The sequence below is a fragment of the Passer domesticus genome, chromosome 5 (genome assembly GCF_036417665.1).
Source record: "Passer domesticus isolate bPasDom1 chromosome 5, bPasDom1.hap1, whole genome shotgun sequence".
Taxonomy (NCBI): Eukaryota; Metazoa; Chordata; class Aves; order Passeriformes; family Passeridae; genus Passer; species Passer domesticus.
The window spans coordinates 18,034,534-18,106,622 of NC_087478.1; the positions used below are offsets into that span (position 1 = coordinate 18,034,534).

General features: G+C 36.4%; 1 long non-coding RNA gene across 1 annotated transcript; it reads right to left on the reverse strand.

Moving 5' to 3' along the window:
- Positions 1 to 3,919: 3,919 nt before the first annotated feature.
- On the reverse strand, positions 3,920 to 56,481 carry LOC135301764 (uncharacterized). Its single transcript, XR_010363505.1, has 2 exons — positions 56,179 to 56,481; positions 3,920 to 4,046 (listed from the first exon to the last, which is right to left on the reverse strand). It is a non-coding gene; the product is annotated as an uncharacterized LOC135301764 (long non-coding RNA).
- Between the last annotated feature and the right edge of the window lie 15,608 nt (positions 56,482 to 72,089).

The window sequence follows — 72,089 nt, forward strand, 5'->3', positions numbered from 1 at the left end:
TTCAACTTGCAGACCAAACATAAGAAAAAAGTTTTAAGAAATCCCCCATATGAGAGTCTTATTTTCTGGCAACTTTTATGGATTTCAGAAATATTGATTAATCTAAGACAGTCAATATGGGGTTTCCTTTTCATCTTTTAAAATATGTCTACTTTGACAATTGAAAACAATTAACAGTTTTCTTATTATTTTCTTAATTTTTAGTTTGTTATATTTTATATTTTTCACAGTTATTAATGCCATTGAATTAAAAAAAATCCTAGGCTGAGTTGACTCTTTTCAATACAGATTCTTTACAAAACATACAGTAACATTGCAGTACTTGAGCCTGAGGCTTATACGTAACTCAGTTTGGGTGCATTATGCCAAAAGAAGAAATTGTTAAGGATAAGAGATGCAATTTGCAAATTGCTTCTACATGGGCCAAAGTAGGAAAAAAGAAAAAACACACAGGAAGGAGAGTATGAAGAAAGTGTATGAATGGAATGAGCTGGAAATCATGAGCTAAAGAGAGTCAAGAGGGAAAAAAGAAAAGAATACCTTAGTGAAAAAGCTAGGCTGAACTTGAAAGGTGAGTTGGAGGAATCAAGTTACTAGTCTTCCTCTTTCCATAATGTGGCAGGATGAAAAAAAAGCAACAAAACCAACTCAAACCTCAGAAAGTGGAAGTACTTTAAACAGCTCTCTTAGACCAGATAAAGGTAGTTGATGACGAAGAAAGAAGTAGTAGCTTTGCTGGCTTTATTAAAATATATGTTCACATTGAGCAGTGACTGGTTGCAGTAAGTGTACAATTTCCAAGTTAAGAAATTTGGTGTCACCAGCAGCTTTGAGAGCAACAAGTTGCAGCTGGTTTATTTGATAATATTTTAAAAGGGTACTCTTTCTGTCATACTACTCGTGTTATGTAAGTTATTCCAAGCACAAGCAAATTGTCTTTAACGGCAAGGGGCAGGTGTCTAAAATCTACACACAAATCAATGTCACAGCAAAAAGAAAAGAGATTCCAATAATTGCCCATAAAGCAACATAGAATTGTGGGAGATTTAGACCCTGTTCAACGAGATAATTCCACACAAACATGTGGGCTTTATATACTCACAAATTGTCCAAAGAAACATGTCACTGAATTAGGGACTTAACAATTGGTCTTGAGTGTTGAAACAGCCCCAGTTTTTTTTCCAACCACAAGTGTACTTAAAGGCCTGGGAAAAAACATCCAAAAAACCTTCCATATCCACTTTTGGCTTTATCACTAAATAATCACAACAATTTCTTTTCCCATTTTATGCCTTGTACAGTGAATCAACAGGATTTGTGGATGAGAGGAGGGCTGTTCTTTAGAAGGACTTTTCATGCTGTCTCCCACAATATTCTTTATCCTGGTTGGGGTGTTACCATTGGGATAGGTGAAAAAAAAATCTGTTGGATAATAGGATCAAAAAGATGTTAATGGATCATTTAATCCAGTTGGAGATTAGTTTAAACCAGCTGGAATACTCCAAGAATTCTATCTGTTTAACACACTTACCCATGACCTGGAAGAGACACTGGTATGCACTCTTGCAAGTTTGCAGATAAAGAAAACATGGTAGGAGCAGTTAATATGCTCAAGGACAGGATTGTCATCCAGATAGACCTGGACCTGATGGAGAAATGTGCCAAGAGGCACCTTATGAAATACAGAAAAGCCAAAGAAAATCTCTGCAAATGGAGGAAAGTGTCTTGTAACGATACGAGGTGGAGATCAACCTGCTGGGAAAAAGCTCTGCCAAAAAGAACCTGGGGGCCTAGTGGACAATGAGATGAGCCAGCAGTGCCCTGGCAGCAAAAATGGCCAACAGCCTTCTGGGCTGCATTAGCAGAAAAAGAGCCAGCATACTGAGGAAAGGGATTATTCTCCTCTCCTCAGCACTCCTTAGACTACAGCTAAAGCACTGTCCTCGGTTTTGGTTCCCCCAGCCTACAACAAACATTGATAAACTTGAAGTTCAGTGCAGAGCCACTGTGGTGACTGGAGTACACACCTTGTAAGGAGACATTGAGGGGAAAAAGGCTGGTCCAGCCTGAAGCAGAGATGGCCTCAGGCAGGAAAAGCAGCTGCCCCCTTGCATCTGGAAAGGGACACCAAGGCCGAGTCAAGCTCTTCACAAACATGTATTGTAGGAGAATGAGAAGGAAAGCAAGTAAGCAAAGTAAGGGAGTCAAATATGTAACAGTCGTTTAGGAAGACATAATGGAGAAGAGACTGTTAGTTATTGTATATCACCTAAGAACACAGCTTTAATATTATCAGCATCACATATATATCAATACGATGCAAATACAGTCAATCAGGAGCTGAGTCACATGCTGCAACTATACAGGTGGCTGATGACCTTATAGTTTTTTTTTTTATGATTGGAGTCATCTGTTTGTCTTTCAGAGCAATCTGTTTAAAGCGCCAGCAAGAATATTGCTCATTATCACACAATAAATTGGTTCAGTGGGTAACAAACAAAGAGCAGTGAGAGAGATATTTAATGGAGTAGAAGGAAGGAGATTGATAATGGGAGGAGAAATATTCATTCCCAGCACCTAAGTGGATAGTTAATAATCCTTTCTCAGCAGCATTTTATATTGTCATACCAAAACTATACAAATGAGATATGCCGAGTGCAACTCCTTGCTAAAATATTGCCCATTTTTAAATTTTTGTTTGCTTTTGTAGCATGCATACAGTTAGGAAGCATGCAGATGCATTATTAATTATTTCTGATAAAACAGAAGTGCTCAACTTTACCATATATTTTCCAAATACCTGACATGGCAGATTCCCAGAAGCCAAGAACTTAAAATGGACAAAAGAGATTATCTAGGGAAATAGGATGGAAGATAGTCACTGATGGATCAGATGGAAAGGCAGGCAGGCATCCTGTGTTTCAATTATTTCTTCTATTTCTTCAGTTTGTTTTGTGAATCTAAATTGGCTCAATTTTAAAAGCAAAAATAATAAAACAATTTCCTTTTCCTAATGAGTTCCCAACAAATTTGTATTCTAAAACTCCAAACAAACAAAAAACCACAAAGCACAGCTTCCTAGTTCCAAGATTTTTTCATATTTTTTTTTGTTGTTTTATTTGGCTTCTTATAGAGTATGTTCTTCTATTTTATGTATAACTTTCTACCAAGAGGATATGCGCAGTATAGGTTTCTGAATTTCTAGAGATTAAATAAGCTTAAAGAAAGGAGAGAAAATACGATTTTTCATGCTAGGTTTTGATAAAAGGTTAAGATTGTTACCAGGGGATGTAGTATAACCAGATACCCATAAATGTTTTCTGTAGCACATTGAAAGCTGCAATACACTTCATATAATTAGTGAGATCCATTGTTATGCTGAAAATGTTCTGAAACCAAAACAAACCTGGCCAGAAAGTTACCAGCCAAGAGACCACAAAAGCTGACTTGGAACAAGAGCTGCTTTACTTGCAAATGATGCCAAGAGACAAAACTGAGGTATTCTCAGTTGAGGCTTTAACAGCTAGAAGAAAATATAAAGTAGGGATCAACTGTTCATGGAAGATACTACAAAGTTCCTACTGGATGGAAGAAATTAATTTTGCATAGCAGAGGTGGAACATGGTAGTCTGTATTGAGTAAGACCAGAGAGTAGGGAGGAAAGCAGAAACAACCTTGTGGTCCTGGCCAAAGCACACTCTTAAAAGGCACTAGGGGCCTGTGAAAGAATCAGGTTCCAGGCTACTTCACAACGTATCTTAGTCTGGTAAAATCTCACATAGCACTAGTTTTGCCCATTTGTATTAAGTACATGTTGAGGTAATTTAATTCATCCTTTGACTGAGAAAATAGCATGTTTTTATATTTGTGTTTTGAAGCATCAGTTTAACCTAGTCAGTTATTTATTCACTGGGCTTGCCTTATTTAACAACCAGCTGGCGAACAGACTGAGAACCTGGGTTGTGGCACGTTTCACCAATGAGCAGCAGTTTTCTCAACCAGTCAGCCTCACCTCTGTGCTTGATAAGTTCATGAAGTAGAATTTCCTGGAAAATGCATCAAAATATATGGAGGACAGTGAGCTGAACACCTGGTATCATCACTTGTTTGACTTAGCAGTCTTTTATGGTGAAGCAACTACATCAGTGGACAAGGGAAGATTTGTGGATGCCATCTATCAAAACTTCTTTAAGGCCTTTTATGCAACCCTCCCCAACATTCTTACCTCTAAATTGCAAAACTATGAGTTTTCCACTGGGTGGAATTGTTAGATGGGTTAGGAATTGGCTGGATGGCGCATCCACAGAGTTGGAGTCAATGGCTCAGATTCGAGTGGAACCCAATATTGGGTGGTGTCCCTCAAGGTTTCATAGTATTGGTTCAAGTGGGACCAATACTAATTAATGTCTTCATCATAGACATAGTAGGGTCCATTCTATGACTAAGAGCAGTATTATCTGCATAGAAAGTAAAAAGCCATAGCGTGATTTTGTAGGTCTTCTTGAGCCTTGGGAGTTCAGAGATTTGACCAGTGGGAACAGTAACCACCTGGGTATGCAGCTGGTCCTCAGAAAGGGTGGTGAGCTGGCCTTGGCTTGTCCAGCTGTTCCTTCACAGGCAAGGCCAGTAACTGCCCATCAGTCTCCCATGCCAGCACAGCACCAAAACTAAATGTGCCAATCTATGAGAATGTTGCTCCTAGGGACAATCACAGGCTCACAGGATCACGAGGTTGGAAGAGACCCTCAAGATATTCGAGTCCAACCCGTGCCCTAACACCTCAACTAAACCATGACACTGAGTGCCACATTCAGTCTTTTTTTAAACACATCCAGGGATAGTGACTCCACCACCTCCCTGGGCAGACTACTTTATCTTTCAAAGTGTGATATTTAGTTGGCTGAAATAGATTCTCCCATCCAGAATGCTTCCCTGAAGTAATTTAGCAAAAGATAATTTATGAAAAACGAATTTTCGTTACATTAGTTCTATGTTAATCTTCTTTAAATGAAACAGTAAAAATAGATATTGGGAATTTTAAAAAGAAAAGGAAGATAGTAATAGGCAATATCATCCCCAGAACATATGTTTAAAGATTGCCTGAAACCAAGAAATTGTTTCCAGATTTGCTACTTGGTTAGAAAATAGACATTAATTTTCAAATGTGATGTAAGATCATGTAGTATAGTTAAGCAAATTAACAGACCTCTGCTATATTCTAAGCATTGGGGAAATTATTTTTTGTTGTTGTTTGTTTGATTGCTTCTGTTTTTCTTTTTCTTTGGTTTAAATTCAAATCCATCTTCCAACTAGAACATATCTTTGCTAGTCAGTTCTTCCTGACTCAATTGTCCTAAAAATTCCTGAGAAGGTCTTTTTTGCTTTGGCAATGACTTGTGCTGATTCACCTCAGCAAAGACAGCCTGGCAGGACTGGTAGAAGGATCTGGAAATTACTTGGCAGCTTAAGATCCTCTCTAAGTCACACTCGGCTATCAATTGTATGTCTGACTGGTGATACAGGTCTAGACAAGGTTCTATTATGTGCTGACATTCCAAATCTGAGGTCTCTGCTCCTTACACTGAATGTATTATTGCTTATTGCTCAATAAGACCAGTCTAAAACTGATTCTTAAACAAACCTCTGTGTTTATGCCATGAAATCTTGCTTTAGGACTCTGAGAATTACTATATAATATAAAATACACCCTCACAATATTATTTGTATTTTTATAAAGTGAGACAGATTAATCATTGCTTTTAAAACTGTGGATCATGGTACCGAATTTTAAGACAACCTCAGCATGCCATACTGAAAGTGTTGAATTTGTGTTCACTGTGAGAGGAATGAGCTGAATCTCTCCTGCTTGGGAGAAAGTATTTTTGGGAAAGTTGGATATAATATCCTTTATGTGACATATTGCAAGCAAATAAATCTGGGCTAACTTCCTGATGATCCTAATATCATTGATGTTCTACCTGAAATCTAGACTATACATGACCAACATATCTGTGTTGCAGTAGTGGCCAGAAAAATCTCTGACTTTTTTGAAAGTTTCTGCAGGCCCTGAACTATCTTCATCTCTTACAGCATAGTCCAAGACATTACAGCATCTGGTTTTATATTACAGTGGAATTTCAGGATAGGTTAACATCCTAACCCAAAGCACAGCGACCTTTGATTCTTTTCCATTTCAGTACAAAGTAAACTAACTTAAATTATTAACATCACACCTGTTGGAAGTTGCCAAATTTCTTTTCCGTCTCACAGTCATATGACATACACCTCAGAGGCTGATTTGCATCTTCACAGGAGTCCATATTAGAGGGACAATTAGTTTAAAATTTCTATTTAAAATTCATTTTGTTTGATTTCAAACAGTTTAGCTAAAAGTTAGACCAATGTAATTTTGTGGTTTTCTGACTTTACATATTACATTTCTATTAATAACATGTATGTAATTTGATTTGTACTTGGTCAAAAGTGCTTAACAGATATCTCTTTGTCTACATAGCCTTTGAAAACATGAAGTTAATCAAAACTGAAAACATCTTCTGTCCACATAATTCTCCCTTTCAAGGCTTTTAAACAATCAAGTTACTACTGTATTCTAACAAGACCAGTTAATTTTTCAAATAGGTATGTGAAGATTTAAATGTTTTTCAGACTTAAGCAAGGCTGATGTTGTGTTTTAAATATGTATCTCTTCTAGCTTAAGGAAACCTATACACTGAATTCACAATGGTGGCATAAAGGTGTAAAAACAAACAACATTAAAACCTCCTAGAATTTCCCAAAGAAATAATGAATACCCTTCATATGGCTTTTTTTTCACACTTGAGCCGAGAAGCCTGAAATAACTGTAAGAAAATGAAATTAATTTTTCACAATGAAAAGTGGGGAGGAGTTTATTCATCGTAATTTTAAATGCAACAAATGTTTGTCTAAACAAAGAAATGTATCAACACTCATCATGCTGACTTGAGGTAACAAAGGGTTTTATGACATCTTATTTATCCATTTTTCCAGTGACTCTCCAGTCCTTTTGTTTATTATCTGTCAAGCTCTGCTTTTGATGGGGTTTGGAGACCTTAAAATGTACTAGAATAATTTCTGCACAAAGTAAAATATTCTGGCAAAGGCATTTGGTAGGCAAGTTCTGGTAGGCTGCAGCTTAGGTAGTGAAACAAATGTCTGTAAATTCATATCCATGATGCAAAAGCATTTGAAAAAAAAAAAAAAAAGAGTTTTACAGGGCTGGATATTTCTGCTGAAAGCTGCAAAAAAAAAGAAAAATGAGGACACTTTATAAACATCTGCAAATTACCTTTATCCAGCTACAAAATGCCCCAGAGCAGAGATTCTACCTGAAGAACACAAACACATGCACCTCACTTTAGCGTTTCTTCATGCTATGTTTATTTGTGTCATATGCAGTGGTTTGCTCACATGGAAGCATCTTGCATTAAACACAAGTCGCTGAAGAACTGAGTGTAAGGTTTTGGGAAAAGGTACATTTAAGGTGGCAGGAAAATGGAGCAGACAGCCTTAATTATGAAGTCTAGAGCAGCTGGGCTGTGACGTCTTGTTTCTGGGAAGAAATCATAAACGGACAACCCGGGGCCAGGAAATTTATTGGACGGGCACAGACCAGGGAGGGAGGGATGGCTCAGAGTACCTGGCTCAGCAGACTTGGAAGCAGCACAGCAATCTAGTGGATGGTGTGCAGAGGGAGTGTAAACGGGCTCACAAAGCTTCTCTTTCATTTTCCTTCTGGATTGGCCAAGTTTTATCCCTAGCTCTATGTTACCAAAAAAAGATTGCCCTAGTTATTCATCATTAAAACTCAGCTGAGTATTGGTTAGATGACTTTGGAAGCTTCAGAGCTCATTATTTCTGAATACTTGGTGGCCTTTCAACATTAATACATTTCATGTTATTAAGAAAAAGAAAAGCTAAATTAGGCTTTTGAGAAAGCATATAAGTCCTTAATATTTCTATGAACATAATGCAATGCAATTTTTTTCTGGTATTTCACATGTGGCACTGAGCAATAAAGAATAAATTTATTTTAGCAACCAGAATTATGCCCTTCCCTCATCTTCACATTCTGACTCATTAAAAAAAAAAGAAAAATTATTCTAATTTAGTGTTAAAAATTTTTCAGATTGATACAGTAGGCAAATATTTTATTTTTTGGCTGGATACTTAACAATATATAAAATACTTATTAATTATACATATTAAAAGACGTGTAATATATAATGGATTAATATAAATGTAATATGTTCAAAATAGAAACTTGAAAATTAGCAAAAGGCAAGTAATTTTCAGTCACAGTAAGATGAATATTCATGATAAGATGATAAGATCCATTCATAATAAGATTGAAAAATATTAATCTTAAATACCATGGTGCACAAGTTGATTCATTTTGTGGTTTTTAATGCTCTGCTCACTGATATTAGAGTGTTATTCTGCCACTTCACTGGAGTTAGTGTTTTGTCAATGTTCCTGTGTAGAACTACCTTTTCATTGTTTTTAGCTCTGACATAAAAATTTGCTATAGGATGAAAATTGGTATCCTAGGTCTGTTTACAATAGGAACAAGTATATTTTCAATACATTTCATTTAAGTGTTATATTTTGAAGATATAGAAAAGATATAACAAGATGTGTTTGTGGCTCAAAATTTTTACTTCATCAGAAACAAAAAAGTTTTTTTTTTAAGAAAAAGATTTCTTAACATAAAAAAATTTATTTCCCCTATAATCCTAAGAGTTGCTACTAATAGTTTACTTGTTTTTTAAAAGCTCTCCAAAATATTTAATTTTAATAGTTTTGGCTTTTAAATAATACTCTTTTTCACACAAATATCTTCCTGCTTGCCTGCTTCCCAAAGTGCAAGCATTAAGAACCACAAGCTCTACAGTGTTAGCAGACAAAGCACACGATGGAAGAATATTTCTTTTCTCTAGTTTTGTTTCATTTTGTGCTTTCCAGTCTGTGAAATAGTTCCATTGAAAACAGCCCAAAGTCTTTCTCAATTGCTATTTCCTGACTGGTACTCCCTCTTCATCATCTTTGCTTGTTCACAAACAATAAAAAAAAAGAAACTATAAACAAAGAACACTGCCTTCTTGGTGTGAAGCACTGAACAAACATTCATAATTTATGCTTTGCTTTGCCAGCAGTCACAGAAGAATCAGAATCTCTTGCATTGCTATAGCTAGAAGAGCACAAAGTTCAGTTTTAAACTGGACATTAAACTGGACATCATGCCAGTGACTTTATAATGAGGACACATTGTCATCCTCCCAGTGTGTCAATAGCTTTCTGCTGTTATATTTCTGTAAATATATTGTTAAACTGGGGAACTGAGGTAACAAATAGATTTAATTTTTTTTTTGTGCTAAATCTCCATCATTCTAAGGGACATTTGACCACAGGATATTTATTTTAGATAGTGAGGTCAGAGTCACAAGCTGGTTCATGCAATATGGACATATACACACCTACTCCAGTGAAAGAATGATCATTGTCTCTAGAAAAAAAATATTTTTAGGTGTCAATTATATTTTTGCTGTTCAATCAACACAATTTTACTCTTTACTGCAGGCTATGCAAGCATGTTCTTAATAGTCTTTTATCCAGACACTGATTTTGTCTTTCCTCTATTTCATGACAGTACTGTAAGCTCCAACTTCAAGATTGTCACAAGACATAAATTACTGGTGGGAAACAGAATTTGTACCATTAAAGCTCTTAAGTACTTTGAAAAGGAGTTCCTCCATCCCAGGCTTATTGAACTGTTTCTTTGACAGCGTGGCTGTTAGCAGCTGGTGTGGATTACTGCTGGCAAGGCCAGAGTCAGGCACGCCTGCCTGCCTGGGGTACCCACACGTGGCAGAAGAGAAACAGCTGCAGGCACATCTGCAGGTCAGCAGAGAGGAGCAATGGTCCATCCAGAGGGAGGCAGGAGGCTGGAGAGGTCTGGAGCTGTCATGAGTGATTCATTCATGGAGCCTGAAGCTTTTAGCTTTGTTCCTGCCATATGAGCAAGCCAAATGCACTCATGAGAACAGTAGCATCTAGACCTTGGTTTGGAAACCTGTAAGCACCACTAATATTTTTTGTGTGGGCCTTTTGAAGCTATTGTTTTAGCAGGCCTGTTACTCTGATGAAGAAATCTACTGAAGTTGCAATAATTTTGATTTTTATTGATTCATCCAGTACATTTATGGATTTTTCTTCTAGTCCTGCTTTCTTAAATTGACTCTATAATAGGATTTAGTTCAAAAAATCATTCAGCTATCACAAATTGTTTGCTTTCACTCACTTAAAAATGCTATAGTGACTTTTTTTTTCCACAGAAAGATAGTTATATACTGAAGGCACAAGAAGCTCTCACGTGGTACATCATGGTTGTGCCAGCAAAATGGGTTATTCTGTCTCTTCACTCTGAGGTTGAGCTAGGTCTCTGACACCAGTTCTCACCTTTAAATTTGATTTTGCTTTTTTTTTTCAAGCCTTAAGTTTAGGCTGTGTACAAAATTGACTGGTTTTAATTAAAAAAACCCTCATCATTATTGAATAATGGCAGTCCTGAACAAAAATCGGAATTATAAATTTTATTGAATTGGTGGGTTACTGAGATTTTAAATACAATGAAGCTTTGCATTTCAAGCATGTTTTTATTTTTTAAACTCATATCCCTATATCTCTGACCAATACATATTTACTCAAACCAAGAATATGCCACAAATATTCCTTATATAGTCCTCCTTCTAATAAAATCTTATTATATTTCACAAAGTTGTCAGGCATTCATATTACAGCTAATGTTGTTGCTTCTATACAAAGTTACAGCTGTACATCATAAAAATTTCCTTCCTCTAGATCATTAGTTCTCCTCTATTACAAATGCTAATTATCTGAAATATAACAAAAAAGATAAATTCTCCAGTCTTTCAATCTCCATTTTTTTCTTGGAATAATATTCAGTTTGTTTTCTAATTCACAACAATTAGGTAAAATCATACCCTCCTCATTCAGGGCGAAATAATTGCAACATCAAGGTTTTAACAACCAATTTAGAACATATTAAAATTAATATGGTGTAACTCACTTTGATGAGTAACCACTGCAATGCAATATCTAATGAACCAGGATGTCAATGCAGACTTGAAATTTGAATAGTTGTTTTTACTTGCCTCTACCAAAAAGGAAAATAATGACATTTCTAAAGCAAATATTCTTTGAGTAGCATCACTGAAAACTCAGTAATGTGTAACTGAAGAAATTGTTGTATTAAAATGCATATGTAGTTAGAAAGAAAACCTTTCAATTTAGGAAAAAAACATTAATGCCAACATTTTTATGGTGAATTACGTTGATGTTTTGCAATTACTTCAAATCTGTAATACACTGAAAAAAATCTTGTCAAATTTACAGAGAAACTTGCTCTTCTTTCTTTCTTTGTGTTTGTGTATCTGCAGAACTTTAAGATATAGTAGGAATGGGAACTAACCAGCTTCTTTAAATGCAATTCTACCATGCTTCATCTTCCCTTACCTACAAATTCTGAAGATTCGGCTAAAATGCTGACAGAATATCTGTGGGTTTTTTTCCACCGCATGGATGTCACCAGCACAGGAGAATCTGAAAGTAACATCTGGATCCATCTTGCTAGTTAATGGATTTTTTCCTTGAGGAATAATCTGAGCATGATAGAAGAGCAAAGGTTCGCTCTATCCTGCAGAATGTCCATTATCAGGGAACTAGCATTAGGGGAGAAAAGTAATTGGCAAACAAAGCACATTCAATATGGGATTTATTCAGAATGCAGATCTCACCTGCTATTTCAGTGTTGCTGTTTGAGGTAAATAGCATAGCATTTGTAAATGCTGAATCTTCTCACATTTGATGTATGGTATAAACCAAGATTTTGGTAATACTGCATTCTTTCATTTTGAGTCTACTATGTTTAACAAGGTTTTCTAATGAGACAACAATTCCCAGAATGTCTGTCACTGGGGCTTCAGTGCAACACATCTGCCCTCATACATTATGCAAACCTCAGTAGAAGATTTGCCTATGGTTTTGATAGGCAAAATTTAAGAAAAGGAAAATAACAAAACCAAACTTATCATTTTTTTAAACTGTTTTAGAAGTGGGCTATATTTTAAATTGTAAGTTGTTCCATAATGTATGTCGGAGCCTTGTAGAAGGTCTTTCATTTATCCATCTTTTTGTTCTAAATCCAAGTATGTGTACGAACTGTCTCCTGGACACAGGTTTCTGTTTGCCACAGTAGAGAACTAAATGGCAGTAGAGGTTGGCTTACATGCTTAGATGATCATTTCCAGACTGATGATTTTGCATGTGAGTGACATCAACAAGGGATCTCTTTTGCAATTAAATGTGCACACTATTTTAGGGTTTGATATTGTTCAGTTTGCTAATCAGCCATTTGTCTTTGAAATTCCTTCTTTCTCAGTTTTAGAGCTGTGCTATGTTTTGCAAGAGTAAGGAGACATTCATAATTACTTGAACTGTTCTTCATTTTCCTCTCAGTATATTAGAGACTGGAAAACAGGTTTCTAGTGTATGCGCTCCATCCCTTGGCAGAGGTTCTGTGCCTGAGCACCATTAGTGTCACAGAGATCTATTTGATTCCCCACAAAAGAACTATACAGGTCTTAGAATTCTTGGGATTTGAGTAATGATGCATGGCAATCTAAAGCCAAGCTTTTAATTTAGGAGTATTTCCTCTTTGGTTGCTTTATTTCATGTTGGTTATTCTAATGACTGCTTAGAACCCCAATTCTAAAGATTGTGGTAAATTCAAATGAAAATGTCCATAATACTTTGGCTCAGCATGTAACTATTTAATATAAAAGTTTCTAAGTCATATTGTTTTTAGAAAACAGAAAAGTCTTTCTTTAAATATTCTATTCATTTGTTGAAAAATTGTACAGATAATCTCCCCAAAAATTAAATAAATAACAACACTCTTACTGCTGTATTCTGCAACACCATTAAAATAAAACCAAATATCTTTCAAAGCATCTGGTAAACATAATTTTGTGTTTTCAATATATATTTTTTGTAGAAGAATTCCAAAGAAATGTGAGGCTTCAAAAGGCTCTCTGGTCTCAAATAATGCTACTGGAAACAATTTTCCATCCATTACAAATAACAGGCAGTAAAAATCCACAAACAATGAACTCTTTAAATTTAAAATAACATATTATTTTAAAAAAGATTTTGCTTCTTCAGGTTGCAAAGGGAAAACTCTTTAAGGTTTTTACTAAACTCTGAGTACATAAAAAAGCCTAAAAAGTAGCAATAATCAAAACCAAAGACACAAGATAAAAATGACATATTAATTTTAGGTCTACACCTAATTTATGGGTCTTCATGAAATCAAATCAGACACCCCTACAATGAAACATAACATGAGGAATGATCACGAAGGTTTTCAGCCTATTTCTTTTATCTCTGTAACTTCCCTGAAAGTTAAGAATCAAACTATCTAGAGCACAGGGGCAAGGTATTTCCAAATAGCACAGCAAATGTGTTTGTAAATAGTGTAGTGTCACTTTTTTGCTTTGGATTTTTTTTTACAATTTCTAAGTCTTCACCACTTCTCATTTTGCTATGGCAAATGTAGGACAGATCCTTCTTTCCCCACCTTTTACACATTTAAGGTGACATTTTACACAAAAGAGGAAACTTTAATATAATAGATATCTGTACCTAGTTCCTAGAGGATCATAAAATGTTTCATACTTGAAATTTAACACCAGTAAAAATGTTTCATAATATCTGAAATACATCTGTGAAAAAAATATTTAATTAAATTTGGTATTTACTGACCTTTTGACAGAGAAAACCATCACTAGATATTAACAACAGGAATCATACGGGGTTGCAGAGCTCTGAGCAATTGTCTTATCTTGTCTCAGTCCTCATTGAATTAATGAACTTACCTGTGTTGTGACCACCACAGCTCAAAAGTAGGAAGAGAAACCCTTTGTGCTTCAGAGCAAACTGAATGTGATGGTTCAAGGTAAAGTAAAATTCACAAAGTACCAAGGACTCTTGTGCTTTATGTGTAAAATCTACCAGTTTTACACCATATATACTTTGTGTATGCTGATTCTACATGTCTCCTCAAAGATAAACTGCTGAGTAGGAATGATCATCTAACAAATCAAAATGTCAGCCAAATCTAAAAAATATTTTTTAAAATTCTTTTTTATGGCGTTATTTCACTGTGTTATGAAAAGAATATTGCACATTCTGTTAAAACACCCCAAAACAAAACAACACAAAAGCTTTCTGCCACAAGAAAAATAGTGTTTTCCAAATAACTCTAGAGGTTTATGTTGCTAATTCTTATGGGTTTGAAATAATCTGACCTATGAATTCAAGCTTTTGCACTAATCTAACAATAAAGGAAAAGTCATATGTTTATGATTTTGTAATGCACACTGTGCTCCAATGCTGCCTTTATATTTTATGTGGATGCTCTGCAAATCCATCAGTCCCTCCAGAGCTGTAGTCTGGCACTAGCTGAATTATCTCTGAAAAGAATGTAAATTCCATAATGTACCTGCAAGCACAAGGGCATATGACTACTGTCAGGAAAAATGAAAAATGTTCACATTTTGTGGTCTTAATTTCTGCATTAAGTAGTTCTTACCTTTCATTTTCTGGCCTGAAGAATGGAAGTGATTGTCTATCATTTCAAACCTTCAAGATCTAGATATCTGAGGGAAAATTATATATTGAAATTGCATGTCTTTCCTTTATATGCAGGCACAGATATAAACACTCTTTTTGTTGGTTTTAGTTTTTAGGGCTTTTTTTTTGCTTTGTAGCATAGATTTGCTGTGTTAATATGGCTGTGGGAAAGTCCTTTCCATGAGCAGGGTGGATATCATCATGAAAAAAACAAATATAAAGATTAACTTATTTTTTTATGTTATACAAGGTGAAAGCAAAGTTTCAAAACATTTACTTCTCATCCAGAGAACTAATTACAGTTTCTGTCAGGTTGGGACAAATGTAGGAAATTGCTATTTCTGTTCAAAATACTTAGTTTTTCCATATGCAGATGGAAGAATTTTCAGCCACTCCTATAATCTTTTAAATCATATATATGCACCTGAGTACAGCAGAATCTATAGCATGCTTAATGGAAAATTCCTTCGGAATATTGGGAACTCCACATCCCTGAACATAATCTATAACAGCAAGGGGAAGATGCTGAGCTATGCCTCCAGCACTTAGGTGAGTATCTTTCTAAGGTCTGAAACACAACATGACTGACACACAGAGCTGTGTCCATAACAGTGCCTCCCACGTCTGTAAAACAAGGGAAAGGCAGTCAAAGCCTTAAAGTGTTTAAGGACTTCATTCAGTTGTCTAAAGGCAGGTGTCTATTGGCATCTGAAAAGTCCTACAATCCCAGAAACACCCAGGTGGAGCTGACCATTGAGATGCAGGATTTATGGGATATCCGTGCCATAAAGGACAGGCATTTGGACAACAAAGATATCTTAGGGCAAATTAAATGGCATTAGATGCCTCTCCCTAGGCAACTGAATCACACCAGGCTAATAACCTGAAACCCTCTGGAGAAAATGTAAGTCACCTACCCAGTTCTTCACAACCAATTGAGCTATTACATTAGCTCAAATTTTAGAGCTGGGGTTACTGTATTCAGAGAAAATCTCTCAGTTATCTGCACTGACTGTACACTGATTGCATGGCAGAGCAGATTTTGAGAGTGCTACCTGGATCCTGTGTGGAGGAAATTGAGACAAATGACACACTCCCAGAGTGCAGCCCAATGCAACCCAGCTGGTAATAAGAATCCAGTCTGTAGAGTCAGAGTGGAGTTTAGCCTAAACAAGAAATCCTGAAACACATAAGACTGGATGTTGGGACCTTACCACCACCTGTTTCCCTGCACAGATAATTTTTTTTTAAACTTTAAACCTTTTTATCTACTGTTTGCTAAAGTAGATAAAATCAATGTATAACCAGTTTTCAGTGACTGTAGCAACAATAGAACTGCTGCCGACCAGCTGAAGCAGTCTGCTTCTGTCAAAGAGATGCAAGAATTTCCAGGAGAAGAGAGGTGCCCCACCTCAGCTACTGAAACCATCCTCCTGGCAGTCAGTACTGAAAAGCCCTGAGCAGAACAGGCTCTTAATAAAAAAAGCATACATGGGAATCCAGATGTTACCAAAGCTCATATACTGGATTGTATATATGTTCATCTATAACACTCCTAGAGAGTGCCCATTTCCTCCCAAGGTTCCCATGCTCTACAAATTATCCATATCTCTGAGTATGAGTTATCTGACTGCTGTCCAGCCATCATTTTTCATTTCTATTTCTCCAACAATCAGTAGGAGCAGAGGGGTCATTAAATTAATTTAACTAAAGCTTTAAGAAACCTTCAAAAGAACTGAATGTTATTTGACCTCAAATATACTAACAGAGATCAACTGGGAAGATTGAAAAATCTAGTTTTTGACCATATTCTTTATGTGGCCTAATTAAGGACATTCTTGAAAATATAGGCAGCAAGTACAGCATAAAACATTTTTTCAAGGTAATTAGGTAGATTACAGGCAATGTTGTACTTCAAACTGCATAATGTTAACGGTATAGTAGAGATAGGGATAATATTTCTGTGCATTCTTAAGCACCTAAATTTAAGCATTTAGAATAATTGCTGGAAAATCTTAGAAACTTAAGCAAACCTGAAATCAAGTCTGACTATACTGACTTTAATGTGATGCTGTGTGATACTCTGTAGATTATAAATTTTTGATCTGGCCTAGAAGATTACTACCATGAGATTTTTTTACTAGACCTTGCTAATATTTTTTTTAGAAACGCTTATTGTGAAGACATTTCCCTATTTGATAGATTTCTGTGTAATTTTTATCAGTTTTGCCAAAAAGCCACAAACAGCAATGAATGTAACAAACACACATGAAAAAAAAAGCTTTGAGAGCTAAAGAAATAGGTGTAGTTCATGGGTATTCTGAAAAATGCTTTCAGTACATGTTAGTCTTGAACTGTATTACTGTCAATGACAGCCTGCCACTGCCTTTATGCAGGGCACTGGTAGACTATTGCATATAGAAAAATATGATAATTTTACACAGATTCAGCAGTGGTTTGGAAGAATGAGGTGATTATGTCTGTGACCTTTGAACCCTCGTATCTAAAGCATAAAGGATAATTTCATTGACATGTGTAATTGCTCTCTTCAACTGTCCTAAAGTCTTTTTCATCCCAGACTCCAGTGCCATGCTGTTCTTTTGCATCTCTGCTGTGAGAGAGGCTCAAATGGCAGGCTGTGAATCATATTCCATTAAACTCTGAATAGAGCTGCATCTACTTGGAAAGGTTTACAGCTGCTGTTTGATCCAGCCCCAAAACTTACATTTGTGTGACACTGCATTTGTTCATCAAATTAAATTCATTTATTAAAAAAAAATCATTACTGTATTATGAATGCCACATTTCCAATTATTTCAAACCCCAGATGTCACTGTTCTAAATGCATGTCTAAGTCTTAATGACATATTAAAGCAATGAGAAATTGCATGCAACTCAGGAACTTTTTTTTTTTCCTCATCCAAAAGTTCATTACATTTTTCAAGGGTCTGGCACAAAATTTTACAAAATGTTGCATGAATATATTGCAATATTGATGCGAATTCAATGTTTGGACACTCTCTTGTTCTCCACAGATCTTTTCCAAAATATACTATTCATTATTTTTGAATAAATTATTATATATCTCAACCCTTAGAAACTGAAGGGACAAAATATTTAGACTCTCCAGAAAGCTGATACTTCTACTTTCTGTCCAAATACCTCTGAGGGATATTATAACTTTTTGACATTTAGGATAAAATAAAACTGAGGAAATAAAAGGCCAAGATACTCAAATGAAACCGAAGTATCCATCTTCACCTATGACAAGAACTGAAATTATGAGGGTTTTTAAGGAAACAATTTAGCATGTGTGTTGAGCACAGCACCCCTGATTTCCACTCTGCAGGAAACAGAATCTGTTAAATATTTATCATCTACTTCTGCTTGCTTTGTTTTGGGAAGATTTCAGAACCTCAGTGTGACCATGGTGAAGTGTGTAAGTAGCTGAGCTAGATTCTGCACACACGACTAAAGTTGAGAACGTGTTCCATTTGTAAAGCCACACAGTGAGGAGCCCAGAGAAACTTTCCTTCAGACACCTGAAGGCACAGACATCACTAAACGTTCCTAGAACAAAACAGGTCCCATTCATCTCTTGAGTATGGATTAAACTAGCATAAATCAGATCAACCTTGGCTGCTGCTGAGTTATGTGAAGCTGCAGCTGTTGTTTTTTAGCACTTTTTGTTCACTTTTCTCGCTCATGCTCCCTGTGTGTGCTCTGGGTGCTGGTGCCCAGGCGCTGCCATGGGGCTCTGTGATGAGGGGCCAGGGCTGACCCAGACCAAACACAGCCAGGTCCAGATGGCTCCAGACAGTTTCAGAACAGACCTACAGTAGGACATGACTGAGGTCCTCAGCCAAGATGACAACGTTGGTGAGAAAGTGTAGTTAAGAAAGGGTAAAAAAAATGCTGCGCGGAAGTTTTGAAAGAGGAGTGAGGGAAAACAGACCTGCAGATATGCAGGTGAGAGAAGGAGGTGGAGGACTCAAGCTGGACCTGGGAAGCAAGGGCAGAGGAGGTATTTTTATTTTTTATTTTGTTTATGCAAATCTGTTTTAATTACAATAAATTAAATTTATTTTCCCCAAGTTGAGCCTGTTGTGGTCATGGTAAGTGACCTCCTTATGCTTATTCCCCCCATGAGCTTTTGATCTTATTTTGTCCCCTGTCCTCTTAATGAGGAGGGTGAGAGTGGGGCTGAGGGGGGCAGCTGGCAGCCAGGCAAGGTCAGCCCACCACAACATACATTGAACCATGAATACTCAAGTTAAGTCCTAGATCTTGCAACTGTCTTCCCAACAATTTTATCATAATTCAGATTTTTTCATTAGAGGGTAAACATTGATTAGTTATAGCAACATGTTAGGGATGAATTCCAGCAAACAACAACAGAAGTACAGACTGGCAATGGTTATTCTCAGGGATGGTCTGCATAATGCTTACTGATGAGGGCAAATCTTAAAAGCTCAGAGGGAATTTGCTGTGTTATACTTTCCATAACTTTGTTCTATTCTTAGATAGCTACAACTGATTATTATTTACTCTTTTTTTTTCTGGAAAAGAATGGGAAATGGAAATGAATTTAAAAGGCAAACAGGGTGTTAAGTACTCTGTTGTGCTAGCAGTGTCATGTTACAAAAACAGGTATTCTAATGCTACTTTACCTATCAGTAAATCCCTCAATCCATTGCAACTGAGTATAAATGCTTGAAAACTGTCAACATTTCAAAAATGTAAATTTCAACACTATAGTTCCTATTTATGTCTAATGGAAATTAAAGCTACCTGAGTGGATACAAAAAAATCCCTCTCATCTCCAACAGGAAAGTTAGTTTACTACTGGTCTTCTAAAGCTTAAATCTAAAATATTTAGGAAGAGGGAGAGTTTTATGACAGCATTATAGCATAAAAATGTACATTAGAATTCTTTTATGAGTGGTGAAAACTTGTATTGCCTTTAGCTATACTGTGCCAATTATTCAGAGAATAAAAGATTTAATGGAAAAAAAATAATAAATGAAGACCAGCTGCAAACATTGATTCATTTGTCTATCAACAGATGTCTATAATTTTGTATATTTTACAATGCTCTCAAAATTTCTTCCTTCATTTAAAAAAAATATCTATAGTTATATATGCGTATAACACCTATGCTGGACCACAGTTTCATGGGCTACTTTGAACTGCTGGTCCTGAAGAGTGCCTATTGCACTATTGATTAGTGTCCTGAAGCAGTCTCATAAATTGCTGAATATAGACAAGAAAGCAAATTGCACTTTAGCTTGCACAAACACAACTCAATGATTCTAAATCAGTGTTGAACTAATTTGCCTTGCTCATGATGTATGTTTTTGAGAATGTCTTTTAGTCACACTGGTTTGAAAGAAAATGTATCAAAATAGCATTATATATCAGCTAATTCTAACAAACAGAAAGAACCTCAGTTTATTGACTACTCGATCTGTTTTTATTAAAAAAAAATACAACCCACAAAGCAAACCAAATTAAACAAACAAAAAATCCTATGGAAAATCTTTGAGCCATACAGACTGCAGTGCTTGGAACCATAGCTAAATACAATTTGTGGTTTTGATGTGTTTTTCTGCTGGGTTTGGAAGTCCTGCATGCCAACCTACACATGAGCTAGGTTAGGCATCTGCTAGGTTAGGCATCTGCTCAGGTGTAGAAGCTATGGAGCAAATTGTCACAGGCCCAGTTTGGCTAAGAACTTTGCACTTTATGACAGTCTGGAATACTTTTGGAGGACGACAAGGGAGCTCTGTGAGTGACAGAGATATCTTGAAAGTTCACAGAGGAGCTCCAAAGCTGTTGAAGATTTTCAAACATCAGCAAGATTCATCTGTTTTTTAAGGAACTTTCTTTACTGTCAGTTCAGGAGCCACTCTCTGATTTACAGTCACTCCATCCAAAACTTTAACTGTGTGTCCAAAGCCCCTTTACATTGGGAGGCTCCAGTGAGTAAATGGGTGTCACCTGAGTCCCTACACAACCCACTCCCACACAGTCAGACCAGGATTCCCTGCAGGGTCAACCCCAGGTTTCCCACAGCACAGTCTCAGAGTCAGATATTTGGTTCTCTTAAGTAATGGAATCATGGTGCAGAACATAACTCAAGCTGGTGCCTCCAGGGAGGAAACCAAGCAAAGTGATCTCTAGGCTTTTATACCCTTACAGCCTGTGCACACACTCTTCATGTGCCCTGCATTAGCCTCTTAGTCCAATTGTAAATTTTGGTCTGGGCTCTTCTCATTTCCATTTGGGTCCTGCAGGGTCTCTGGTCTGCAGCCCCCTTTCTGGCCAGTGTTGCAACTCTGCTTGCCCCTTGTTAGGCTAAAAGTCAGTGCCCATCCACAGCTGATTTCAGGGGCTTCAGCCATTTCTCACCACCCAGGGCACGAAGTGCAGCTTGGATACCAAGCTACCTGCACTGGGGGTATTCCTCAACATGACAAAAGGTACATACCTTTCATACCTTCTGTCACTTTTACAATGTAATTTATCACTTCTTGTGAGATACCTAAAACAGTCAAGTCAGGGCCTAAAAGCATGTCATTTTCCCCACTGACTGTGAGAAAAGCATAAAATCACCAGCGTGGATATTGTTCAAAAGGACAGGAATTGGCTCTTAACTGAAACACTAAATACATTAAGCTATCCCATGGGGCATTTGGCTTGTTCCATAAAGGCATGGACCTGCCATATATCTTGTGTCTAATCTCCAAACCTCATGTAAATATCTCTTATATCCTAGTGTATTTCAAAAGAAACTCAATGGTTTTACTTGTGGTCAGCCAAATAATTCTCTATGCTTTAGATTTCCTCATTGACTCATAGACTTCCTTTGACAGTAGTTATAGACTGAAACCAGATACCCAGCTCACAGGCTGACACTAACCTAGAGATGCATGCAGTTCAGTGTTAACCTGCACACTAACCAGGGTATTCTCATTTTGGGCTTGACCTAGCTACCTGAACATATACAGTCAGTGCTATTTGAGATATAGTCTGTCCCAGACAGACTCATTGGTCTGACACTGTGACATGGGACTCAGGAAAAACCCATGCCATACTCAGGTGGTGGATAGAGACCTGGCAGAATATCCTTTGGCACAGTAATTAGCATTACATGCCATTCTTTTAGGAAATCGATGTAGTATTCATTTGTTTAAATACAAGGTTCCAGCTCCATGTTAGTTAATGTGAGGGCTCCTACCTGGCTGTCATCCAATGATTCAGAGACTGCAAATCACCCATAAGATCTGAACAAAATGCAGCATCTGCACATTATTCTACATGTAAGTGTGTTTTGTAAGTCCTACAATATCATTCTTCAGTGACTTCTTAATTTACCCCTTTTGCATATAAAAACAAATATAGTGAGTTAATAGTGAAAATTTCAATAAATGTATAAATAGTTGCAAGTCCCTATAATTTTTGGTGTCATCTCAGGTTATTTTTTTCCTTCTTAAAGCTACATTCTGTTTTATCTTTATAAAAGATAAAATTGTGCAAAAAAATTTAAACTTTACATATAGGAAGCATATCTAATGTGACTGCTGAAGGATTGTAATTATTATAGTTTCCATTTTTATCCTTCATTTTTGGACATACTAATATGAGTCTAGATGTGCTGACACGCTTACATACGGTAAGATATTATTTTCTCCAGAATAGCTTGCAAATGCCCCAATTTTGAGAATTTTTAAGGACAACTGTAATATTGAAGGAGAAAACCGATAATTTTATTTATGCAATTAACTGGATAAGGCTGCTGCCATCACAGCAAATCAGCATTGCAAATCCCAGTTTTCATCAGGTCAGCAAATTGATCTTGGCTTGAATCTTTTAATTCCTGTTGATGGAATGTTTTAATGCTATTCAACTAAGCACCAGGGTCATCCTGATCTCAAATTGTGTGGTTATTTCCAAAGTACAAGCTGTTTCAAGGGAAGCCTAGCCTGTTTTTTACTCATGCATGTCCAGATGTGCTTTTCAGACTTCAAAGAACTGAATCAGAAGCAATTCACAAAAGTCCAACATAAGTCATTTATCTAGTTCTTACACATTTTTAATAGGAGAAGGGACTCTATATGCTAGCATTTTGCCAATGCAATATAAAACATCGCTAACTGGGACTTGTGTCATAATGTTTTGGTCCCTGGGTTTGTCACTGGGCTTGGTCACTGGGCTTGCACAATAGATGTTTCCTTATTCAAAGTATTCCAGATTGTCAAAACTCACTGAGGAGTCCGGAAAAACTGGATGCTTGTTGATTTGTGAGTGCCTTCAGTAATTTTCTTTCCCAGCTACTGCTGGCTTTGGAGAAAGTCTAACATTTCAATACAGATGAAAATGCTCCAAACACTGACTGCTCTGTTATGAGATGACACATTTAGAAGATGGCTTATTTCTTTTGTGAGCTCTTATACTGGACACGTAAATATTGGTGCATCCAAATTCACAGTTTGGGATGGGCCCTAAGGCTCCACATACGCAAGCACTCCCTTGTTAATGCAGCACACAAAGCTAAGCAAGGAGGCAGGACAGGGGAGCCAAAATCTGATTAGTTTCACCTAGCATTATGCAATGTCTGTATGAAACTGTAAGGCACTGTTCAAGGAGGAAGAGATTGTCTGAGTAGGTAGCATGTGTCATGCTGTACTACTAAAATTTTTCAGGGACACCAACACCAAATCCTGGTCACATGTCCAGGAAAAATGAGTGGAGCAGGTACTGAAATCAGCAGCTAGCATGAAGAAGGGAATGGAGAACATTTCCCCTGAGACAGACAGGGATGTAAGCATCTGCTTTATCCAGCCTAACAACATAAAAACTGAAGTAACATCACTGCTGCCTATAAATGCACCAAGCAGATAAATTCCTGGGAGGAACAAAAGTTATTTACGTTTAAGAACTAAATTGGCACAAAAACAGAACACAAACCCATTAATAAATTTAGGCTACAAATTAGGGAGGGATTTCTAATAATTAAAGCACAGATGCTCAGCATTAACAGTCTTTTAATAAGAGCTTTAGAACCTTTTTAACTAGAACCTGATAAACTTACATACCCTGACAAATTCATGATGTGCCCAAGTAAGGATTAATGAATCAAAAATTTGACCACTAGCTTTTTCTGCCCCTGTGTACTCAGAAGAGGATATTTCTTATGGAATTATTCAGATTATAAAGAACCTCAGGAAGTCCAACACCTAGTTGCATCTTGAAGACCCTTAAGGGGAAACAAGACTGCATCATCTCTCTGAGTAACTTCTTCCGAAGTTTGACTGTAGTCTTGAGAAAAACATGTCTCCTTACATCCACCTGGACCTCCCTTATTTGAATTAATGTGTCATTCTCTCACTGTAATTTTGGGCAGGCTTCATTAGCAGATTCTGCTTCAGCAGACAAGTTGGACTATATAATAGAGGTATATTCTCTTCCAATTTTAATGATTTTACAGAGTCTGATTCTATACAGTTCTGGAAAAGCTTGGCTCCATATTTTAATAGCTTCCCCACAGGTATTTAGGGATGGGGTTCAATTCCCTGAAAGTAATTTTTCAGGGTAGACAACACCTCTCTCTTCACAGGGCAAGTGCTGGAGCCCTGAGCCATCACAGTGGCCATGAGCTGAACTGACTCCAGATATTGATGACTATCTAGTGCTGGGAGGACTAAAACTGATGAGAGCTAAGCAGAGGGGCTAATCCCTCCTTTTTATGTACTGTTTTTGATCCCACTAATGCCGTCCAAGGGGCTGTTGTGCCGGGGCACTGCTGGCTCGTGCTCACCTCACCATCCAGCAGACCCTAAATTGCCTTTCCATAGAGCTGCTCCCCAGCTCTCTGTTCTTAGCCTGTATCATCTTCCTCTCCAGGTGCAGGAATTTGTATGTGTCCTATAGGAATTTCATAAGGTTCCTGTTAGTCCATTTTTCCAGCTTATCTATGTCCATTGGAGAGTGCCCCGGCACTTGAGCATCTTGATTGGTCCTCCACAGTTTGGTGTCATCTACAGACTTAATAAAAGTGCACACTGATATTTCTTCCAGGTCATTGATAAAGACTTCAGTGGACTCTTGAGATCCCCCACTTGTTACCAAACTCAGCTAGATAATCAACCCTTAACCACTGTCCTCTAAGCCCAACATGAAAAGAGTTTTTTATGCATGATTGTCCACACATCAATACTGTAACAGAACTCAATATAACGTTCTGACTTGTTTTATGGCTCTACCTTCCTAGTCCTCATTTCAGTTCTCTTGTTCCACTCTGATAATTCGTGACTTCTTGAGATTTCTAAGAAATACTTTAAATAATGATGGGTCTAGGGATTAGAGCTAATTCCAATTTCAGAGCTGAAATAGAAAGACAACCTTACTGCTAAGGTAATTTTCTTGAGTAGGAAAGGCTCCCAAGGCAAGAGCTCCTCTCACCTCATACTAGGTGTTTAAGGAGCAGCCAGGCATCCTGGACTCCTGTGATAATCAATGGAATGAAATAAGTTTCACTAGAGAATGGTAAGTTTGATCTGTTTCAGGCTTAGGAAGAAATTAATCATGGGCTCTATACCCTTATTTCTCTCAATGAACCACAGAGTGAGTTCTTTAAATGCCTGAATTAGGACAGATTAATCTACTTTCACATTTCCTGTATAACCCAGATACTCCTGATAGATGATCCCAATAGTCTATCCTTTGCTCGTGATCTATATGTGCACATTAGGTGTATAAAAGGCCCAAGCCATGGTAGAGAGCAATCATTTAACTGCAATAAATAGAATTTGAAGTCTGAAATTTTATAAATTGTTTGCTAATTGCAATAAATAGAATTTAAAGCTTGAAATTTTATAAATTGGTTGCAACAGTTAACATGCAGAAGTGGGGATACAAATAATGTGAACCATATTTATAATTGTTCTATATTTATTTGCCTGTTATAATGAAAAGTTACCAACACACACTTTTTCCCCAGTGGATCTGGTATGTTCATCTTAAGTTTCCACAGAGTAATTAAGATACTCTGTTGCATTATTAATTTTTATAGATATCCCTGTTAGCAATTCTTTAATCAAAATAATGCTTGTCCTTCCTGAGGTCTCCTAGATGAATGCTGGTTTAGATTAATTGCTTATTTTGTTAAAAAGGATTTACCAGCTAAGAAATGCAGTAGAAAATTTGCTGACTTCATTAAAATCTTCTGCAATGTTTATGTAACAGGGAGAATGGTATCAATATTACTGTCATATAAAGATCAGTGTAATCTATACATTGATTTCTGAACTCACAACCTTCTTGGACTGTTGGAAACTGCTGAGATTTTTCTTTACATCTTGAACTTTGCTTAAAAATTGATTCCCTCTTGATGGTTTGTCTTAGGATTTTCACTTTTTTTCAGCATGTTTCATTCATATGCTGCTTTGATTTTGGTTTCAGCCAGAAGTAAAACTATTGTTACCTTACAGAATCAAGCCCATTAGCTTTTCATGAACAAAACTCAAGACGCGTAAATATAACTTCTGTACATGTAGGCCAATTCTTTTACTGTACAGGGGCATAATAGCAAAACATTACCATGCCAGACCTAATATCTATATGAACACTACTTTGCAGATTTAATATGTTATATTGCATAGAGCTTTTGATAAAACATTTCAGTAGAAGTATGTTGTAGACATCTGTCTAACGGAGTGAAAATTGAGAATGAAGAACCTGCCAGCACAAAGCAATTGCCAGGCACTGGTAGTAACCATGGGGAATATATCTGAGGCACATCTTGCAAAGCGAAAGCTGTTTATCTCTCTTTATCAATGCCGCCCCAGAATAACCACTTTTCTTCAAGGAGAAGCTCAATGTATACAAATCTAATCTTCAGTACTTTCTGGGTTGTTTCTTCCTACTGAACTGGCAAGGCCCAACTTGGACGTGCATATTTTTCTGACTGTGAGAACAAAATGCTTCAGCTGTGACACCAAACACAGTGGAAGAGAGGCTATTATCATTACAGATTTTACCACATGAAATCTTGAGGGAGCCATATAAACTTCATATCAACCTTTTTCAATATCTCACAGCATTGCTATTTGAGTTACCATTTCTTTAATGACAACATTTGTGATGCAATGATATATATATATTCAGAAAGCAGTTTTGGAAGCCATAGATACCTCTTGAAGTGTTGTGCTCATTAGCTTGTTAATTCAACCAGAAGGAAACAGCAAAAATTTCCAGTATTTTTACTTCAGAAAATGCTACAAAATATAGAAAAAAATTTTTACAAAAAATAAGGCTAGATCTAATTATCATAATATTGTTAATCAGTGTCAATAATGTCATTTTAGAGACTGCCATGGAAGATCATAAGCTAAATAAAAATTTACATTAAGACCTTTTTGTAGTCCTCATGTCCTCATTACGGCTAAACTCTGGAGGCTCTTTCCTATCCTTTTGGGCAACTAAACATGTCAAACTCTATTCCAGGTTTTGTGGCTTGATTTCTCTGTCACTGATGCATGCAATCTTACCATGAGCACAGCCATCCATGAAGCAGCTATCAAAAACATTCTTACAGCCATCAGCTTAAACTGCACATCTGGTGCAAATTCTTCACAACTTCTCTGCTGCATTGAAGAGAGGGCACTGGTTTCCACTCTTTGTAGTGCAACCTCTTGATGTTACCACTTTTTTTATTCTTTATTTTATTCTTTATTTTTTATTTAAAATTACTATTTTATTATTTATTTATTCTGTGGGAGTCCATGATCATTTTTCTTGTTTGAGCTTTCTTCCATACTCCCCGTAAACCTCCACAAATATTCTTTTTTTGTTTTTCATCTTTAATACTCTCTATAACTGCAATCCATATTAAAAAATGTATAGTTGCTAAGCTCCAAATATGCCATCCAAATATGCCAAGGACAAGACCAGATCACTGTTTTTTCTGCTTCTCTGTTAATCTGTATTTTTATTTTTCTGTTATAGGTAATAGGCTGTAAAGGTAGGGACCCTGAAAGTGCTATAGAGACCATTTATCTGCTCTGTATTTCTGCACTGACAAACACCATAGGGTCATAATGTGCCTGGGGTTCTGAACAGTGTCATGATCATAAAAATTATAGTCAGCAACACTATTAGGAATTAAATGCAAAGCAATCTCAGTTTAGGTAGCTTTAAATCTAAAAACAAACAAATCAGGGGATAGGAAAAGAGCCCCTAGTCTATCCCTTCTGATTTTGTTTTCCTAAAAATCTAGGGGAATTTCGTCTATCTAGGAAAATTTTTCCTCTCAGGCAAAATACAAATACAATACAATATTTCCATAAAATAAGAAAGATTGTAAGAGTTATTTGTTTTGAATTGTTTACAAGCATAAGTTTCTATGTGTTCTTGAAAGACTAAAGGGGAAAACTCCAGAGAATTACCAGAATACCAAAAGCTAAGAATAAGCAGAGAAAGCAGTGAAGAAGAAAAAGAATGATTTCTGAGTGCATTGGAGAGGTGTGTCTAATTGCCACAAAACAGGATAAAAGTGTTTCCCTTCTATACATTTTTTGAGATTATACGTCATAATATTTATAGCAGCCTTTTTTTACGTTCCAGATTGCAGGCCTCCAGAAATAATCATTCAACAAAGAATACTATTAAACATTTAATTTTTTTTCTTTTTCACTTCCACAATAACATTCTTCCCACAGAGGGAATTTTTTCTTCTCTGATACAGTTAGTCATTATTTGCTTTCCTTTTCAGAGCTGCAGACTCATTATAAAAATGTCAGTAGCTAGCACTTAAACTTCTAACTGAAAGCCACTTATAGGCATTAGATCTGTGAACTCTGAACTCCTGTGCACTCTTACCATTGTTAATCCACAAAGAAACTGTCTTTTGGTGATGGTAAGTATATCCACAAAGCTTCTTTGTGCCACCACAGAACCCATTTTATACATAATTACATGTTATGAGAGACAGAAAACATGAAATGTTTGTAGAGAACAGGGCATCCAATATTTGCAAATTTTAAAAGAGCAAGTGATAAAATTTTGCCCAGTAAACTCTAATGGCTTAAATGCCAATAATAATAAGTGCTTCTTCCTGTAGTTAATAAAGATTGACAGCAAGAATAACTGAAACCAATATATAAGTGAAAGAAAGGAGAATTGTCATCATGAATTATATTGGTGAAGTTGAGAGTAAAACTGTTATTGTCTAGATGCTTAGGCAATTTTATAGAGCATTGTGCCAGGATACTAGCTGTTTCTGCAGAATTTACAGTACTTTGGCAAAGAAGAAGATATTAAGTGGGGAGTGTAGGTACCCAGCCTTTAAGCAACTAAACCAAATTAACACCAAGACAAGATTTCTCATTGAGATTTCTTTTCCATTTAGACAAAGTAAATAGGATCTGTCTTGTATTCAAGGGTACCAGATAAAATCACTGTTTTTTACAAGCATTTCATTCTGTCAAGTGCATACAATTATTTCCCTCTCTGATTCTCTGCATAAGGCACTCCCTAGAATAATGACTCCCTAGAATATTTCATTCAAATTATCCTCTGGGGATGACATGAAACCACATGTTATCCAGGTTAAGTAAATGCATTCATTGCACTGGATAGAAAATACCATGGATAATTTGATGCTCATTGAAGAATTTGTTTTAAGCATTTACAAGTAGGCCAGACAGAAATGTTTTTTTTGCCTTCTGGAAGAACTGGGCAAAAGGTCTCATAATGAGCACGTTGAAGTAACAAGGCAGTGCAGTACTGCTGATCACTCAAAGGATTCCTCTTGGGTGGATGCCCCATACTGTTACAAATTTGTGCCTTTCTGTGGAAGGGCAGGCAGGTAAGGTTCATGCAGCCATCTCTCAGAGCAGGGTCAGAGAGCATGAACTCCCTCCCACTTCCATCTGTCATTGCAGTGGATGAAGTGTAGCTGCCTTAAATTATTTCAAAGGGAAAAAGTTATCTTGTCATTTATGAATTGAGTAATGTTATATTCAATAATTAAGAGACCTGCTTCCATACCATTTATGCTCTTCCCTCCTCCAAAAAAACAAACACCAACCAAAAGGAAATCCTGCATTATGATCATTCCCCGTTATTCTAAAAAAATCATTTAAATACTTTGTGGAAATCCATGCAAGTGTATAATCCTAAAAATCTCTCTCTATTGCCCCTCCACAGGATACTTTTGGCCTATTCATTGTTAGCACTCCATGCACTCAGTCTTTCCCTGGCTGGTGCAATGGGGAGTGCAGGTGTAATGGCTGTGCTGCTGAAGCCTGTCGATTAGAATTTATCTCAGCAGTCCAAAGCAGTGCAGAGCACAGAACATTTTTCTGCTGAGCTACACAAGAATACTGCAGCTCCACTTAGTTCTTCCTGCTGATTGCTGCATAAATGCTAACCAGCTGGAGAGCAACTGCACTCCTCAAGGACAGGCAGCAGAGACCTGCACCTATGGTGTGTGGATGTCTGCAATAAAAGATCACTCTTGCAAGCACTTTTTCGAACACAGTGCCCTGCTGCTTAGGGAAAGGAGTATGCTGGTTCCTGACTTTTCCTCAATAAAGGAATAATTCAGCACAGGATTGGACTTTTTTAATGGTTCTCCAATTCCAGTGCATTCATGTAGTCTCTTCTGGTTCCCAGAGTGGCTCTGGTCACAAAGATGCAATATCTATTAATAATAAGACAGAAAAAAAATTTACTGCCTACATTTTATTCAGAGGAAGGAAAAAAATTATCTTTTGTTCACTCATTAAGATAAGATTGGCTCCTTACCAACCACCACCTCAAGAGCTGATATGTTCATGCATACTTGTAATGTAAAAGGTCAATATTTCTGCAGATGGTTCTAAAATCAGAATAAACACAAAAGGGAATAGAACCAAACTGATGGCGACTTGAGACGTGAAAGCAATCAGTTAATCATGAGCACAGAGGATGAGCACAGTATGGAGCCAGATAAGCAAACTAGATGGAGCAAAATCTGGAGCAGACAACATAGAGAGAAAATAAAGAATATAAATTATCAGTCTGACCCAGTGGATGGAAGAATCACAAAGTATTGTGACTATACTAGTGAATGGTCATGCAATTTTAAGGCTACTTTGTAATACACAAGCGCACAGAGATAGAATTCAAGTAGTGACATTCTTCTGTTTCAGGAATTACATTTTTTTAATTTTCATGGTTTTTTAATGTGGCAGGATTTCTTTGGAGATTTTTTATATAATTTATATGAATCTCAGTAACTTATAAATTTATAATGTTGGTGCAGAGAGATCAGAATAATAAAATGAAAATAATTTTCAAACTAGTGCCACTGGCATTCATCCATTTTTCTTCCAAATCCCTCCCCAAACATCACTTCTCACAGAAAAAAAATTGTATATTATTCTAACTTATTCAACTCTTTTCTCAGAGAATGACTTGGCTACTTCTAATAGAATGAGTGCTTTATGATCCTAGTGTTCTTTGCTTTGAAAATGGCACTATGAAGTCATGAAAAAACATCTGCAATTGTTATTCAGTCAGGTGAAATTTTAATAGAGTATGAATCTGGATCTTGGACAGCTGAGTTTAACAGTTCTGGATTTTCAGATCCATTAATGATAAACTGTAACTTCAAATAATCTGTCATTATATATCTTAATAATTTTTAGTGATAGTATGTGAATTTGGAAAATTCATCAGGAAATGTTACCAAAGAAAACAATCCAGTATATCCTGGTGTCTTCCTGGTACATTTTATTCTGTTCATGCCCAAAGATGTCCAAAAGTACAGCAATGAAATTTTATTCCCAAGATGAAGGATCATATAATAAGGTCCCCAAAACTTAAGGAATTCTTATATAAAGCAAGCCCAAAAAGCCTGATATAAACATAAAATATAAGACTTTATGTTTAAGGTTGGAATATTTGAGTGATGTCTTGGTTTCCATCAGTATGCCTTTTTCAACTTGGAAATTTCATTTAAGAGTTGAACAAGCAATAACTTTTATGAAGAGAAGTGTAAGCATAAAATCAGTTGCAAGCAGGACTTCAAGACTCAGCAAATTCCCTTTCTCACGTAATACTGCACCCTTGCAGCAAGCCATAGAGTCTAGAGGATAATCCTCAGCTCTTAACAAAATTTTTTCAGAACAAGAGATATTCAGCATTCAGTCAGAAAGTGTCTATTTTGCACCAAGAAAAGAGCAAGAGTAAAAGTTGTTTCCATTAATTGTGTTTCTCTCTCCTGGAAGGATTTCCTGGTGATAAAATTGACTTCAAAATTCTGCAGACATTATGAAGATCTTAATATTAAATGGATTATCCTCCAGTGATCTCTGAATGATGTAGCAACAAAATAATACAAAGTCGATCCAGAACACAATTGGGTCTAATAGAGATGACTCTAGAATGTAGTTCAATTTTCTCTCCTTTTTTGCAGGTAATCTCAGGAATTAAAAAAGAAAAAAAAACCTAAATGGACTAATGCTCTTAAAATATATTATAGCAATTAGTAGAAGGACTATAATTAAGATTTTTATTGCAATACTTTTGTGTCATCACTGTAATAGAGTAACATGAGAGACATTTTTGAATACTTAAATCATAACACATTAATATGATAATCCTATCATTATATTAAAGTTTTTGTTTGCAATAATATATCTTGCAGAAGCACTATCATGTGGCTTAATTTATTTCTTTTATCTGTGTTATAACAATTCTTCTTTCATAGTGAAAGGGACCATATAATTTGAAGAGTCCTTGACATGTGCATAGAAACAGAAAATGTGCTCAGAAGCAGTCTCACTGAGTCACTGGCCAGTGAGACACTGAATATAATTAGCCAATTGAAATATATTGTGATTTTATCTAGAGAAGAAATTTCTTCTATATTAGCATTTGTTTGGCTTCTCTTACAATGACATCTAGTTGGAGAGAACTGAATGAGGGAACCAAAAATGATCAGAGGTTAATTAACCCATGATCCACAGTGAAAAAGAGAAAGCAAATCATAAGGTACCTTCATATATTTCTATTCTTTCAGTTATTATGTTGATTAGTTGGACTATTTGAATTCCATCTCTGGTAAGGGACTAGTTACAATATGCTTTTAACAATCCTCATTACTGGATTTCTCAAATAACATTATCAGGCTAATAATGCTGACATAAAATTATGCATAATATTATAACTATTACATACCTGCTCTTATACAAACAGGAATTGATCTGTTTTGAGGCACTTAAAATATGCTCCCAAAGTTTTAGCAAAGTAACACAGATCTTTTGTATTCACTAGATAATCAGTGATAAAGCCCTCCAATATTTTTATCAAGTTTGACATTCTTAACTATTCCCCAGCATGGCCAATTGATGAATTTCAAAATACTTCAAATATAATTATGTAGTACAGCATCCCATGAGTAAAGAAATGTATCTCTCTCTTTCATAAACGAGAAAGATCAGATGGATTGATTAAGAAGAAATCCTTCAAGAAAATACCAGGTTGGTTTCTGTTATCTTGGTAATTTGTAAAACAAGAGAAAAGGTTGTTACAGAGATATTTTAAGAAATAAAGGAAGATAAAACCAATACTTTAAGTCATACATTATATTCATAGCAGATGTAGGACAAAAAGTAAAAAATATTGTAAAATATATACCTCCTAATATTGGAGGTAACATGTCAGCTTTTATTCAGCAACATACTTTGGAAAATTCTTCTATTTTGAATAAAAGATTTGTATGGTAAAAACATACTTATCTAGTGGGTATATTATTACTTAAACAACATTTAAGAAAAGTAGAAAATTTGAAATATAAACACTAGTGCTGTAAGGAGAGAACCACAAATGTCAAAGACAAAATGAGAAAAACATATTTTCAAGCTTCAACACTTTCTCACGCCTGAAAAACTTGAAGTCACTAGTCCCCCAAATATGTCTATATACATACATATATGTTTTGTGCATATTCCTCCAAATATGTTTTATCTTCACTGTGGTAAAACCAATGACTAAAATGTCATCTTGTGGCACAGCAACATGTATTTGGGATATGACAAAAGACTACTGCAATCTTCTCCTATACTTCACACAGTTTGCAGTAAACTACAGTGATATCCACTGTGGGTACAAACAAATGTACCCAACACTTTTCAGATATACAGTGGAGTAAATAAATCAGTGTGTAGTAAGTGGAAAACAATGCCAAAATTGGTGCAGAGCTTGTGTTTCCCTCATCTCCTACTTCCCTTTAACACGGAGACTCACTTCTTCCCCGTCGGCTCTGCACAGCCATTGGGTGCTGTACTGATCCTTGTAAATTCTCTCATAATTTGGAGCCTTTAATAAATATGTGGAAGACCTTTTTGCATTTTTATTTCTTTGTTTATTTATTTCCTGGTAATAATATAAAGGACATCCTTTCAATCACCATGTAGAATCAGTGAAACACAATGTTTAATTTATAATCAGTTGGAAAAAAAAGGTGACTAATGTGTATGAATAAAGAAGAAAAAAACTCCTATATTCCTGATGGTCTTATCATGACAAAAAAAATGGACTCAGCCAAGGAAAATGTGAGAGGGGGGAAGTTGCACTACAGTGATGTGGGTGTTTTTGTTACATTGCAGTCATTGTATAGAAGTATTTCTACTCAGTCACTCATTGTTTTAAGAATCTGCTACATAAAATGTATCATTTATTTTAAGTTTTTAGAGGTTTCATAAATGTCTTTACTTCTGATTATTTTTATTTTTACTCTGAGGATTTATTGTAAATTTCACAGGGGATCCTTAGTCAGAAATAATAAATATTTTAATATATATTTACTAAGATACCATGCTTGATTCTTTAAGAGCATCAGTCCAAAACATTTCCCTGCTGCAACTTGTGTGACTATTTTGCTACTGCTCGTTGTTATAATACCTCATCCACAAAAATGCATGCCAGTGGTTTCTTCCCCTGCTCAAAGAGTGAGCACATATTCTCTCATCTTGTTTCTCTGTTTTTGAGTCAAAATTCTGAGGAAGTTTATCTACACTTAACTTTGTAAAATCACTTCCAAGAAGACTAGGCACAACTTTCTACTCATTAGTACAGATGCAACCAATCATTAATTTTACTATTTTACTTGGAGCAAATGTGCACTTCTTTCCAAAAATAATAATGATTTTCAAGGATTTATATTAGAGAAAGAGTACAGTCAGTTCCAAAATAGGATCATAACTTACTTGAGAATTTTCATGTTTAATGACCTACTGAGATGCACATGTTGTGCTTCCTTCCATTCATACATGTTGTCATGAATAAGAGGCATTGCCCTTATATCAGTGTAGTATCAGGGGTTTTCTACATTCCTTCAGAGGAATTTCTGTCTGGTGTACTGTATTTCTATTTTCTTTTTTCATACTTGTCAAGCAGCATATTCTAAAATGTCACCACAGAACTAATAAGAGCTTTGTAAGATGAACTCACAGACATCTAGTCCCAGATTAGACAGATATTGACTGAATCATATTAGCTCAAAATTGAGAAAACTTAAAACAACCCTTACAAGTAAAATCAATCAACCTTCTTAAATCTGTCTACAAATCAGCCAATCTCCTAACATTCAGGGGGAAGCTATGGACAAATAAACCTTAGGGTCTTCACAGGCAGAAGCTGACTACCTTCCCACCAAAAGATTTTGAAGGTCTTCACAGAGTTGTATTTCTAGTGGAGCCTCCATCCTGGAAGCTGTACAGTGAGGAGGCTCTTATAGCTTACAACTTACTTTTGCTCTTGTCCTCCCAGTTGCTGCTTCTGACACAGACTGGAAAAAAAATTATAACAATTTCATAATAAATACTTTTTAGGACACACAGGTTTGTGTATCAAGGTTTACACCATATTTCAAATTCTTTTTTTAACTATTTTGTCAGTTCCATTAGAACTCCACCTTTCCTGTTTTTCTCTCCCCATGCATTCCTATGAGGCACATATTTAATGTGAAGAATTGTGGAACACTGATGTACCTGGGAGGATGAAGCAACAGAGGATAATATTCTGCGCAGTATGTATTTTCTGTTAACAGTTTGAGAAGTAAACATAAAGTTCTCTAAATGCAGCAGCTCTTTTTAGCACATAGAGTTAAAGGCTCTGTGCATCTGCAATGTCAGGGATGAACTCGGACCCATGAATGCTTTCTTTGTGCTAGTAATAAATCTGCTACATAAGCTGCTGCAAAGCTCAGTTAAGACAAAATATTCTTTTAAGACCTGAAACTTGTCCATCCTCCCCCTCCCCCAGTTTTAATCTGACAAGAAAACTCGTAAGTTTTATGATATGCATCTGAGATCATTGAGTGATTACTGCCACCTAGTTAATTCTCAATGCAATGAATTACATACAATTAGTATAAATGAAGGGCCAAGCCCTCAGCTGATGTATCTGACATGAGATAATAAAAAATGGTTAGAACATCCAGTCACTTTTTCCATAGGAAAAAATTGCTTTCTGACATAGATATTTTTTAGTGTTTATCTAATCTGCTTTTACAGGCCCCAGCAGGCAGATTGACAGGGGTGGTTTCCCTCAAATCAACTCACGCTCTCGCCTGGGATACACTCACATGTATGCTGAGATTTCCCTCTGTAATACAGCACTTTCCAAAGCATTTGGCCTCCATGTTATGTGTACAGTCTCTGAATTCATGAAGAAAAGAAAGGAAAAGGCCCTGTGTTAAATGCTGAGGATAGGGACAGATTGTACCTTCAAGGCCCACATGCCAAAGGAAATTGTAAGGGGTAAGACAAGGATATCTCATGGTAAGAGTGTCATTGCTCTGTGACTTTATCGTCTTGATCAGAGTAAAAGCAAAACTCATCCCACCATTGATAACTTACTTTTAATACTCATATGTTTCTACATAGTTGTTAAAAATTGTTTTTACCCCAATTTTTAACAACTCCAGTGCACACCTCCTTATGAGAAGCTGCAGTAGTAAGAGAAGTGAGCGAGCCTGTGGTGCCTCTCTCAACTTTGTGAGGTCTCCAAACTGAATTTCCCTGAAAAGGGATCAGTCCATGAACTCTGCTTCTCTCTGTCTCAGCAGTATAGCCCAAGGCATCTGAAAGGGACCAAGTGTTATTTGGCCAAGGCCCGAAACTTCTAAAGAGTACTGCGAGCACAGAGCATAACTGGGGAAGAACAAGCTCTTTCCCACCAGAATTCAGCTTGTTTGGAATAGTGCCTCTGTTATCCCTTTAAAAATAAATAAATTATGCAGACTATCTGCCTTGCCCCCAGATCTTTTAGTCATGCCAAAAACTGCTTGTGTGTAACCAGCTCTACTGTGTCAGTTCTGGAAAGGGGAGAAAGCTCTCAGAAGGACTGATGAGAACTCTGTATGCTAATTGCCTTTCTGACTGAAGAAGAATGCAGAAAAAAAAATTATTATAATGGAGAACAATGAAAAATTAGTTGCTTTGTCTAAATGCTTCCAGTTGTTGATAAATGCTCACTGTTTAGACTCACCATTTTTTTTTAGCCTGCAGCTGCAGAGCCAGTATTCCTCGTTCCTTGCCATGAGTGTTGATCTGACTGTCTGCCAGATAATCACCAATTCCTGCTCTGCTGTCTGCTTCAGTTATTTTTTTAAGAGCATTTTTTCTCCTTTTCTTGAACCTGATGATCTCACACCGGAAATTCAGCTTTTTTTTTTTTTCCTAAAGAGGGTCTTTTGTGATGGCAACAGAGCACTCTTACAATCAGCTGGGAGTTTTCCTTACTTAGGCAAGAAAAAAAAAAAGGTCAAGAATTGACAGAGTTCCAGCAGTGCTTAAACTCTAGCAGCACAAAAAAGCTATTTAAGGAGCAACAAAAAACCAAAGACACATTTACTCTGAGGTAATGGTGACATAATTTTTTGGAGAATAATTCCCAGTTATTTTAACCTATTTTTTCTTGCTGTATTCAAGACCAAAATGTGAATAGGATATAGATGTAAACTTTACATGGAGACAGTGTGTCTCACAAATCAGTGTAGAAACGTTCAGCACAAAAATGTCTCTTTACCTTGACAATAAAGGCCAGTTTGATAGTTTATTTTCTTTATTCCTACAATGAGCCCATTGAAAAGCCTTCATCATTTTTATTCTGCTTCAATGCCTTACAGTTTTCTATCCCTTGTAAAGGAAATAAAGTTACTGAAGGCAGTTTGGAGACTCTGAATGAGATCTTGTTTTGAAGTTTCATAATGATTGCATGAATTTATTTTGTACTGCAAATTACAGTCTCTTGATTGCTAACATGAGACTTTCAGGTTTTTATTAGGATGTCTGTGGCCAAAAGACTGGCCAAATTTACTTTAGCCTTGATTCAGGTCTCAGCAGTGCCCTTACTTTATAAGTAAAAGATCCCTTTGTGATCAGAATATCTTTACCTTGCTAATCTAATTCTGTACTCCCATTTTTCATTTCCCAGTTGACTGCTCCATGTCCTCCTGCACAGATATTCTTGGAGAGGAGCTAGTGCATATAATATTATGGGAAAGCAAACCTGCTTTTCACCACCCTTCTGCCTGATAGAAAGTATTTTCAATTCAGTTCCTAGAAACCAAGTGTTGCATAAAGCAGTGGAAATGGTCCAGTTTATTCGGTATGCCACTCCCTGTGCTATTGTATGCCTGAAGGACTATGTGACCCATTTCTCAGATGTCAGAGACAAAAGGTAAACTAAGGCTTCCAAACTGCTGTACCAGAATTTCTGAGTTACCATTTTGACCCATTTGTTGTTAGAGTGATCTCAAATTATCCTACTTGGAAAGCAGCACATGGAAATGAAGCTCAAATTTACGTCGGGTATCTAACTTTTGGAAAACTTTTTGCATCATCTAATTCACCTACAGAGATGATGAAGATACAAGGTGGAGGATTGGGATGGAGGGAGGGAGAGAGAGATGTAGATGAATAGAGATAGATATAGACAGATATCTGTAGAGATATAGATCTTCTCTACAGATATCTGTAGAGTTATAGATCTTCTACAGTGAAATATTCCCAGGATGTTGCTCACATCCTGGGAATATTTCACTGTATTCAAACATCTCCTTTCAAATGTCATGAATGATCCCCTGCTGACATCTGTATCTTTAGGGATGATAGTGTCAGAATTATTCACTTTAGTTGTCTAATATAAGGACAGAGAAAGTTGGGATACAGGTATCACAAGATCCTGGATGTGCACAGTTGTTACAGAGCAAAGATACTGGGGTTAATTTCCTGTTGTGCATAAAAGCAGCTTTTGTGAACCCATCACTTGTGCAAGCTTTGCAGTCCCTGCCAGGACCTGTTCTGCAGGTGAGGACATAAGGTCAGGAGCCTTAGGGAGGTGGGGGCAGGAGCATTCTAGCAGGTTTGTTGCATTACAGAGAATAAACAAACAACTGAACATGGTTTTAGATGGCACAGAACACTTACAGCACTATTAAACACTTCCCATTGGAGAGCCTGGGCAGTTCAGTGTTTCAATGGTGAAAACACTTAGATTATAAAGACAAATTTGTCAATAATGAAACTCTCCATCTCAGGTTCAGGATGAGCTGCTGATTATACATGTCAGATTCCACTACTTATTCCTAAATTTATTATTTTTAATCTTCCTGCCCTGTCTCCACCTTTGAAGGATATAGTGCACATGAACAGAAATGTCTCTCTTCCAATCTTTTTTCCTTCCTTTTGCAAGAAAACGAAGCCTTGAATAGAGAAACACCTGCATTACCCTCCAAAAAGATCAAAGAAGTCCAAGATTTTCAGTGAATGTGGTACTTCACGACAATTTTCATAATTGGCAGCATCTCTGCCTCTTTTAAAGGAACACAATGACTCCAGACATTCTCAGTTACAGCAGATTCTGATTTGAATTGCAACAATTACAAGTGTCCACTGGGTAGAGCATATTGTCCTTTTTGCTAACAAATTATTGTTTCCTTTGGTATTTTCCTCAGTGTTCCATCCAGTCTAATTTTGCCACTCTTCTGGACAGAATATTTCATTACCAAAAAGGACTATTGTTAGTAAATGCAACACTTACTCACTCCACATTTCCTTGTGTTCTGTGGAATCCCATTTTTTTTCGAAAGCATTTATATTTCTCAATGCCACCTTCGTTAAATATTCTTTCCTCCTCAGCAAACCACCAGCACTTTGCCTGTTTTTTAGAACTTGAGACAAATACTTGTCAGTTTCATAAGTTTGGGCTGGAACTGTCATGCAATGTTCTTGTAAAGGTTCAGGTTTGAATACCATCCCCTCATTATGTCAAATATCATCCCTCATTATTTCAACATATTTGGTCCTGAGATAAATTCCAGACATTCAAGAAAAAAAAATAAATTTATCCATATTTTGGAAAAAATTCACATTTATTTTTAAATTAATAATCAGAAAACTGAGATGATAGGTCTTGGTTACTTAATGTTCATGAGGCAGTTAAGACATTGGCTCTAAAAAATAATATTATTTAGTTCTCTTTTTTTTCAATGATTGTGAAATTAATTAGAGTTCAGGAGCTAGGAGCTAGGAGTTATATTTGAATTACCCTAGATATTTGTTTGAAAAACCAAAGCCCCATTGATCTCCCAGTGCATGAATAAGATGAAATTAAAGTTTTCCATGAGAACGAGAATCACCACCCGTTTATGATTCATATTTGCAAAATGAAACTAAAAAGTAAATTGTGAGAATGAACAAATAAAGCAAGATCTGCTACATCTATTTCCTGCTACTTTTTTCCTAAAGGAACAATCTTTATGTGATTTGTGTTCTTTTTGTAGATATCTGTCCAATTGTGTACAGTGACTTTTGAACCCACTGGACAATTTTAGTCCTGTCTGACAGTAGGATAAAGGTAACAAAATCACACTTCAAATTTTGTGGAAATTAACTAAGTATGAGAAATAAAGGCCAATTTAAGCCCTCAGTGAAGAAAGGTAAAATAAGCTTGCTTATCACACATTTTGTTTGCCAGCAACAAACTGTTTAATCAGCTAGTGCACAGCTTAGATGAGCCTGGACAGAAGAGGTTCTAAGAGAGGATAATATAGGAACATAATAGGATTTTGAGTAGTTTAGTACCAGTACAGTAACTTAAAGCATACAGATCAATAGGAAATCACAGTTCTTTAGGTTGACTTCTAACACAAAAATGTGTTTTTCCCTAAATCAGCAAGACAATTTTGTGTTGCTTCTGCTTCTTTTCTCTTTCATTTCCAATGCATTCCACTAACAAAGCAGCGAGAGGTGGACATCAGAGTCCAGAAAGCTACCTAATAAATGCCTAAAACCTCTACAAATGCAGTCTTTGATCTAGCCAGCTGAAAACTGCCTTTAGAATAGTTCTATTTTTTTATTTTTATTTCAGTGTTTCAAATAATACAGAATCAAGGTTTGAACATTTAGCAGATAAGTAGTTCTTTTTTACATTTAGAATAAGTAGCAAACATTCATGCACGATTTGCTAATGGTAAATCTACAGATGTTAATTTAATTTTCATTCTACTGGTTTATTTTAATCATTTTATGCTATTTATGATGGATAATATGAAAAGAAGTCTTCAAGAAAGAAGACTGGCTATCTTATCCCTGGCTTGTGACACTGATTTGTTTTGCAATCATGAACAACTTGTTTTACCTTTGTTTCCCACTCTAGTCCTCATCAATCTTATTTCCTTATGAAAGCTGCTAAAAACAGAAATGTTCCACTAAACATTTGGATCCAATATAACTGAAAGAATAAGGCTTTTGCTCCTGTTATAATGTTGTTTATGGTATTTTTGTTGCTATTATTACACAACTAATGCAATTACTGTAAAGAATCTCCTACAGCTCTATTTTGCTGCCTTGGCAACTTGTATACAGGTAAACCCCTTCTGATGCAAAATTACCATTGACTTCTACCTCTACAATCCTTCATATTACAGAAAGACAGTGACAAAGTTTGGTGTCTTTTTATATACATGAAAGACCCTTTCATTCGATATTTTTTTTAATAGCAGGGGAAACTTGCTCTTCTTGATAAAGCCATCCAAGACTGAATATCCATTATTAGACTTATATCTAAGTAACTCTAAAAATCATACAGACTATTGAAACATGTAAGTTTGGATTTGCAGCTGATATAACAAATACTAGTTAGTTATTAATTATATTTTGGGTTGAATTTCAAAACAATTACTTGTAAAAATTCATTAAAACTCAGTTGTCCTAATCACTGGTCTTGAATCCCTTGCCATTTAATTGTAACTTTTTTACCGATTTGACCCAATCAACAATTTTATTAAAGGTATAATTATGCTCAGTAGCTAAAAATATCAAAGCTAAGACATTTATACACAAATGTTTCTTTAAAACAAACTAGTTCATAATTTTGGATTAATATCACTGTTGCACAAAGAATGTAGATAAGCATATTGAACTGGTTAGTAAATAATCTTCAACTAAGGTTTTTGGTTTTTTGTTTGTTTGCTTGTTTTATTATGTGGGTTTCAAAGATCCAAACTAAACTTCAGTAAAATGTTGCTGACATGAGGTAGACACTTTGTGGGATTTTCAAAGACTTTGAGATAAGATCCACAAAGGAGCATTGTGCACCCTGCTAGGACATAGAGCATAACCCCAGATTTTAAATCCACAGATCACTGGTCAGGTGCTGTTAAACTTGGAAGGCATTTAATTTTCACAGCTGTTTAAATGCCGGGTGCTGTCTCATTCCCATTCTGCCTGGGCCCAGACATAGCTCAATTTCTACCAAACTTTTTCCTGTCCACACAAAAAAGTGAGAAAAGAGAACTAGCATCTTTCCACACTGAGCTGCCACTGGACTGGAAGTGACCTGACAAGAGTCCAGACAGCTTTGACCTCTGTTATGTCATGCCCAAGCAAGGAGTTTAGACAGTGAGGTGTTCTTGTTAATGTGACTACCCCAAAATATGTAAATTTTTGAAAATCACAATGCTCTTTATGGTAAGCAAATATACCAAGGTGCCTTTGAAAGTTCTGTCCTCTGAGTTCACTCTCTCTCCCTCTCCTCTCCCTCTTATTCTCTCACTTATTATATAATTATTTTCTACTTTTTTCCCCTGTGTTGCAGCCATTTGTCAATTTTATTTCCCTTATTTCCGGGGCCTTTCTGAATCTTCCAACTCATCCAGTTACCTAATATCTAGACAGCCACTGCCATCAAAGATCAAGTGAAGTGCTCACTTAGTGGTGTTCTTCTAGGCTTCCCTACCAAAACTGAAGGTATTTAGTCCTTGATCTAAAATGCCTTGATACCATTGACTTCAATTAAGTTATATATTTTTGCACCACCTGAAGATATGCTTCAAATTTCAATGGCTCATTGCAAGGACTCATGACACAAAGGAATATTTCAGGCTTTAAAAGTCACACTTTTTTTAAGGCAGCTGATCAATGATTTGCAACAATGGAATTAATTGTTCTCATTCTTTTCACTCATGTAAGTACCAAACCATTTGTATTATTGATCCAAGAAACGTTACGGTGATTTCTTCAGTGATTTGTAAGATTACGTGCTCCAGTGGTTGTCTATTCCAGTGATTATTGTTAGCACAGCCTTTTTCCCCAATGCTCATTTCATAGTACAATGATTACAGTTATTATCACTCCTACAATTATTGTTGTGAGCATCAAATTGGTTAACAGGTTCCATAAACACAATTTAATTTTTTTTTCCAATGAGGCAATACAAAATCACACTTTCGTCTATTCAAACTATTCTTATGTTATATTAGTTCTACGCTCTTCAGTTTCTTTCATTAAAAAAAAAAAACAAAACCATGTAAAAGAACCCTGCATGCTGATGAGTTATGAGGACATCTATGATGCTGAAGAAATCCCATTGCTAGGGTCACACCACCTGTCAGACCCACATCCAGGGGCTTTCTCACAATGAAGGGAAGAATGGGTGCAGTTACACACTTTTCACTGCTGGTTTTCTCATCTGATAGGGCACTGGACTTTGGAAAGTACAATTTTATCCCAAAGGAAAGATACTAATTAGTGATTACAGTACTATCCTTAAAGGTGAGAGTAAGGGTTAAGAGTAGTTTACTTACTGTAGCATGACACTGACCAGGAAACAGATTCTTTCATTTGTAAGAAACTAAAGAAAAATTTATTTTGTGTGTGCATTTTAAGGACTGTGGCCCTAGTAGCAAAACACCACAGAAGATTTTTAATGCTTTTTCTGTGTATGTTCATCTTCCCCCAAACCATGAGAATTCTGATACATCTTTGGTATATTTTCGTGGCTGGTTTCACTCTGAGCTTCCAGGTCTGCAGGAAATTTAATAAAGTGCTTTGTGTATGTTTATATTTTGAAATGTGCCTATCTAACAATGACATCCATGCAATTTAGAAATGTAGTAACTTCTTTGCTGCATTGATTTTGAAGGTCAAAGAGCCACTGGTGCCAGTTGGAGTTATCCTGATTCAGCTTGAGTTTTAGGGTTGTGTTCAGATCAGGTTTTATTTTATCTGATCCAATTCACCTACTATCCCTGTTGAAGATACAATTTCAGGAAGACAGGACTGTGTCTTTACAGATCAAAGACAGCCAGAAAAAAAAAATCAGAGAACTGGGGAATAGAAAGTACAGGAAAGAATAGACTCTACTCGCTGACACAATTAAATAGAAGACAGTTATTGAACCATTTAATGTGTCTCACCTCTCTGCATGAAAAAGCTATAAATAATGTAAGGAGAGGGACTACTTTTCTTTACAACACCTGCACAATGGTATGTGTTGAAAGTGACATACACAAGTCCCCATCTGTGAATAAATGTTTAGTTAGATGTTAAGTCCATGAACAAAGAGCAAAAAAAAATTAAATCGTGAAAGAAAAAAATCATAGTAAACAAAACTCAGGTCTCTGTGGGTTTATTCAAAAGCAGGAGGCAGTACTGATAGTTTTAGGATTTTTCAACTAAATATTAATGACAGAGTTTTCTATTAATGTATTGGAATTTAAAATCCACTTCCCAATCTCTTTGATTCCTCTGAACAGTACTCTTCCCAAGCTGTACTGACATATGGTTAGTGTGAGCCAGAACTGGAAGGCTGATGCTGTAAAGTTCTTTTACACAGTTATTTTTCATCAAATCTTTCAAAAATGTTTTTTGAAAACACATCCAGAACAATACATCCTTGAAAATAAGATCATACAAAAAAAAAGAGTTTTTAAAGTTCACATTAGAGAGTTAAACATAATATATTACCCCAAAAATTTGTTTTCTAGGGTGATGAAAAAGCCCTTTAGCCCTTGGCACACTCCTTCCTGCAACCATCATTTTCCATTTCATATCTAGCAAGGAGGAGATGGGTCACACTCAGCCACTAAACTGAATCAAATGATCAGTTGATCAACTGAATCTACTGTTCTGTAGCTGGGACAGTGTGAAGATTTCTGGAGCAGAGAGCAGATACAGAACATCAAAGATAAGCTTTTCTGGTCTTCCTAGAACTTAACACAACTTCCTAAGTTCACAGCCTCCTACTCCTTATATGCACAGCTCTGGGGAGGAGCTGAGTCTCTAGGAATTCTAGCAGAAACCTCCCTTACTAATATCCCTGTGACATCAGGATTTTATGTCGTATAACCATGCATTATCCAAAGTACATCAAAATGGCATTTCCAACCTATTTACAGCTTAAAATGGGCAAATTGGTCCATCAGCCCAATGACTACTCCATAAAACAAATTCTAGCAAAATATGCTGGTGCCTATTCAGCACATTCTAGAAGAGTACTGAAGACAGCATGCATGGATTTCTGGGCATGAAGTGTGTCTCTTCAGTCATGGTGAGGGCCCTCTGCTGCTCATCAGTCATATGCTTTTATTCTGTCTGTGGTCCAAAAATTTCAGATCCCAAACCCAAATCACTTCACAGACTTCTGTGGACAGCTTTGTGATAGAGAAGGGGAAAAGGAATAAGAGCAGATGTTTTTCATTTCATGAGCAGATCATTTCATCAAATGATGCTATACACAGACACATTTTCTGTCTGTATATAGCATCATTTCAGATGCTATACACAGACAGAAAAACAGTATCTGTGAGGCCTGTGGTTGCTCTCTGAGATTTGGGTGCCTTCAGTATGGGAAGAAGCTAATTACAAGCTGCTGACTGACCCAGTGTTGTCAGATGATGTTTGTGATGAAAAGAAAGCTCCAATGCCAGAGAAGTGAGATGACTCTTAGTTCAGAAAATGGGGAATTTTCCAAAGATGCTGGCTAAGGGTCACCTCACCTTGAGACATCTACTACATTCACCCTGTAAGTCTGCTTGCAACAAGAATAGCAAGTCCATCACCACAAATTTGCCTATATTTACAACATGTATTGAACTTCCCCAGTACCATGAGAGTCCTTGGAACAGAATTTATCCATGATCTTTACAATCTCTTAACCTTTCAAGTCCATAAGAAAACTTATTGAGCCACTCTGTGTACATCCCTGAAATTCTCCCTAGCGCCATGGAGTGGGTGATGCTAGTCCACAGTACACAGCAAGCAGTCAGCATGACACAAGAGCTCAAGGAGCTATTGACATCAGTAATACAGTGGAACTGTTACTCAATCCCTTCACTGTGGTGTCGTATTTTAAAGTTTTCTAAATTTTTTTTTCCAGTCTGTCAAGTGTTTCCACAAAACTGATGTATGATCTTCGGAAAACAGAAACTCAATCTGCACTGATTTACACCACCAAGACAATGAAATCACTGTGAAAACAGAGTACTGTTTTTTTAGTACCAGCTCTGCTGGATGGTTGCTTGTAAAAATATTTTCTAATGGTTTCATCTGACAACAGAAATTTTTAAAAATCCTGAACTGTATTAAAAGACCTCATGTACCAATCTCACTAAGATTCCTCTTGTATGTTTTATACTTACCTCCACACAGTCAGTGGCTTCTGTGTTGAAAAGCATGTAAAGAACATTTAAAGAAATACTGTCAGCATTTCTGGTATTTTCAAAGCCATTATAATACTTGAAACAACCTACCAAATATTTCAGCTAATTTATTCTAAGTGTCCTTCTGAGTCCTAAAAAAATCAGAATCATAAAAAGGATATTTATTATCGAGATCCCCTTGCTCTCCAGATGACCCTCCCAGCTCATTTCCCACAATAACTTTCATCATATTTTCTGTGTTTCCAATCTCAGTTCCTGTTCTTTTCTAGAATACCTCAAGGATATATTTCATATGACTGAAGGATGGAAAGATTGATGCTACTTTTCATGTACGGGGGGAAAAAAGTCAGCACTATGAAAAGGGCTACAGGTCATTAAGCTCCTGTAAGATTTATTGTCAGAAGCTCCGTCAGAGATCAGACAAGCCTTGAAATGAAGCAGAAAGTCTTGTGATACAATCTATTCTGTGTAGAGCCTAGAAATGGAAGGATATTGCCAAGAATCTCTGCTCTGAGAAAAAGTTATTAGCTTATTTTTGAGATTTGATTTGTGATCACTTTGAGATTACACTTCGGTTTTATGAACTGGCTGACTCTTTTTTTAACACCCAGCCTACTAGTTTCGTGTATTCTGGTCTCATATTTCCTGCCTGAGGAATCAGAGGGTCGCAGTTATATGTCTGGAAGAAACAGTTACACATACATGCTAGATGTCTGGTTGAAGCAGTGGCTGTGGTTTGTGGTCTAAGAGTATAAAGGTGGTAAAATTAAGGAAATTAGTAGATGGTGCTGGAGTGCACTTTGACAAAGAGAGCTGAAGAGTTCAGGGGCTTATTAGTGGGCTCTGTACCTCTAAGGAGGTCCTGGCAGGGGGATCTCATCCAGAGAGAGTTTTCAGGTGAGAAAAATACTGTCCTGAGACTAGAAGAACTTTTACCTTCCCCCAGTAAGCAGAACAGTGTTCCTATTCTATCTGCAACCAAGTACCAGAGTAGCGGAGCAAGGATTTCTAGGAAGGCAAAGGGGAGAGAGTGTTGTCTTAGTGTGCAAGGGAAAGACAACTAAATATGAAAACCATAGAAACTAAAGCATCCATCTACAAATGAACAAAACCAGCTATCAAGAGAACAAGTAACAAGAGAAGACTACAAACTTAGGATAGAAAACAGAGAAACTGCAAGATTCCTTCAAGAATTGCTTGGGAAAATGGCTAAATTTGATGAACTGGGGAGGCAGAAAAATGTGTTCCTTTCCTTTGAAGGCACAGAATCGTTGACACTTCACTGTCAGTGTCAGCAAGTTCTTGGTGAGGTCTGTCTCCACCTGACTAGATGCAAAACAGAAAGCAACAAATGATGCTGCATTGAATAAATCCCAAAGGACATCAAAGCCCAAACACTGGGACCAAGGGATAGAGAGGAGTCCAACTCCGACCTTGCAGGCCATTTACCAAATCAGAAGCTATAAACAGGCTAACTCTGATATAATCACATGTGTAAACATATCCTGCCAAGCAGCTGACACACAATCCTCAGTGATGTTTTTGTTCACTAAAACATCATTCACACACTACAGTTTGATACCTGCTTGGGCAAGCAGCCGGCATAAAGATACTTGTACAGTCAGGGAAGAAGAAAATTCAGGATAATATATGTTCAAGGTGTATGCTGGGCAATTATGTAATTTGAGGTATATTTACATGTGCCTGTGTCTATTTGTAAGGTGTTTTGCTTTTCTTTAAGTCTTTTATGATATCTATTAAGAGTAATGTACTGGATTACTGTTAAGTGTGAGATTCATCCATTCAAAGGTCAAAATAAGCAACAATAATTTATAGCCTGACCTCTTGTATGATTGCAGAAATTGAAGAATCAGGGACAGCAAGACCTGTGCTTGGCCCAGGTCAGACAATACTTTCTAGTTCTGCTACTGTCTTGGCATCCCTGTTCTTTTCCATTAATTATTTTATCCCCATTGTGGGCTTTCTCAACTGTGCAAAAATAACTTGGCATAAAGCCACAGAAAGAGAGACAAAATTATTGTTAAAGGAGAGAGTGGAAAAAGGCAGTGTAAGGAGTGGGAATACTAAAGAAAAGAACTCAGTAGTACTTTAGTACCTCAAATAAACAACCTATGTTATTATTGTCACCCTTCATCCCTGTGGTTCTTTACTACAATGTAGGTGATTGCTAACAAGCCTGAGAAAGTATCAGGGATGATTTATCTTTTGAAATTTAGATATTTGTATCTAAATAAATTTAATTTTATTATTTTTGAAGTCACTTGTCTTGGAAGAATATCCCTATCTTCAGTAAAACTGCTCTCACTAAAACCTTCCCTCAAGTCTGTTTTCAAGCCAATATTAAGTCCATTTCACCCTTTAACACACCACAGAAAGAGACAGAAGAGATGTTTACTCCAATTCAAGAAATTGAAGAATGCTGAAACCTAACCTGCAAACAACCTTTCCACTTTCACAGCTAAGTGTTACAACTACCCTTTATTTCTTGACAGCCTGCATTCTTGGGTCCCAGGTGTAAATACTTTGGAAATCTGAGATACAAGGCTTTCAACTGTATGCTGAAAGCTGTAAATATCAGGCACAATTTCCTTTTATTTTAATGAGTGTGTTGTCATGGAAACTTTGCAGTGGACTCTGGGCTTCATACTCAAAACTCATGAGGTTTCTGGCAGTTCCATGATGGGTCCTGTCAACTGCTCATTCACAGGAAGTGATAATAAAAATTCACTTTCCTGTTCAGTGAACCTTGAATGAACTGAAGGAGAACAACCTCAAATCCACTTGCCTCCTCTCACTCCGAATTTCTTATGCATGACTGACAGCATGCTACTTAACCCTTTCAGTAACTTCGTAAACAGCTGAGATAAATAACAGTTGAAACCCTCTCTTGTTGCATGATGTTGAAATAAATTTTATTTTTCATTAAACAGGCATTAAACCTGACTTCTGAAACATTTATAAATGCTGATCTCTAAGTAAGGTTGGAGATTAAAATGGTAAAAGGATAAAACCCCAACAGTTTTAAGCAGAATACTTTTTTTCTTTCCAGCTTTATTTCCTGATTTAGAACAATTTAAAGTAATGGCAGAATAAGGATAATTTCCTATTTTCTGATTTTTAATATCTTTTATTTTGTAAATGTCTTACACAGTTATGTCATATGAGTGAAAGACCATAAAAAGTCGTCAGCATACTTTTCCAATTCACAATGATGTATTTTTCATCAGGATTCCTGCATTCAGAAAGTTCTCCTGCTGTAAAATACCTTACCATTATGAAACTACCATTTGAGAACTATTTCTTCAAGACTTTTTTTGCTGCTGAGGGACGATTCCTGAAATTTGTCCTGAACATGACCACCAAAATGCCTGCAGTTAATTAAGCATTTATGGTCCTATGCTGCTGTTCATCCATTTGCTCTTGGTTTTCCTATTTCCCAATTTCACAGCTATTACATTTCAAGGAATTGACCCAAATACTGTATATTGAGCTAACTTTTCCCTCCCATGGCTGACTTTAGATTGTCTGCAAGACAAAGAACTGAATCAGGTGATACTGGGTATTTATTGGCTTGCATTATTGAGTTTCAGTAACAACTTCAGGAGCATTCCTGGCCTATGCCCAGCCTCCCTAGAAGATTAGTGACACCAAAACACAGCATGTTAGCTGCTGTGCCCTTACTGTTATCTGTCAGGTCTCCACTTGACTGCACAGTCAGTTTCTTAGATTAATAAATCATTAATCATTTTACCCAAACGTTGATTTCATTTAGAAGAATCCCAAAAATATGAAAGCAAGCAAACAAAATCCCCCAGCAGTTTTAGCTCCTATCTACCAATACAATAAACAGGACAGAAAGCAGAATTGCTCACTCATTGCTGTAAATTCTACTTAATCCTTCTGGGAAGTTTTGTGTGATTAAATATTTAGAAACCATGGCTTCAACCATTTAGAAGTGCTCAGATAACTAAAGAAGGAAGGAAAATGAAGAGGTATTAGTTGTCACCAAAAACACATAAGCAGTGCTTACAGGTCATGTTCAAATAGGTACAACATTAAATGGGCTCAGATTCAGTGCTGACTTTGTCTGTTCATCTACACAAGAAATCAGGATGATTACATCTGTAGATGCTTATATGAAGTGCATGTAAAATTAAAAAATATATATAAATATATACACATTATTTTAAGGAATTTCATTGTTAGACAGATACAGCAGATTTGCTGCCTGAAGCACTGCTGATCATGAGGAAGAAATATAGTGATACAAAACTATCAGATACAGAAACCTGGTATGGAAGTGCAGCAGAAGCTTGTAGTCTGAGTCTACTGTAGAACAAGATCTTGGTGAAGGGAAACTTAGGTAAGATATAAGAAAGAAGATAAAAGCATGTGAAATGAAGAATTCACCAGTAGATGTGTGTATTTTTTCTACCAGAATTTTAAGTATCTAGATTGCCTGTGATTCCAAAAGATGTTTGCTAGATGATGCATCACTGTTACTCTTGAAGGCAGATTCAGAGGAAATTCTATTGGTTTGTGTGGGCAGCACTGACTACATGAATTGGTCTCTTCTGATGTTAAAGTCCAAGAAAGTGATTATCACTGTGTGAATGGCAAAATCTGCAAATCCCTTCTCCAATCCATAGCACCAGCACAAAGAAAAAGTTCATGCTCAAGTGAGTGGCAAACTGCTGGATTAATGTTCACTGTTACCATTCTCTTTAAGCAAGTGTGATTTTCCAGCAGGTGCTTTTGTCTTTAGTATTGTCTCAAAACATATTAATGACTAATTGATTTCAGTTCAGGCACAGGGACACTCTGCAGCACTGTTTCTTTAGATAGATGTAGACCTTTCCTAGGTCAGTAGCCAAAACTGACCCAATGTCTCACTTTGTCTAGGAAGAGTATCATATTGCCCTACAAATATTTAAGTAGAAAATGCACAAAAGCAGAAAAATAAATTCATTCACATAATTCACATGATAAATATGCATACTCTTTAACATTTCTGCTTGAGATTTCCATACCGACCATTGGCAGAAATTCTTTTCACTTAGAAAAATTATTCAAATAATGATCAGCTGCACTGAATGAATAATTTCTGGTTTCAGATACTCTCTTTCTAGGGCACTACCATTTTAGAGGTTGTGTTTGCCATTTGACAGTGCAGCTCTTTCTTCATGTGAAACTACTTTGTGATGGAGGAAGAATTTGCATTTTGTCTGTACACATTGTGAGTATTCCCATTGACTTCAAATGGCCTTGAAATCAACGGAGCTGTCACATACATAAGTCATCACAGTGTCAGCCAGACCTTTAAACAGCAACCACCACATCTAGCTACTTCTGCAGAAAAATTTGGTCATTTACATATGGCACTTTTGAACCCACAGATGCCACACTCTCATCAGAGGTTTGAAGAGGGGTGGAGAGAGAAATTAAACCATCCTGTGTCTCCATAGGGCCCACTATGAAATTCAGTCTGCTTTCTGTTTCTTCAAATGAACAGTATTATAGTGAAGTCATTAGTAAGCTTAAAGATGGTTCAAATTAGGCTCAGTCTTGTAATAAAACAGTATAGAAAATATAGAAAACATGGACTCTTACTTATTTGTGATCACACATCTCAGACACTTGTCCTTCAAACTGTTTATACGGTAGTTTTACAATCTCATCAGGCTTCTACTACATGCATAAAAATAAAACAATTGTTATGGCAACATGCTGAGACAGTATTTATAGTGCTTCACATAAACAAACAGGTTGACAAACAACAGGAAGAAAACGGACATTAAATTACTTCAACTGAAGAGAAAAAACAAACATATAATGAAGTGGAAAATTATGCCACTAAAATTTGCTTATGATACAGGAGTCTCTGGGAGTTATTACTGAAGTCACTCTATTTTCTGCATAAATATATGCAATATGCATACTTTAAAAATAGCTTCAAACATCCAGTTTTATTTTAATATTTACAGAGAGTCTGAGAGAAGGATGGGTGGCTAAATTCATATAATGTGAGACAAAGATATTTCATTATGGTAAGGTATCATAATAGTAATACATAAAAATCAAGCCAGAGAGGTGGGAAAACAGTTATAATAAATCATTCTGACATTAGTTAACATCACTCTGAAAAATTATGTGATTAAACTTGGAAAAATAAAGGAAAATATTTATATTCATTCACACAAAAGTATTTTGAGCAAATGAAAAGTAAAAAAATCCCAGCAATTAACAGGGTAATTAGAGTATTATAAACTGGTGGCAAGAAAGTGGGGTTTTAGGTTCAACCACATACTAGATGAATTCCTTATCTCTTTGGTTATGTAACAGAAGGTAATAGGAACCTATTTTGCCACACGTGTGTAATCTGGTTACATGTAATTAGGATGGCATCCTCTGGACAAGTTTACATTATTGAAATCTGAAAAAAATTCAAAAAGCTGTCTGCTGCTTTTATTTCCCCAGCTAGCTGATGACAAGAGGGAGGGGGCGGGGCAGCAGGTTCCCCCTGGAGCTCCGTTGAATCCCAGTTGTCAATTGTTTCGGCGCAATATAAAACACAGGCAGAGCACACGGGTCCCAGGGAAACTTTATTTGATGATAAACTTCCCCTTTTCCTCTCCTGGGACCCCGATCAAGGGGCAAACAAAGACTTATATGCAGCGGGAGGTCAGGGGTAGGCACAACTTTCAACAAATCAGGAGAGTTGGGAGTAAAAATCCTAGGCGGAGATAGCAGCAGTGAACCAATAAACTTCCAAGGGAGAAAAAGCGGTTTCAATAAACGGCTAAAGTTTGGAGAAATAGAAACTAGAAACCAGCTGACGAAATAACTGGGAAAAGGTGGAGACAAAAGGAAAACGGCACCAAGGAAAACCACCAAATCACAAATCAAACCATAAACCTACTAATAAAACAAAAAGCACAATAAAACAGCTGTCTAATTGGACAATGTGTTATATAAAATTTGGACACTTTGAAATCAGGATGGATAATTTGGATATGGTAAAAAAAATCTGGTCCTGGGGTTTTATATTTTGAGCTGTCAATACTAGACAGAAAACAGCAGAAATGATACGAGTATATGTCCACTGGCCATACAAGTTATATATCTTGGGGTAGTTTTTAGACAAACACTAATAACCTTAGTTAAACTTAAAAAATTTTTCTTTTTACAGCTATAGAGAAATTCAGAAAAATTATATCAGATATTGAGTTGTTTATGCAAACATTTTAAGCCACATTTACTCAATGCTGCCACATTCACTTCACTTAGAATTAGCACTGCATGATGCTGTTTAGTGTGGAGGAATACACTCGATGCAGGAACTTCTGTGTGCAGCTCTCTGTGTGCAGAGAGAGCTGCAGGCTGAGCTTTGGGGGCAGGAGCCTAAGCCTGAACCCTGACTTTGTCACCCTTGCCATGTAAGGGTATAAAAGCCTATGGGGGTTCCTTTGTTCAGGGCCCCTTGTCAAAGTCACCCAACTCAAGCTGTTATTTTGTTATTTAGTTATTGCACCATGACTAAATTGTTGTAAGTATCTGAACATCTGAGATGGTGCTGTGGGAAACCTGGGATGGAGCCAGTAAGGAGACCTGGTCTGCATGAGTGTGGGGTGTGTCAGTGTGAAAGGGGTTTGATCCCATATCACTGCCTGGAGGCAGTACAAGAGTAACTATCAGAGTAGATGATTGGGCAGCGAAGTTTTCTTTACATTAGCGGAACAAATCTCAGGATCCTTTATATAACCCGAATTATTTTAAAAACATATGAATGGAAGACTTGTTGCTGCTACTTTTCTTTGTCACAACAGAACACAAATCTCTCTGTTTTGCATTCAGGCATGCCAGCTCATCTAAGACAGTAATTTAAAGACAAATTCCCCTCCCAGAAACTGAGGCAAATCTTGATCTGAAATGTTCGTATTTGGCATGCTGCTGGCTGATACCTAACTTTAACTAAAACTCACACTGCTTTACCATTGCCAATTTTGTGTAACCAGATTGGAAGAGCAAGAAGTTGCCCATGTGTATCTCTGTCCCAGCTGTTTATGTGTGTGTCCCCACCCCACCTCCTGGCGCAATTCTTGGTGGGGCTGCACTGCCACCAAGACCACTGAACTCACCTGGCCTGAAAGTGAAAGGGTTTTCCCTTGGGGTGTTTTTGGCCTGCATTTGTTCACTGTGTCAGCCAAGAGTCCAACCTCATGAAAGCTTATGTTAGCCCAGCAGAGGAGATCAAGAGGTTGGAAATTCTTTAAACTGCTGTCATCATGGAAGCTGATGTACTATGAGACTACAATTTGAGGTTAGCAGCATATGGTGTTTTCCCATATGAAACTGATATCATACCACATTAAATATTCTGTATCTCTAACAAAACTACATTTTTGACCACTGTAACCAATGGGAACCAGATTTTCACTGCCCATAGCAAACATTTGCTAATGGTAATAATCTGCAAAACAACAAAAACCCCTCATTAAAGAAGTTGTGACATACATTGACGATCCTTTCTTACAAGGAAAATAAAATGTTTAATACAAATTTTAAATTAATAAATATTTTTCTAGGGTTTCTTTTAAAAAATTCTACTTCAAATCATTGGCATATGACTGAAAATTGAAATATGTCAATTATCTTTGACACACATATGTATGTCAAGTACATATATATGTACTTGACATACATATAAAGTCTTTTTATGTCTTTATAGTTGTGGGGATCAAAAAGTGTACCAAGTATTTCAGAAAGTAAACATTAATCTAATCCTAATTTAGGGTACCTAATTCTAATTTAAGGTATTTTATTATATTCTAAAAGACTAATGGAAAATCTGGCCTGGGAATCAATTAAAACGTCAGGAAAGATAAGTATTTACTTAAGGCCAGTCAGAATGCTTATTTCAAAAGTATGTCTTGTCAAACCAGCATGATTTCTCAGCTGTTCATTGTGAAGCAAAGTGCCTGACAAAGGTTTTTTTCCATTCAGTCTTTTTATTTCCATCTGCCTCTGAATTGCATAACATAAGCTGTCAGGAGCATTGGGGTTTAACTTTGTACTGCATTACATACTTTTTCTTTGAAAAAAAAACTCTGTACAAAACAATCAAGATATACATTGAACAGATATGAATTGGCTATAGGTATATTTCAGTGTGGGAATGCTGTTTAATGGTGATCAGTGCTCTATGTTATTCAGCACCTCTGTCATTGATCAAGAATTAAACACAGTATTGATTCTAGTCTATTTTGCAAAGTCATTCAATAAGAATGGATAATTAGTGGACCAAGACAACCACATAAAGCATTTCTGTATTGCTTAGTAAATTCACACAATTAATTTAAACACCACTAAATACAAAGCAAAAAATCTACAAAGATGCTACTACTTACAGAATGATGGACTATATCCTAGAAGGCTGAGATTCAGCTGGGAAGTGCTGGATGAGCAATTTGACATTCATTTTCAATGGTTTGCATAACAGTCTTCTGCAATGGCAAAAAAAAAGCATACTTGTAACACTGCAGAGTCAGTGTTAAGGCTAGCATTCTCTAGCTAGCTATTTTTAAAAATGACATTATCAATCTTTCAGAAAACAAGTCATAAACATATTTAAAGGTGGAGGGAATGTCTTTCTGTGAGAGACTGTAACAACTCCTTCTGTTTGCTTTATAAAAATGCAGAGAGAAAGGGAATTTGAATGCATTGTATAAAACCATCCTGTGGAGAAATTCTTGGAAGAATGTCCAATCCAGTGGCAAAAAACTGAAACCAGAAAAATTCACATGAGAAATTATAAGCACTCTTCTAACATTGGCAGGAATAAGTTAATGAAGGAAACTATCAAGAGAAAAGCTTTGTTTCATAACTGTTGATATGTCTGGAAGGAAAGTTCAATTAAAAAAAAAACAAGTTATAGATCAGCATCATCCCTGATTCAGCCCAGAGCATGTCCTACTGGGTGAAAACTCTCCATCTGATATATTGAGGTAAAATCCATGATCTAGTGTTTCCTTTTTGCTCTAAGCTGTTAAAATGCCCACTCTCAGTGCCTGGGGGCTTTTCCATGCCATCTCCCAACCACAAAAAAGCTATTGTGCTGTGTTAACTGAACTGCTATTTTTAACATTTAACATTGTTTTCAGTGTTATTCTTAACAAGGTAGAGGTCTTAGATCAATTTTCAGTAAAAAGAAACATCTGTAGTCTCTTACATTGGAGACCAGAGGTTGTTGGTAGACAAAAGAAAGGTTCATTATTAGGCTTACATTTTCACTATATTCTCTGATTTAGAAGACCTTTGCATATTATTCTTGAAAGGAATGTCATTATAACCTCCTTTTTTCATTAATAAAACTCCAGAGCTTCAAATATTAGCATGGTTTTCCCAGGGAGTATTCTGGAACAGACTCCTCTTGCCTGAGCTGGGGGGGTGGAAATTTGCACACTCTATCTATCTCTACCCTGTCATACCATTCCCAATACTATTTTTTTTCATAATGTTTAAGATTTTCCTTAAAGGACAGCAGTTCTAGAATGTAATGTGTGTGTCATATTTAACAATTTAAGCATGGTATACTTTATACAGTACAAATGCACAAATGTGTGGTTTAAGACAGATATATTGTACAGCCAAGGCCTTTAACACTCGTGCTCTAGAGACCAACTGTCACTAAAAAATACCAGCCAAATGGTGCTCAAATTAGCCTCAGAAAGATTTTGGGCTGCACAATGAAATTTGTTTTTAATTGGGCTGCACAATGAAATTCTATTGGTCATAAAAATTATTAAAGAGTATGAACAATGAATTTCTGCTTTTTCCCTGGAGTTTTTTTCACATACCAGACTGGGCTGTCTGTCTGATAGCCTATTTTGAACATGAATTTCCAAGCCCTTCCTCAGGCAGGGATGACCAGCACCCTTCTCACTGTTGGGTGTCCAAGGAGGAGCTGGGGGAAGTGGCTCTGCTTGCCTCTTGAACTGAAAAGTTTAACCCACCACTGGTTAAACTGCAGGAAAAAATGCAAGATTTCAAATAGGATTCAGGAGTACAAAAGGAAATGACTGACACCTCCTAATGCAGATTCCACCAGATGGAAAAAGACCTTGCTCAAGAGGGCTGAACTAGAGGAACATATGTCTAGAAATATAAATCTTGGCATGAAGTATAAGATATTTTGGACAGGCATTACAGCAAACTCTTACTTGATGATTCTTAGACTTCAAATCCCTTATGGTATTCAATTTGAGACCTCATACATCTTGCATTTATGTATTGTTATTGTAGTTGTGTCCCAACTAGCCACATTCTCTTTTTTAGCTGTACTACTTAGTTTCAGCCTGAGCTCTTTCCAAAATCCAGTGACACCCACATTGTTCCAGTAAGAATTCAGGCTGGATAATTTGCACTGACAGACAAGATTTCTGGCATTCTTGTCTCCCTCATACTGTCAAAAAGGCAAATAAGATACAGGAGAAGGTCCAGGGCATGCCAAGGTCCATTCACACTTCAAATGAGCATATCACAGAGCGTCTGTGACATCCCTAAGGCCTTCCCTTCCCTTCTTCTTTTTTCTCCTAGATGGTGATGAGGAAAACAGATTTTGAAAATACCTGGAAGCGTGAATTCACACAATGAATAAGTGCTTTTATAACCCTTTAAGCAAAGCAGATTGACAGCTTACTGAAAAAGAAGCACTTCTAAACACAATGCTTCATTAACCAGCTAAAATGAAAACTTCTTTCTGCAAATAAAGTGGCATCTTCTTGAGAATTATATTCCAGGAAAATGCTGCCGCTGACATTGTGAAAAGTGACAAAATATTTTGCCTGACAAAATCTTGATAACATTTCATTTAATGTTTCAGAGATTTATACTCTTGGATTCATATTTTCAAGGCCAGAAGGCCCCATTAGAAGCCTTGGATGACACACATCTTTGAATTACAACTCCTTATTCTTGTTCAGTTTTCAACAATTTCTGTTCTACCTAACTCTTATCTTTCAAAGATGTGTCAAGTCTTAAGCAGAAGAACTAGGGATGCTATTTAATTTATTTTTTGTTTTCCAATTTGCTTTGAAATACTTGCAACCAACTTCTTACCTTAATACCAGTAATTTTTATGGATATTTGGAATATTTTAAATACTTGACAACTAATTGCACAGATTAAATAGTTACTGAAAGAGTAATTAATTTTTTAAAATCTGAAGGGTTAGTGGCTGTGAAAATCTTACTTAGATGAAAACATGAAAATTTCATTTTTGCAAAGCAGAAACTCAGTAAATATATATATGGAGAGTATACTTGAATTAAAACTATTTGCATATCTAGTCAGACTTGGAGAGCTGGCTTCACTTGGTTGTAGATATTTTAAATTAAAGACTGATAACTGATGAACTGGTCAGACAGACCACCCTCACCCTACGGGTGTGCAAAATTGCATAGCACTGCAGACTCCCAGTTGCAGGTACACACCAAAATCTAACACATGCCTTCCTTAGTGATATCTTAGTCTAAGGTGACACAACAAACTAAATCCCTTAGCTGCATGAAGAGTTTTACAGCTGCAAATGCAGACAGTGAGTGTGTTTCTTTCAAATTTTCATCTTTACATGGGAAATCAGTCAAGTATATGCTCGTTTTTGCCAAATAGGCATAAAACTTTATGCATATAAAAAAAAAGATGCAACTGAATAGCAACCAAACTAAACTTGTCAACTGAATATGGATCTTGAAGAAAACTATAATGAAGCTTCTACAGGCCAGCAGTTAGACTAGATATAGTTAAAGATTTTTTTAACAGTTAAAATATGCAAGCACAATTTCAAATTCTCTTTAATTTTTCCTCTAATATCAATCTCATGAGATACTCAAATGCTTAATTGATGTGACAATGTAATTCATACCTCTTTGTCTGTAGGTTAGGTTTAATGCAATAAAGGAATGCTAATAATTTCAGAAATGTTTTGGATAACTTCCTTACTGGTCATAATTGGTGGCTTTAAATGTGACAAGAAAGGAGAGGTTTACAATAGCTGCTTTCATATTATTAAATACTTCAGAGAATTCATCCGGGATATGCAATGCAAGGAATTTCTGTACAGCCCTTCTAGAGTGGAATGAAAGAACAGAAAAATATTTACCAAGAAAAATGCATAGTCACAACCCACCAATATATTTTCACTAGTCTCTGCCTGACAGTAGATTTTTATCTTCTGCATGACAGATGAAATTAGACTCTGAAAAAAACCATTAAAAAACTTTCTTCCATATGTTAATATACCAGCAGAATCAAATACAGCTTTGTTTTCTCTATCTTTAGTAATAGTTTTCCATTCATTTAGATTTTTCCCACATTATAGATGTTCTGGGATTTCATAAAAAAGCTATTTTCCAGAAAGTTTTTTCTATTTGTGCCCTTATATTACCAGTAATAACAAAATAAAGAGGAAGCATGGTAAAAATTTAAAATAAATGTATTAGGACTTGGTAGACAAGTGTTTTCTCACACCCAATACTGGGAATTTTATTTTTAAAATTATTTAGAAGTAAATACATACAGGAAAAAAAGGTAAGAATAATTACATTTCCTGAAGAAAAACCAGTGGATTAACTACTTAGCAAAGTATCTAGTAATTCTCTAACCACACTTTCTAAGCAATATAAAACATGCAAAGTTTACAGAGTAATACACTTGATCTATCTTACACTTGAATGAGTTTACAGTGTTTGAGGTATACATCACATTTATGTAAAAGAAGAGGGACATCTAGAAAAAATTGCAATTATAATAAAATGTATAGAAATGCACTAGAAATGCATTTAGTGTCTCTGCAAATGTGCAAAGAAACAATGAGCCTCATAGATATGATTTCAATTTTTTTTGTCTACCAGAATAAAAGATTCACCAGATTCTTATTCACAATCATGGGATGCACACATGGGGAAAAAAAGTAATCTCAAAAAGCTTCACCTGACATCATACCACCACAAATCAATTGAAAATTGCTTAAGCTTTCTTCCTTACTTTTGAATTCTTCTGAATTACACTCAATAACAAAATTATATTGGTAAAAACTGCAATTGCAGTTTCTTTGGTAGGGAAACAAGTTTTAGGAAATTCAGTTTTCATAGTTTATAAGCCTACATATTGTGCAGGAGTGCCTTAGCAAACACTTGCCCAGGATAATAGATTGCTTTGCCCAATAGACTGTCCAGTTTATAGAACAAAGTCTGCAATTGTTTATACCTAACATTTTAACAATGGTCTCAAGTTAAGTATTATGTTTAGAACATAGAAAATACAATCATATGGAAAGGATTAGTTTTTAACAATGTAAGATTTATCACATATTCATTGTTTTACACACTACTTGTTTTCATTAGATAATAAAATCAAAGGAAGTAAAAAACCCACATCAGGCAAAATTTCTCAGGTAATTCAGGCATTGCAGTATATGCATGTGCAATTTTTGCAGTTACATTAACAAATCAGATAACTATATACATAGACCTAGTGAATTATGCACACTTGCGGATACAATTATGCTGTCTCTATATCTGTTAAGATAATTGCCTACATATAGAAAATATGCATGCAATTGTATTTGCATTTTAAACAGGCATACTTGTGGCTAGATAGACATAAAATTAAGCTAGAAATCCTTAACTCTATCATTCATAAAGAATATTATTGACTTAATTAAAAAATGAAGAATTAGAGTAATGGAAAGCCCATGAAAGTACCCTTTACTAAATTTGTAAATCTTTACAGGTCTGAAAAACATTCCTTAATAACCTTTACCTGGATGAAAATAATCTTTATCTTTGTATATCAGACATTTTCTTTCTATTCTGTCCAGACAAATATAATTTTTCATGCAACATTACAGAGGGAGTTATGGTCAGAATTCACCATAGAGTTCCTGTCTCCTGCTTCCATTGCTGCAATATATATTTTTATTTGGAGATATTTTACTAGATTTTGTGCTCAAGGACTAGGCTTCTACTGGTGTAAACGGCATATGATGGCTAATTATGCCAGCTTATCTCATTCCCAGGTTGTAATGGGTAAGACCTGGTTCTTTTATTTAAAATAAAACCTTCTTGTTGTGAGTTGACACTGGCTGGACACCAGGTACCCACAAAAGCCCCTTGCTCACTCCCCTGCTGCAGCTGGACAGAGGAGAGAAAATTTAACAAAGGGTTCCTGAGCTGAGCTGAGGACCGCAGTGAAAACACTCATCAATTACCAAGGACAAACCAGACTCAGCTTAGAAATATAAAATTAATTTATTACTTAGAAAATTAGAGCAGCTAATGAGAAGTAAAATAAGCACTTCCCCCACCCCTCCCTCCTTTTCAGTCTACTGCCTACCCTAGCAACACAGGGAGATGGGAATTGGGGTTATGGTGTTTATCACTCTTTGTTTCTCCTGCTGCTCAGGGAGAGGAGTTATTCACCTGCTGCACCATGGGGCCCCTCCCATGGGAGACAGTTTTCCATGAGCTTCTCCAACATGAGTTCATCTCATGTGCAATACCTGTCTGCAAACTCCTGCAATGTGAGTCCATCCCACAGGCAGCAGCACCCCTCAGAGAGCTGTGGCATGGGTCACTCTTCCACAGGGTGCAGTCTGTCAAAGACTGCAGGGCACCTCTCTGCATGGATCTCCCACTGCATCACAGTCTCCTCCTTGCATCCACCCTCACCAGTGTGGAGCTCCTCCAGGGGCTGAGGGTGCATCTCTGGTCCCCCATGGATCCTCATGGGCTGCAGGGGCACAGATGCTTCACCATGGTCCTCACCATGATCCTCACGGGCTGCACCAAGGGCTGCAGGGGAATCTCAACTCCAGTGCTCACAGCACCTCCTCTCCTCCTTCTCCACTGACCTGGTGTATGCAGAGTTGTTCTCCTCATACGTTCTCATTCCCACCTTGTCTAGTCACAATTGAAATTCTGCCACAAGCTTTCTTTTGATTTCTTCCTGAATCTGTTATCACAGAGATGTTACTATCATCTCTAATTGGCCCCGTTTTGGCCAGCAGCATGTCTATCTTCAGACCCATCAGGGATTGATTCTGCCAGATGTGGTGGAAGCTTCCAGCAACTTCTCACAGATGCCATCTCTGTGGCCCCCTGCTATCAAAATCCAGGCCAGGCAAACCAATACACTTCTAAATTTCTTACTCACGTGGTTTTCTGTGACACATTTGCAAAGCCTAAGAGGCAATTATGCACTTTTTCTTCCCTGTTAAAAAGTTAGAGAAACTTACCACTTTCCTTAATTGAAAAAAGCATGAGGTTCTAGACTTCAGTCTTCTAGCACACTCCTCAGCTAAAAGTTTCCATACATTTATATATTCAGAGATCACTCAGTAAAAGACTTGGAATGAAGAAAAAATGAGGACCAATATCTTAATGTTGGAGTCTTCTTGTGTGTAAGGAACTGGACTTTTTGACATTCCTCCATAATACACTGATGTGCATTAAAAAAGTTTGGCACTAGGAGTATAGTCTCCTCTTTCTAAAAATAATCTGGGGTATCCCAAATACCTGCCAACCATTCTGCCCAAAACAGTTATTTCTTTTAGGTTGTCAGTACCTGGAAGCCTACCACAAGTCAGATCTCTGTTGTGTCAATGAAAAACAAAACAAACAAACAAAAAAAAACTCACCCAAAATATAACCAAACACAATTTGCCTCCAAATAGCAGTTTTGTTGTATTCCTATTACTCTGGAACAGCTGTAGCAACAAACAAATCCTCAGCTTTTACTGGGCTTTAATATGGAGTTGATCATCTTTAACAGCTGCATTAATAAACAGTTTTGAAAACAGCATTCTCTCACGTTATCCATCTTTTATTAAAAAATCAGCACACAACATTCTCAAGTGTCCCTGAACAGAATATTTTTAATATTTATGTATCACATGTTTATTATGTCAGTACAATTAAAGCTTTCATGTATATACTGCTAGTATACTAGATCATTAAGTGTTTTTAAGCATTGTTCCAAATCCTTTCCTAGAGCTGTTGATTCTTCTCACATTCCAGCAAAAACCATTCTGCTCAAAGTCTTCATTTGGACTGAACCCACAAGTATTTCCAGTTTATATAAGGGCAATGTTTCTGTATAACTATTAGGCTTAATAGTGCAGAGCAGAAGTGTCACTACACACCTACACAGCTCAAGGTAAGAATTTGCTCTGTAGTTTATGTTTACTTTTTCATAAACTTATTTGCTCAAAAAGTCCCATCATGCACAACTCTTTCATTTCATAAGATGGTGCATTGCATTCATTTATCAAACATATTTCAATTACACCATTGGTTGGATATCACTAAAAATTAATAACCTCTTACAATATGTACTATTTTTTAAAAATATTTCAATTATTAACACAATCTGTTCAAGTCTAGAAGTGAGCTTGCATAGGAGAGAACAGTTAATTACTTATTCTACAAGGTTAATGAAAATTAGCACAAAAAATTCTCAGCTGTTACACTTTGGCTTTTCTGCAGAGAATACATAAGTATTGTTCAGAGTGCACATATTTGTCCAGTGTTTAGGACTGTTTTACTAAAGCCTGTATCCTTCGAAAATTATTTTGTAAGAGTACTGAGAATAAATATGAAAAATAACAGTAGGTTAATTTTTTTAAAAGGTTTCACTTTATATGATTTATCATAAATCATGTCTTGTAAAACAATAATTTGGGGTGTTTTTCCTTCTATTCAGCTCATGTGATAAATCCAAATATTTTGGGTTTGTAATCCTCTAGCTAGCATCCATCTTTGTCTTTTTTAGTTAATGGCCTTTCAAGTTATATTTTAGAGCCATTTGAAGGTAATGCCTGCATCTCCCATTCACAGTGAAATCTCTGAGATCAGAATATTGATTGTCTCTGTGAAAATTACTGTACATTGTTGGGGAAGTATGGAGTATAAGAACAAAAACTAGGCAGAACAGTGAATTTTTGTTTTTCCTTTGAAGATACTAACATAAATCTCCTGAAAGATGAGACACATAACTCAGTTAATACTGTATTGTTAATTAAGATTTTGTTCTGCATGGCAACAAAAGTTTCAGATTTTTCTTCCCCCATCATCATTTCTCTTTTATGTCTGAGCAGGAGAGAAGCCAAACAAATTATCTGGCATCCCCAAGCTAAGATTACTTAAAACATATGAAATACTTGAAACATTTGTAAAACCCTTAAATTATTTTTAGTTATGACTTTTACATATGTGTATCTTAAAAAACATGTATGTAAACAGATAGTTTTAGTATGTTTGTCATGAAATATAGAATGTCTTGGTACATTTGGACAATTTAGGTCACTACTTTCAGTAAACCATGTATCACAAAAAATAAGGTAACGGTAGTCATAAAAACAGCATCACTCAAAACTCCATGAATGGTAGAGGAATTAAAGTGGAGGGGTGAAGTCAAAAAAAAAAAACTTAAATGTTTTGCATTTACCAGTGTTTGTGTAGTACCATAGTTCTGATCTTTTATTTTACCAGCTCATAAAGATCAAGTCAGCACCAAAGGGTCAAGGCATGTCAACAGGCAGATTGAAAGGCAGATCAACCCTTTTTCTTTGTTTTTCTTTTTTAAACATTGAATCAAACTGAGAACAAAGGCTGGACATTTTTACATTTAAAAGACAAAATGAATTATTAAACTACTACAGAAAAGGTCAATGTATGACTCGTAGAAATTACCAGATTGACAATGTTGAAAACCAAAATCCTTGTTTAGCCATAGAATAAATGTTGTTCAGCAGCAATTATGGATACTAGTTCTGATTTTTCTGCCACTTTTAAGTGGCATAATATCACTAATTTCTACAAGAAAAAACTGCTTCATCAAAGGTGAAAACAAAGGGTTATTATTTTCTATCCTTTTAGAATGCATGCAACCTCATACACCAAGAGTCCAGGTACTGAACAGACAAAGACACATAAAATCAAAGTTATTTTTGTGATTTCTATTTATTCTGACTTTTCAGTGCACTAAGAAAAAATTAAAAACCAAAATGTTTTAATGTCCTCAGGCCATCCATAGAAGATCAGAGCCAACTTTTTTAACAGTGTTTGATATTGGGAGGGGGAAGCAGGCAAATAAGAAAAAGAATGAAGCATAAGTAGAACATAATGGACAGAATCCTAGATATAATACATTTTTTTCTCAATAGGAAAAAGTAATTATATAATAAGTGGAACATTTATTTAGACTATTATATCTCCTCTGACATAATTTTTGTCTATTCTCAAATATGGGCATTATGTTCATAACAGACTGACTTTATGAGGGTTTTTGGAATCATATGAAAATTCAGATCCTTTTTTTATTATTTATGTCAAGGTAATATTCTGCCTTGATCCCATGCTTCCTCTAGGGAAGTCCATGAATGTGAAATTTATCACCTCATGAAAAAGGTGATACACAGGTTTTGTACACAGGTTACACCTGGTGATGGCTGATCATTGTATTCTCCCCTCTGTGAACTTCTAGACAGAAATATCAACACTTGCTGAAGATGAGGTTGGGCATAAGACTCACTGGGGCCTTCTGACTCACATGGTCTAGCTGTTTAATATTACAGACAATTGTATCATAGAATTACTTTTATAAACTAAGTAGATTCTACTTCAATGAATTTGATTCCATTACTTCTATCAGAAGGACATTCCTCATTCCTCTGATAGTTCCTTTAATTTCTGACTTAAATTTCATAATGAACCTTTGTTTTTGTGCCAGCAATGTCCTTTAGATTAATTAGTTCTCGTCCCTCCCTGCTGTTTATTTCCCTCTGATGCATTTAGAGAGCAATTTTCCCTTCTCAGCCTCCATTCTGTGAGTTTAAGTCAAGATATTTTTATTTGCTATTGTAAAATGTGCCCTCTAGTCCACTGATCATCCTGAACAGAAATTAATTTTAATTCTTCAGTACAGAGACTGCCTTCTGTATTTCAATATTTTATCTTATTTCAATTACCTCAGTTCTTTCTATTTCTTTCTTCAAGATATGCCAGCACACCTCTGATTTGATGATTATTAACTTTGTGTGTTCAACACTATCTATAAGAATTAATGACTTCAGGACAAAAAAAAAATTAGTGATAGTATTAAGTAATGGTTCCAAGTTTGAGCCTTGAGAAATTTCAGTCATAACTTTATTCAGATTATTTCATAATGATAACTTGGTGTCATTCTTTACAACCAGTCTCAGGTTTACTTTACAATCTTAGTAGTAATCCCTTTTGTTGGCTGGTACCACAGCATTGGCTTTACCATTTTATAGGTAGATAAAGCCTGTTGCTTCCCTTGTCTAAAAGCAGCAGCTCTTTTATAAATTTACAACACCTAGCTAGATTAGTACCATCTACCTACAACAAACTCATTTAATATTTGCTTTCTTATCCACAAAACTTAACACATTTCATTATTCTTCTACTTAAATACTTTATAGGTTTGCTCAAAAGTGAGGCTGGGTAAATTCTTTTATACTTGTCCAAACTATTTCTTCCTCCTCTATTAATTATGCAAATTCTGCGTGTATTCTGCCTGTAAGATTCTCTTTAGTCATTACATTGTCTGCTCTTCCAACGTTCTGGATATCCAGAAGCAGAACTTCAGCATAAAATATGAAGTTTAGGGAACATAGTCCATCTCTGTTTAGGGAACTATATGACTTTTTAACTGATACGTGTGTCGGCCTAAATCCAAAAAATCATTAAACTGAATAAATTTCTATCCAGATATATATTGCAACATCTCATCCACAATGTAGACACCAATTTGAGAAATTATCTGCTACTTAATGCATGACATATCTGGACATTATGTAGCTTCTTTCCTATTATCTTTAAAAATTAATAAGACCACATGTTTCTTGAGTGCACCAGTGAAAAGATTACTAAGCCACTGCATCAGGTAATGTAGATAAACATACAACTTTAGCCTTCAGCTACCTTGGACCCAGCAAAAAACAGACAACAGTTATGAAATCTTGTTTGCAATGCAGTTAACCCTTACTTGTAAACAAATCTCACTTGTCCAGTTGAGATCAGAAACAGAATATATAAAGCTGAGTATCTGGATCTGAACAGCGATGTGTATGTGAACCACTCTTTTATCATAAAGGGAAAAAGCTAATCCTTCACAAGAAAAGGAAAAAAAGGGCCATTAACAATCCACTTCACACTTCATTTAACAGCAAGTATCAACAGGCACTGGTTGTAATGGAGCTCACTCTAACCTTTCTTGCTTTCTGTCTTTTTCCCAACAGGGTGCAGGCAGGAAAGAGGAGAAATTTTTTTAAAAAGGGGGAAGGAGGAGCTGCAATTGGCAGAAGGCACAAATACGTGGGAAGAAGAATGCCAGCTTGTTATCTTACAGATCTGGGCAACTGCCACATTCTGGAACCTTAAACGGCAACTAAAATGATGTACTACTTACTATATAACCCGGAGACTATCTAAAAAGTCTCAGCCACAGCAGAGCAGTTTCAGAACTTATTTCATAACTGAAAAGGCTGCCTGAGGGTGTCTTCAAATAAACTCCTTATGTGTGGGCTCAAAACAAACCTGGCACTGTTTTATTTATAGATCATTTCTGGAGTAAGTCTAAAGGAGGCTGCATGTTCTGCTGCTTAGAGCCAAAGAGCTGGGGATATTCTCTCCAAAGGATACCAGGTGCTACTCCCAGTAGTGCCATTAACTGACCTCTTTATGCCTCAAGCTGCTCAGCTGAAAAATTGAAGGCTTTTTAAAAATAAAATCAAGAACTCTGAGAAAATCAACAATAGCATGGTTTCAGGCAGGTCATGAAGTCAACTGATGGCAGTTCTATTCCTGGCTCTGAACTGCACTCAGCTGAACCTGGACGAGTTATTTAGGGCAAGCTCTCACCATACAGCTCAGCAGAGAGCACTGAGTTGCCTCAGGGGAAACCAGGTTCAGAACCAGAAACTAGATAGTCGCAGCAGGATATTGTTCCACCTGAGCTAGCTCACTAATTATCTCTAATTTGGGCTAATTAACCTAAGCAGACAAGCAAGGCTAATTTTTTTTAGTTTAAAGCTAAACTGACTTGTGTGCACAAGTAAGTCTCTGAAATGCTCTGCCTTGGGTTAGACAGATATACCAACCTTATCTTTCTTAACACAGCAATTATGCTGCGAGCTGCACCCTGAAGTCATAGTTCCTAATAATTGAGCACTTCTTTTTGTTATTGGTTTGTGTGGCTTTTTGGGTTATTTGTTTCTTTGTTTTTTTGAGTTTTGGTTTGGCAAGCTGAAATTTCTAATTCAAGAATTTCTAATTCATATCTAATTTCTAATTCACATCTCCCTCAAAATAGTGGTAAGGAATCATGTACAAACTCAGTCTTAAATACCAAATATGGATTTACTTTCCCATAACTTTGAGCAAGAACAGCAGGTTCAGTAATAAATCAATTCTAAGTAATATAAATAGTTTATATTCATTTAAAGAATTAAATATGACTTCTAGAAATCATAAAGGCTAAATAAAGACATATATTTCCAGTGGACATGAAAATCACGTAGGTTTTGGAGCCATTGTCAATACTTGAGAGTTGTAAGGTAGATTCAAATAAGTTTCTTTAAAAGGAATTTCAATTTTCTTTCAAAGGTCAAGCAAGTCTGAGATGAAATCAAGCAAAAATATGAGGGGCTCGCTCTTCAATGCCATGCTTTTCTTACTGGAACACCTGAGCTCAGTGCTGCTACTTCAATCCTCCCCCACTCAACTACTCATATGGTCTACTCAAATGTACTGGCCATTGATTTGAATTGCATGACTTAAAGGAGTGTAGGTTGCCAAACACAGCCTTTTATTCTCTTCCAGTGCTCATGTGCAAGCCCTAAGAGAAGTCAAGAGGCTGATGCCAAAGCTCACTCTATGAATCAGCAGTTGGTCTGCTCCCTCACAGCTCAATCTAAAGCACTCTCAGACAATGAAGAATGAAGCCAGGGGGAGGTTAAGGTATTAGCTCTAATAGAGTTTGTCCTAATGTTTTTCATAGAAATTAGATTAGTCACAAGACCTTCCCTAGCATTTTAAAATCATCTAATAAGAGTTCTCCTATTTTCGCTCAGATATAAAATATCTCTTTCTGTGCTTCTCTTTCATTCACTTCAATTTGCTGAAAGCAAGGAAGAAAAAATCTAACTCTGTCCATTAGGATGTTTCAGCTGTTGTATATCGACAGATGTTATTAAAAGCATCTGATAGTTTCAAGTTGGTTGTAAAAATATGTGTTCTGACATGTATGGCTACTAGATATTAGCTAGTCATTTTGGGCCTATGAAGTGTTCCTGTCTTTCTCATTTTCTTTGTTCATAAAACCATGATGATTTTGGAAATCCTTTGGTAGAACTTATTGTGAGAAATTCACTTTGTGAGCGACTCACTTTTCATAGTTTAGGAAGGTTTATTAAACCTCATCAAAAATACAACAGAAGACTGAATAAAGAAAATAGATTACGGCGCTGGGAACAAAAGATTTTCCGCACCATGTGCTCAGCCCCCTCACAATGGAGTTTTTCCTTTTTAACCCTTTAACTCCTCCCAAAGTTCTGTCCATCAACCCCTTCTTCACTGTCTAGAGGTGGAGATCTCTTCCTCAGATCCTGATTGGAGGTCAGATGCCGCCATAGTGACAAGCTGGCCCTCCCAGATGTCCCAACTCCAGATGTCCCAACTCCAGCTGTCCCTTGATAACCACGTGAGGGGATACAACATAACTATAAATCTGTAAAACTTTTCTTAACCTCTATACATGATATTTGCCTATTAATTCACATTACTCATCTATCACATTATAAATCCCAGAGTTAGCATGGAACTCTTATGTTAATAACCAGCCATTTAGCTGTGGAATAAGCCATACATCAGCAAGCATGGTATTAGACTCTCCTCAAAACAAGAGGACCCCTGGAGACTGTTCATACAGGAAGACAACAGGAAAAACAGATTTGGGCTTGAAGGAATGAGGCTGGGAAAAGAAGAATACAAATAGCAGCTCTTAAAAAAATTGAAGCTTGGAGAGGAGTCATTAAAGGCTTGTTTGCAGAGAGATTATTTTGCATTTTAAGTTCACATGAAACAAGATTAAAGGGAACCTTAAGCAGTGTGATTTCAAAGCAAATAATATGGCAAAGGGGAAATTTTCTGTACACCCAATAGCCAGGAACTTCTCAGAGAATTTCTAAGACTTTTTCAAAATGTGACACAGGTAACCTAAATTCTTCATTTTTCACTTCACAAGCACCCTTAAATATTTCCAGCAGAAGCTAAAAAAAAAAATAAAAAAAAAATAAGATATTCACTTGAATAGGTATGTCAAAATATCATAGTGTGTCAGAAAAATAAGGAATGTATTCTATCTCTTATTTTTTCGTCCCTTGTACTAATAACACAAAAAATACTTGTGTAGGAACTTATGATATGTAGTATTTAAGGTAGCACTGGCCCAAGCCAGAAATCAGGAATTGTAGCAGCCCAGCCCCAAAACAGCCAAATAGTCTTGGGTGTCAACTGTAGTTTCCAAGACTGGAGCCAACATGCCACTAGGTGTGGAAACACTAGTTTATATAATGGTTAGCCTGAGACTCAACTCCACACATCACTGCAAGGTAAAAACATGCTTTGATTAGCCTTTGTAAAATCCAGTGCTGTTGTGTCCTACCCCTATTTTTTTCCCTGACTTCAATGCAAGATTAACAAGTAAGCTCCACTGAACAAACCATTCTACAATTCTGTGCTATTCTATCAAGTTCTAAAGGAGAGATGATGTAGCAATTTGTTGAGCTTAAGGGAAATTTAAGAATTTTACAAGACTCCTAATATGGTCTGATGCATACACAGCAACCTGGAGGGCTCCATCGGGAAATTTTTATCCAGTGCTTTGCTACAAGAAGGAAACTTTATGGCCCTGAGATTGACATCATTAACAGCATTCACATGTACATGCAGCTGTCACAGAAACCCTGCTACTTGAATTTACATCAAAAGAGTGCTGCACAGAGACAAAAGAAAAGGAACTATTCAAGGCCAATGCCAAATATCATTAGGAAAGTGTGATGGACTCATAGCTGAGACAAAATTTAGAAATGGCACACAACTTTGGGTTTCAGATTGTCACTACATTTTGGTAGCAACTATGCATGACAAAGTCCAGAAATCATATCCCTTGGTATACATTTGAAACATTAATCTAAACCCAGATAGGAATGCCTGGTGGTTTTTGTTGGTTTTGTTAT